Here is a 68,991-nt window from a genome sequence, read left to right as displayed (position 1 = left end):
CGGTTTCTTTCTTGGTATCATCGTCGTTCCCATCTTCTGTGTTCCTATTTATCCAACGTGATTGGCCGCATACATGACAGCACTGTTGGTTTCTCCGATTGCCCCAATACAATATGCAGTCATTCGGGCAACTATGGATTTTGGTGTACCCAAGACCTAAATCTTTTATCATTTTCTTCATATCTTTGTATGATTGAGGGATTTTTGCAAACGGAAACATCTCTCTCAAAAACTCTAACAGCATTGTCAAAGAGTTCTCGGTCCACCCTCCCAAACATTTTAACTAAAAAAGACGAATACAGAAAGACAATTTTGAGAATTTTGATCCCTCATACAGTTCTTCGTTCATGTCAATAAGTAGCGCGTAGAACTTCGCCGCTTCTCCATTCGGCTCTTCATGATGTACACTTCTTTCGGGTTCGATAAAAGCATTTCCACCGAGATTACAATCATCAGATGCCACAAAGTTGGCTGGGAACGACTGTAAACCATGATTGTGAATATTAAATGCATCCCGCAACATCCCTTCCATGTCATCCCCTCTAACAGACTGATGGTAAGCAATACTATCATAAGATACATCCATCCTTGAAGAGGAAGTACTAGGCAGGCATTCTCCATGAAAAAGCCATTGTTTATAACCCTAAACAAACCCATCAACAATTAGATGCTCGTATACAACTTCACGATAATGTCAGTTTATGTTGACACACTTCTTACACGGGCAAAAAATCATGTTCTCTTGGCTAGCATATTGAAATGCAAATTTTAGAAAAGTCTGTACTCCATTTCGATAACCGTCGCTTGCCCTTGACAATTTCATCCAAGACCGGTCCATTTCTTATTTCTTGAAGTCTGATTTTCACCATAAATTACAAGGGTAAGTTGTTCAGTGGTAAGTATAAATGAGTTATGTAAGTATATCATATGATATATATTTATGTATTAAGTAAATTATGTAAGTTATGTACGTGTATAAGTTATGTAAGTTATGTATTAAGTAAGCTATGTAAGTTATGTATTATGTAAGTTATGTAAGTTATCAAAGTAATGTATGTCATGTAAGTTGTAAGTTATTATGTATTATGTAAGTTATGTATTATGTAGGTTATGTAAGTTGTGTAAGATATTTAAGTTATGTAAGTTTTGTATTATGTAAGTTATGTAAGTTATGTATGCTATGTATTATGTAAGTTGTTATGTTATTATGTAAGTTATACAAGTTTATTTATAAGCTTGTAGATAACTTATGTAAGTTAATATGTAAGTAATGTATTATGTAAGTTTATATAAAATTTTTATATAAGTTATGTATTATGTAAGTTAACATGTAAGTTATGTATTATGTAAGTTTACATATAAGTTTATGTGATAGTTATGTAAGTTTATATAAATATTAATAAGTTATGTAAGTTCTTGTACATACAAATTTTGGTTATGTAAGATATGTATGATGTAAGTATATCACTTTTATGTATCTTAGTATATAATTATTTTTAAAATTATAATATATTTTAACAAGTTATGTAAGTAATGCAATAAATACTTAAATTTTAGTAAGTAATGTATTTAAGTAACATATTTAAGTAATAAATTTAAACAAATTTTAGTAAGTAATGTATTTAAGTAACATATTTAAGTACTAAAATTTAACCAAATTTTAGTAAGTAATGTATTTAACTAATTTATTTAAGTAATATATTCAAGTAATATATTAAAGTAAATTTTAGCAAAAAATATGTTTTAGTAAGTAATGTAAGTCATGAAAAATTTACTTAAAAATATATTTTTAAGTAATGTAAGATATAAATTTTAAAAAATTATATATTAACAATATATATTAGTAATAAGTTAAATTAAATTGTAAAAATATATTAAAAATATAATAAATATCGAAAATATATATTAACTTTAAAATATATATATATTAGTATGTTATTTATATTAAACATGCAATCAAGTAATAATTCATTGACAATTCATTATATAATCAATTTATTAAACATTCAATCAATTAACTTACAAAAATTGATAATTCATTGACATTCAATCAATTAATCGATCAATTTATTGAATACTCATATATTATTAAACATTAACATTCAATCGCATAAATGAAAACTAACGTCGATAATTTATTAATTGACATAAAATTAAAAATCGATAATTTGTTCACTTTAGACCGAATCCACTATTCGCCCATAATTTATGAAATTACTCAAATATATAAAGTGATTTAAGAATTTTAATCATTTGTGTAATTGTTTTTGCTTGGGTAAAAAATACTTACAAGAATTACAATCATAATTTATACCTTGCAGTTATGGAAGAATTTTGCAAAGTAACATGAAAATTGAGCTAGCAACATATAAATCAAAAATGATAATTAAAGCCTATACCCACAGCTTTTAAAAAAATCTTAATTAAAACTCCCTTTTAAAACTCAAAAATAATAATTAAAGTATAAAGCTAAAATATAACAAAATCCAAAATTTAAACATTTGGAGGTGTTTTTTTTAAGAAAACTAAGGTGGGAAACATAGAAATAAATACTTCAATTTCCTCAACTTCGAAGCAAACTATTGCAAAAAAATAAAAATAAAAAGGAAAACATAAGTAAATTGCTTCTCCATTACTGCTAGTCTTTCTTTTATTTTTCCTATGGATATCAAAATCTAACCCTTATTTTTAAATGCAAAATAACAGTAAAACCAAATCAGAAATGATAAAAGGCTTATCCATTTAATTTGCCTATATATATTCATTATGATCCATTTAATAATATTATTGTTTGTTTAGAAGTAAGAACCTTATCCAGTTCAAAGAAACAAGAATCAATAAAAAGCAAATGTTGAGAGAGAGATTTCAGGAACCTCTGGTCGCGGAAATTATTAAGGATGTGCGAAGATAGCCTATATCAGTACATTATAGAAATTCTGGTTGCTCAGAATGTTTTTACCATTGCATGGATGTGAGTCTCACAGACCGAGACTAGCACATGGGGGCATACACTGGCTTTCTGTGTGCACATCCAGGAATCAAATACTACCATGTATATAAACACAGACATGCTCACAACAATCATGTTAGGGTGTCTTGATAAATTAAATGGATAAGGCAAAGTAAATTAATTTGATAAATTAAAATCAAATCAAACCAAACCAGAAATGATAAAAGGAAGCTTATATATATTCATTATAATCATACACAAGAATGGCTTTTCTTTAACAAAAAAGTTTCCCAATGAAAAGTTTTTAAAACAAATAAATTAGATATAACAAATGCAAAGGCAAACAACAGTCTACTAAAAGGCAAAACTAAAGGCAAACAACAGTCTACCAGTTCCAAATCCAAAGAAGCAAAGCAATGTTTCACATAAAAGAAACAGAAGGTATGGTACCGACTATCAAACTAATCAAAAGCATCGACTAATTTACTCAAAAAAGACCAAATTTTGAGCATGAACGAGTCGAATAAAAGTAACCCATATCAGAACTAAGGACACAAGGCTTGAAATAAAATGATGAAATTAATACCGAGAGCTTTATACCTTGGAAAGGGTATTGGCCAAAACTGAAGATGGAATCCCAAATTAGTAATTGTAGCGTCTTCTCCTCGTTTTCAACCTTGGAGCTTCTGGGAAAGTTGGAACCTTGAAAGCGTGGGTAGCTGAAAGAAAGAAAGGAGACGAGAGGAAAGGGAAAAATAAAACAAAACAATTAGTTGCGAGACCAGAAAACAGTAACGTATGAAGAAAAAGAATGAAGTACTCGAACTTACCGATGGTTGCGGCACCGGAGACGGACGGAGAATGTGATGCAGCACAGGAGACGGCAGAGTAGCAGGTGGTCGGGTTTGGGGAGCTATTAGGGATTAGGGGAAATTTTAGGGATTTGGGGGAGAATGAGTCTTTGGGGGATATTAGAATCGGGTGTAAAATTTGGTGAGAAGGATGGAAAACGACGCCGTTTACATCTAAAAATTTAACCATTTGCGGCATTTGAATATAAGCGCCACTAACTATAAGTCAAAACGCAGTCGTTTCATCAAGAAATAGCTCAAACCTGTGGCGTTTTTGAATAAACGCCACTAAAAATACAACCAAACGGCATCGCATCAATCAATGTTAAAACATTTTTGCGGCGTTTTAAGCAAAGCGCCACTAACTATAAGTCAAAACGCAGTCGCTTCATCAACACTTACCTCAAACCCGCGGCGTTTTCGAAAAAACGCCACTAATAACATTTACAAAATGGCAGCGTTTCTGTAAATGTTAGAACAATTTTGCGGCGTTTTAAGTAAAGTGCCACTAACTATAAGTTCAAACAAAGTCGTTTCCCCAACAGCTAACTCAAGCTTGTGGCGTTTCCAGAAAAACGCCACTAATACCATAGACAAAACGACAACATTTCAATAAATATAATTACATTTTTGCGGCGATTCATGGAAAGCGCCACTAATAGCAATGTAAAACAGCGCAGTTTCATTAACTCCTAATACAACTTTGCGGCGTTTTTATAAAGCGCCACTAATAGAGAAGAACAAAACGGCGCCGTTCCACTTCCTAGTTACAGGACTTTGCGGCGTTTCTGTATAAGCGCCACTAATGCTGCTGCAAGTCCCACAGGAAACAACGTCGTTTTCTAACGTGAAAATACTTTTTTCCGGCGTTTTTAAATAAACGCCGCTAAAGCCTTTCATAGCAAAAAATATTTAAAATTTCAACAAAATTTAAAAATATTTATAATTTATTTTAAATTATATCTACGCTAACAATAGAATACAAATATACTAGCACGCGAGTTGTCAAATTAGTGTCATCCAAGATTGAAGTTAAATTGATTCAAAATTAAAACCAAAGTTATAAAATGGAAAAATTAATAATAAAAAAAGGAAAGAATAATACATTTTTAAAAAAATAAATTGGCATTTTAAAAAATAAATCCATCAATCTATTTGTATGTTGAATAAATATAAATATTTATGTATGCAATATATAAATAAAAAATGATGTTAATTATATCAATAATTGTCTTATTATTTTACAAGATTTCGATCAAATTAAAGTTCATGTACGTATACAATTTAACAATATTAAATCATTCTTAATGTACCATTTTGGGATTTAACCCATTTTCATATATATTTATATATATTAAAATGATAATTTATATTTATCTTATTTAGATTTATATTCTAAAAAATCCAAAATTAAACCCTAAACCCGTGACCCGTAACCCAGAAGCTACAAACAACAACAACCAAACCCCAAAATCTAACCCCCACTATACCATAAACATGCTTAAATCATAAATTCTAAACCTTAAACCCCAAACCATCAAACCCTAAACCCTAAAAGTCAAAACCAAAAATCCCAAACTGTAATATTCCTAAACCATATTTTTGGGAATTTGTGTGGCCAATGTTATTGTAGTACAAAACATATATTTTATATCCATATATTGAATTGCATGAATCTTTAGTAAAATCTAAATGTTCTTCAATTTTTAAACGTACAGTATCCTTAAACCCTAAACCCTAAACCCAAACTCTAACACATAAACTATTAACCCAAAATAATAAACATTAAACTGTAATCCCTAAAACTCTAAACCATAGACATTAAATTATATGTTCTATAATGTAAACCCTAAAATTTTGCAGCGCCACTAAAGTTCCCAATAGGCCTAACCCTAACTTAACTTCTAACCCTTAACCCCAAACCACTAACCCCTAACTACTAATTTCTAAACCTTATTTAATATATAAATTAAAAAATATTAATTAATCAAAACTCTAAACCCAAATCCCTAACCCCTAACCCTTAAACCTTATTTCATAAAAATTAAAACACACTAATTAATCTAAACCCTAAAGCCTAACCTGACACCGAATCCATAAACCTTAAATCCCCAACTCTTAATCTCTAACCCTAAATCACAACCCTTAAACCAGAATCCCTGATCCATAATCCCTAATTCCATAATCTATAAACGTTAAAATTGTAACTCTTAAACCGGCCTTAAATCCTAAATTGACCATATGCCATAAACCATATATATTAAACCCTAAACTATAATGATAATTAATTAAATATTTTAAAATTAATACTATCGTATCTTTTACAATTATGTATGAAATTATTTAATGTATAAATTAAAAATCAATCAGTCATGTACCTAAAAATTTTTAAAATTATTTTAAATAATACTATTTTAATTTTTTCATTTTTAACAAATATTCAATTAAAAATAAATTGAATTTTAATTAATATAAATAAGCAAATTAAATAACATTGATCAATGTTGTCCAAATTTTGGGGATGTTGAAACTATAGACCATGTTATTTTATGGTGCCCGAATGCTGCCATTGTTTGGAGCAACGTAGGAGTTAACATTTTGCATAACTCTTTTGCTTATTTCATTTATTATTCTATGCACCTCCATGATTTTTCCTCTTCGAGATTACATTCTTGCTTTAGTTTGGAGTATTTGTGGAACCTTAGATGTTGGAAGAATGTGATTTCTCAACCTGATCAAATCATTTCTTTTGCACACAGATTCCTACACGATTGGTGGGCTGCTAGAGAGGTTTTCCAATGTGTTTCATCACTGCAGCCAATCTTCCATCCTAACAAAGCACAATACTATTTCTTAGGCCTCTTTGACTGAGTATTCTACTTTAGATAAGTCTGTTAATATTTTGTTATTCATTCAAATAGGTTGTTACTTATTTAAATAGGTTGTTAAGCTTTACTAGATAAGTCAGGATCACATTTGTAATCTGTATATATATTCCATACTCTATCAAACGTAAAGATAAGCTTTTCACTTCATTCAATTACTTATCTCTTTACATCCCTTCCTCGACGTTGGCAGAGACCTTCTGATATTTGGGTTAAATGCAATGTCAATTAGGGGTGTGCATAATTCGAGTAAAACTAAAAAAATTTGGTTAACCGACCGACTAACCGAATTCGGTCGGTTAACCGAATTTTTTCGGTCGGGGGTCGATTATTTTTTTTATAATTTTTCGGTTAACGGTTAATTCAGTTCAAAACCGGTCGATTAACCAAATTTTTCGGTTAACCAAAAAAATTAATAAATAAAATTATCCAACCCAACCCAATTACAAACCCAATAAAACTAAAACTAAAGTCTACCCAATTACCAACCCAATAAAAATAAAACTAAAGTCTAACTCTAAGTATCTACCCAATTATACATGTTTTTTTTTAGGTTTAATGCAAATGGAGATTTTTTGGAGAGAAGAAATGGATATAAATGGAGAATATTAAAGACTTACATTTCAATTATGTGTTAATTTCAAGAATTATGTAATGTTTTTAATTATGTAGTGATTCAAAGACTTATGTAATGTTTTTAATTATGTAGTGATTTAATTCGGTTAATTCAGTTAATTTGGTTAGTTTTTAACTAAAAATAAAAACCATACAATTTTCGGTTAATTCGGTTAACCGACCTAATTAATCGAAAAAATTTCAGTTTGGTTAATGTTTTTTTATAAAAAATTTGGTTCGGTTAACGGTTAAAAATTTTGGAAGGTCAATTAATTCGGTTATAGCTATTTCGGGTCGGTTAACCGAATGCACACCCTAATGTCGATCCTGTTGTGTCACAGGACCATGGATATACTGGACTTGCTGCTATTATTCGTAACAAACATGGTGAGTATGTCACTAAGTGTTCTGACAACTCCATCAAACATCTTATCTTTAATTGTTCCAACACCTACAATTCTACATGAAGCATTATTTCCCATCAAAACAACACCTTCAGACACTGTTTCGTAAGTGTAAATCAATCCCGATTGGGACTCATGTGAAATGTGCAACCCGAATTAATGATCCACTCCTCGCTCACTTTAGAATTATTGACAAAAGCGACTAGAAGTTCACCATCGCTATAGTCTTCTACAACATCAGCTTTACCGGAATTTTTTGGTTGTTTTCCATTTTGATTCGTAGCCTCCCTTTTGATCTTGTTCTGTAGCTTATGACACTCAAATTTAATGTGTCATTTCTTCTTGTAGAAGTTACAAGTTTTACCTCTGTTTGAATACTTCGATCTACCCTTAGATTTACCACGAGGATTCTGTTCTTGTGTCCTTCCACAATCATCATCAGCATTCCGATCTTGTCTTCCATGAACAATGAGACCCTCTCTCTGAGAGTAGGTTTTAACCACAAGATACTTCATCTTGTCATACGAGGTTAAAGAATCATAAACCTTATCAATTGTGAGAGACTCGCGGCTATATAAAATTGTATCTCTAAAGGTTGAATAAGACGGGGGAAATAGAATCAACCCTAGATCTTCCTTACCATACTGAACCTCCATGGCCTCCAAGTTTGAGAGAATTTCTTTAAACACTGTTAAGTGTTCGTGCACAGATACACCTTCCTCCAAACGACGAGCATAAAGACGTTGCTTCATATGTAGCTTGCTAGTTAGAGTTTTTGACATACATATTTATTCCAACCTCTTGCATAATCTAGTAGCGGTCTTCTCCTTCATCACATCCTGTAAAATTTCGTTAGACAAATGCAGATGTAACTGTGTTAACGTCTTTCTATCCTTGCGCTTCTTTTCTTCCTCCGTCAATGTTAAAGGCATGTTATCTACCCCTAGCAGGGCTTCTTGTAAGTCCATCTGTGCAAGAACTGCCTGCATCTTTATCTGCCATAACGCGAATCTGGTGTTGCGATCCAACAACGGAATTTCATACTTCAAAGACACCATTACTGTGATTGAGATGAACAACTCGGAAGCTTAGATACCAATTTGTAAAAAATAGAACTTCGGTAATGACAATCTATCGCAACGAAAAAGAGAGAAAAATAAAGAACACAAATTTTACATGGAAACCCTTTCGAGAAAAAAACTACGGGCAGAGGAGAAGATAATTCACTATGTCGAATTCGAATTAATAACAAGAGAGTAGACTATATCTATTTATAGGCTTGTAAAACCATATTCTAATAGAAGTGTAGTAAGATTGAAACACCTTATTCTAATCAATATCAAATAGATGGAGTTTAATAAGGTTTAAAAAATCTTATTCTAGAATAAAATAAAATAAGTATAGTTCTATAGGGATTTTACTTTTATTTTATTTTACCACTATATTTTATTTAAATAAGGATTCGGGTCACTCAATTCTAACAGGACTTGCTAAAAAATAAACAAATAAATTAAGGGAGTTTTGAAATGTTTAGAAACTAAATAATTGAAACAACATAAATAATTAATTAAATAAATTAGAAATTAAATTTGCATTTTGTAATCAAAGATAATAAGTCTTAGCCCTAGACTCGGTGGATTTTGGATTTTTGAATCGATCCTTGATAATTAATTTTCTCCTCCAAACAATAAGTTGGTTATAGCAGATAAGAACGTCCTAACCACCAATTCTTCCTCTCGTAGTTGGTCCCGATACGACTGTCAAACCAACCCTTACCGATTATCTAACCGAGATACACGTGTTTCTGATTCAAGATTCCGGCAACCTTGCACTCTGAAGAACCCAACTTGAATTAACGGCCTCAACCGCGTGGGTCGTTTAAACTCGATCACTTCTTCCTTGATTTGTTCTCGAAGATCCGAATACAGCACAGTCGACTCGTTTCTCTAACTGTCAGTAAACACGGCTCCAATCCAATGTGCGCTTTTTAGCTTGAAATTGAGTTAACTTTAAGGGATGAGTTGTCAATCCTGATACTTAGGAAAAATGTGAATACCAATTGGAATGATTTTTTGTATGGATACATATATCACGATTCTCGACTAGAAAGAACATTAGCCTAAAACTAAGATGGAATTTAGTAAAACATGAATTTAATCATGCTTCATAGGTTTTGAAAGGTGATTTGATGATAATGGAGGAAATTGGGAAGGGAAAGAGTTTGAAAGGCAATTGGACAAATTTTGGTAAAGGACAAAGATTAAAACATAAAAGCACTAATTCAGCAGGGATCAATTCAAAAATTTACCGAATTAAGCACAAAAAGTCAAGCAAATTAACATGTTATCACTATGCGTTAATGAATTGCTTAAATAGCATTTTCTAGCTCACTTCTTTCAATAGATTTACCGAGATACTAATAAAGTGACTTAGGCTTAGTTTGGATGGGCGGTGTGTTTAGCTCCGGTGAGGTAAAAAACAGCGGTGGCGGTGAGATTAGTTATTGTAGTAGTGAGATTGGATACTGTAGCGGTGAGATTAGAAACAAATGTGGAGTATGTGTTTGGATTCAAATGCAGTTGTGGCGGTGAAGTATGAATAGAAAATAACTTTTAAGGACATCAAATTAGAATTGATATATATCAAAAGTTTTTTAAATTATTTTACTTTTATAAAATTATTAAAGTATGTGAATTTATAAATTCATTTAATAAAATATTAAAATGTATCTTTTGATATTTTATTTATTATCCTATAAATTATTCTTATTTGTATTTATTTAAATGATAGTTATAACCTTAAAACACTTTAATTGTTATTTACTTATTATCCTATAAATTATAATATTTATTAATTTATTATATAATATAAGTATTTATCCAACCTAATATAGAGATAAATTGCTTGGGCTTTTCAAATATTAAAAGGGAAAGAAAAGGTTAAAAAAAATAGAAAGGGCCATGGGTAAAATTAGAAAAAAGGCCTGCGTTAAGTGCACTGAAGCAAAAAGCATCAGTAAGCAACTGGAGGTGCAGCACAGTGAGAAATAGTTCAGTGGGTGCAGGTAGTATCCAAACACCTCATCAGTGCGATTGAACTAAAAAAGTAGTTCAAACACAATGGAGCTAACTGGTCATCCAAAGGAAGCCTTAGTTAAAACAATTTTATTATAATGCTGTTTGAGATTTTTCACCTTATTTCATTTATGATTATTTACGCTTATGATAAATTATTTTTTGTTATTTCTAAAATAAAGAGAACTAGGTCCGAGTGTATTGGGGAGGCTTGATGATTGGGGTTTTAATTTTGCCTTTGCTTTTATTTGTTTTTTTTTTCTTATTTTGTCTTTATATTATCTACTGAATCCCTTAAAAAAAAGTAGTAAGTTATTTACTTTTTAAAAGATTAAAATGTGTTGTCAGTACCTATATTTTTATAGAATTTGAGATTTAATTGGTTCTTTTATTTTAGAAGTTTAAAATTTAATATTTTTACTTTTTCGGTTTAAAAATTTTAATCTAATCATTACTTTCATTAGTAGTTTCTATTAGATTTGTTCATTAACATTTTTATTTTTTATTTATCATATGCCACGTTATATAATGACACCCTAATCAAAATATTAAGTTGACAAATTTTAATGAAAAATACTTACAATTTTAATAATTAGACTGAGATTAAAAAAAAGGACTTAATTTTTAAAATTTAAAGTACATGAATTAAATTTTAATTTTTGTCAAAGTACAGGGACTAACATCTGATTTTAACCCTTTTAAAAAAAAAACAAAACATCTGTCAAAACACTAAGGTTACGTTTGGTTCGCTGTATTGGATTAGCGGTGTATTGGGTTGGATTAGAGGTGTAATGGAATAGAGGTGTAATAGCAAATCAACTGTTTGGTTGAATGTAATGGAATAGAGGCGTAATAGTAAAACTGTGTTTGGTTGAATGTAATAGAGGTGTAATAGCATAATGGAGAAAAGTAAAATGACCAGAATACCCTTAGCATAAATTTGTTTTGGTAAATGATTATTGTTATTGTTATTTAAATTTTAATAAGATTATTTATTATCAAAAATAAATAATTTAATCATATTTAAACATAATTATTATTTAATATATTTTAATTAAAATATATAATTTAATAAAATTCTTAATAATTAGCAGAAATTTGTTTTGGTAAATTATTTTATTTAAATTTTAATAAGATTAATATCAATAATAAATAATTTAATCATATTTAAACATAATTATTATAAATATATTTTAATTAAAATATATAATTTAATAAAATTCTTAATAATTAATATTCTTATATGAATTTACTCAAACCATATTATTAAATATGATACTGTAAAATATAAAATAACATAATTATTATTAAATATAATATAATTAAAATATATTATTTAATAAAATTCTTAATAATTAATATTCTTATATGAATTTACTCAAATCATAATATATGATTATAACTAATATGATTTAATTAAATATATGATTTAATAAAATTTAAAATTATTATAACTAATATGATTATAGTTTATGAATTTGTATAATTTAAAATAATAATTATTACATATAATTTAATAATAATATATAATTTCATAAAATTCTTGATAATAAAAATTTTCTTATATGAATTTATACAATTTAAAATAATTAATATTAATATAATTATATAGTGATATATAATTTCATAAAATTCTTAATAATAAAATGTTCTTATATGAATTTACTAAAATCAATATATAACTTGAGAATTATATTATGCATAAACATAATTAACTTATATTAAGAAAAGGTTAGATGAAAATGAAATTGTACATTAAAATCCATATGTTATATAGTTTTACAACATCAAAAAGTTTGAACATTGATATTTAATGGTAAGAAAGAAATCTCCTAACCCATTCCAATCGGGCAACTGAAGGTAAACTAAAGAAAACGATCATTTGAGTTGGATGGTCGGGAATTTTACTCAATGCATCATATCGTTGATCGTCGGTTAAACCTTCAATTGACCATAAGGCTGAATATAAATTTGAAGCTCTCTCTTCCATATGTTGTTCTGACTTCTGCTGAACTACCACCTCGGAGGCAAAACTCCTACTGATTTGATCGCCAACGGCCTGGATTTTCTCCCCGAACAAAGTGGCAGCCTCATTAAATGAAGAAAACATATTATCACGAGCATCAGATTTCTTCTTTCTCTTGTTTGAAGATGAGGAACCCCCTTGGTCTCGATCTCCTCGTGGATCCGTACCAGAAACATCCATGTCATCTAAAGAGACGTCAGCTTCGCAGTCATAGAATGTGTTTCTCTCTTCATTCAGATTTGTAGTACGTTCATCATCAGCGTGTATTTCTTCAAGAACATCAGCAGCTGTTTGAGCATCTCTCCCAGTTGCTCGATCTCTTGCGTATATGGTAGTAAGCTGGTCATAGTAAGGGAAAGTACGAAATCTGAATTGGGCGGCTTCTTTGTGACTCTAAAAAATGAGGAAATCATATTAGTCGTAAGTTTGGTAAAAATAATATAATAAAGACTTGAAATAATCTTACCTTTAAATAGGACTCCCAAACCGCATCTTCAGCAACAACGAGCTGCCTATGCTCGTCCCAACCAAAACCGCTATTGTTTTGGCCATTAAGCATGTCGTAGACGATTGACCACTCCCTTTTAAGTAACCTAATCCTTGATTCAATATTAGGTTTCGCCTTCAACATTGCATTTGGTAAAACCGTTTGTAGCTTTCTTTCCAACTCGTTCAAATAACCGGCTTTGAACCCGGTATCAGCATTAAATGTTCCAACATTGTGCAGGTCCACCATGCTGGAAACTAATGCTGCATCTTCCTCGGGAACCCATTTTCTTTTGCTTCCTCGAGAAGCTTGAGCATTTGATTCTGGAACACCTGACATAATGATCTTAAGAACAAAAAAAAATAAATTATATTAATTACTATTTTAATATCATGATTCAAAAGGTCAACACTTTATAAAATCTAGTAATTAAGTTGAATATTTGCAAGTATCAAAAGTTCCATAGCACAAAAAATTTAAAATTATAACACAAGCTGAATTAGAAGAAATTATATTATAATTTCTGTATTTTAGTACAATACAAAAATAAATACAAAAGTTTCACAAAAGTTTCACAAACTAATTTCTAGATGCTTGCCATTCATCGAACATTTGGTTGGCTAGTTCCATCCTCCAAGTAGCCCAAGCATCCGATGGATGAATATTTGTGATATTCGGTTCATCGTCATCCACCACATTAATTGTAGGTAATCCTTCTCCCACCTCCGCTTCAATGGGATCACTACTCATATGGGTTCGAATAAAATTATGGAGCAAACAACATGCAATAATAATTCTATTGTGCACCCTTACAGGATAGAACGATGGACTCCTAAGTATTCCCCATCTAAGTTTTAATAAGCCAAAGCATCTTTCAATGACATTACGTGCTGAGGCATGTTTCATATTAAAAAACTCTTGCGGAGAACTTGGCTGATAACCCTGACGCCACTCGTTCAAATGATATCGTTGTCCTCTAAATGGTGCAAGAAATCCCTCACAATTTGTGTATCCAGCATCAACTAGATAATAACAACCTATAGGATAAGTTTCATATTAAAAAATGATTAATTCAGCACACAAAGTGTGATCTTAATGAATAAATCAAAGTCCTATAACTATACACTTTACCATGAGGAACTTTTAATCCATGTCTTCTACTAATGGCATCTCGAAGAACTCGTCCATCAGCAACTGAACCTTCCCAACCAGGAAGAACATAAACAAATTGCATCTCAGGTGTACAAACACCTAGCATATTTGTTGCTATGTCACCTTTTCGCGTCCGATATCTAGGTTTATCAACTGTTGGAACCCTAATCTTGATGTGGGTTCCATCAAGAGCACCTAAGCAATTCTATATCACATGATATAAAACCTTGAGTTAGAATACTAATTTAAATCTAAATCAAGTAAATGTTGTTGAAGCTATATATAAAACTTAGTCCTATACCTTAAACCATTTCCACCTTGTGTCAGAAGAATCGGCTGTAATTGGCTCCGGGTTTTTAAATAACACATCTTGCAAGCGTATGACAGCATTTAAAACACTATGAAATGCTCTGCTAACAGTTTCCCCGGACCTTCTAAAGTGATGCTTGATAACTCGATTTTTCAGGTGATGGGAGATGATATGTAAAAACATTGCTACTTGCTCGTCAACAAGCATGAACCTTGTCGACTTCAATCCCCCTATCGATTCTAACATCTCACATAATTTAAAAAAGGCAGCTCTATTCATCCTAACTTGTTCAATACAGGTCTCGTCACTAGCATATACAAGCCTATTCACATAATCCCGTTTTGCATAAAAATCTACGGTATAGGACCTAATCCTTGGTCTATGTAGGCTAAGGCTGGCACCCATTCTAAATAAGAACCAAACCGCGATTCTACAGATTTCCAACCATATTGTCACAGCAATACTAATTCTTTTACGCCTCACACTTTGTGCAATTAAAGGCAGACGAGCCATTACTGCAACATTTTAAAATTAGAACACACTATCAAAGAATTGAAGTTGCAATTACACATTATCGAATAAAAATAAACAGCACAAATTTAGAACACACGAAGCAAAAATTAGACGACTAAATGATATCGTTGCAACTTTAATTTCATTTCTTTATCAATCACCCAAATAATAATGAAAGAGTATATTTAATTACTGATGATTAGTTTAATTAAGGTTTTATAACTTTTATAACATTTTAAATGGTAATTTCATTTTGTAAAAATATAATTAACTTTGAAGAGGACTTATTTTTTACAAGAATTGTTACTTAGCTGTCTAGTATCAAGTTTAAAATACATGTTTAGCATTTTTTCATCAAAAATTATTATTATTAAAATTTCAGAATTCTATAGAATTTATTAATTTAACAGCCAAATTTGACTTTTTAAGTAAAATTTGTATAATTTTATTTATCATAATATATATACGTTAATTTTAAAAACTTCCTTACACTTTCACAATTATAATTTATGTATTATAGGGAAATCATATTATGAATGAGGAATATTTTATGTATAATGTAATTGACTTAAAATCTAAGATAGAATTAGACAATATATTATGTGCATAAAAGGTTAATTATAATCCATGAGCATTTAATTTCTTCAAAAACTTATATTAAATTTTAATATATTATGTATAATTGAGGTAAAATTAATTTTGTTTAATAATGAAATTGAAGTTTTAAAACTAGATAATAACATTTTAAATGGTAATATAATTTCATAAAAAATATATAACTTTTATCTCATTTACATGTACAAATTTATCTCAGAAACAAGTAATGAGCAATACAAAGGCTGTAATGAGCAATACAAACATACAAACAAAACCATAAATACCAATGGAAAACTAACCTGTAATGAGCAAATCGGGGACGACTGCGATGAAGAAGTGTTGGAAGAAAGAACCTGTAATGATAAAAGGGAAATCGATTAAGTGTTGAGAGACAGCAAAAATCAATAAAGAGGATACTTGTTTGTTGAATTTAATCATTTAATAATTCCAACATTAAATCTGTTTTTTGAAGTTAAAATATTCAACTGAAACCAAGATTGACTATCTATGCTACCCTAAAACAAATAAAAATGCATAAACATAGGGTGAGGTCGACATGTAAATGAAATGCCTGATGAACCAGATGCTGGAATCTGGAGTTCATTACTCAGTTCCTGTAAAACTTTTAATGCACTGGATATTGGAGCTAAAGTTGCTGAAAAGTTGTTCGAATTGGAGCAAGGAATGAAAAATTGATTTTTATTACCATAAACAAAACAATATATAATTTTTATAGACAATTCTTTCTACCATAATGACATGATATCTCCAAAGTAGATCAACCAATTCCAACACATAAAAGAAAAGGGATATTTCGACCAAATCAAAGCAATAAGGAACAAGAAAGAGGTGGAGCTAAATGGTGGCAGGGGGCCTTGGCCCCCCAAAATTTTGGAAAAATATTTTTTCTATTGAAATTTTTAAAAAAATTTAATTAAACTCTTTTAGATTAATGAGAGTTTTTAAAATTTTCTCATTAAACTCCTAAGCCCCAAAATTTAATCCCAAGATCTGCCATGGTTAGTATCTATAATTTAGGCCCTTTCATCAGTCGAACCATTAGCGTGAATGTTAAATATCAGCTCAACTCAAATCTAACATGAAGCATATTGGCATATTTAAAACACGTGAATCAAATTGAAAAAATTTGTGTAACTACTACATAATCAACTAATAAATAAACCTCTTGGCACTATCTTCTTTATTAACACATAAAATCCATTCATGTAATAAGTACATGAACTTATAATTTAATCCACATATTCTAAATATGCTCCATATTAGATCCAAATTGGCCTTTAATGCCTAAATTGACTGCTAGATTGATAGAAAGATATGATTGATACAATATTGATAGTTTAAAAACTCAATTAGAACATTTTCAACAATAAGAACCAACTTATAATATAAGCAATCATTTAAGAACGTTTGGTGCAATTAACCCACATTAAGCCGGCCAACATGACTGCCATATGTTTAGCAACTTATGTCTGATCAAAGTGTTTCATTCTTCAACACCAGGTGACAGATAAGACTTTCGAAACAAAACTTCGATGGGGAGTCCCTTTAACAGCTGAACATCTAAGGTACATATAATCTGGCTACTAACAAAGAACTATCACATGCAAATATCCTAAAACAATACGAGACTTTTCCTACAAAATGTTCTTATTATTTTCCATTTACTCAATGGCAGCTACTTGGCTGATGATCACTATAAGAGACCTGTGATTATTTATGATTATCCAAAAGCAGTTAAGCCATTTTATGTACGCTTGAATGATGATGGAAAAACAGTGGCCGCTTTTGATATGGTTGTACCCAAGGTAAAGCCTAAAACTTGAAACAAATATATTGAAACAGTGGGTGGTTTTGAGTTGGTTATGAAAGATGGATAAATGGTAATGCAGATGGGAACAGTGATTACGGGTAGCCAAAGTGAAGAGCGGCTTGACATGCTAAGTGCAAGGTAATGTCAAAACAACTCGAACTCAAAATGACTTGTACCAGAAATGGTCTGAAATGATTCAAACCCATAACGATCCGATCTGAAAAATCCAAATCTCAAATGTGAATGAACCGACCTAAAACTACTTGAACCCAAAACAACCTGATCTAAACTCTAGGTTTATCTCAATTCTTCTAATGATCACTTTAAAGCCATCTTAATTTGGGTCTATTCTTGAGGACTGAACTATTCTCAATACTATCCTTATTGATACCAAAGCCTATTTTCCTTGTTTGCTATGGTTTTCTGATTTCAGAATGAAGGAATTTGACTTGTCAAGAGATCAGTACGAATGGTACCAAGATCTTCGCAAGCATGGAACAGTCAAGCACTCTGGGTTTAGACTAGGGTTCGATCTTATGGTTCTTCTTATGACTGGCCTCACTGATGTCAGAGATGTAGTTCCTTTTCCCCGAACTCATGGCAAAGCCAACAACTAAGAAACTGTCTATAAAGTTCATAAAAATAGAGAGATCATAGTTTCAACTTGGTTGTGTTTCAGATACAGAGAAACTCGTGTAAAAAGATATTCTAAATGCAATACATCTTAATCTTATAGCTAAAGATGCTTTAAACAAACTGGCTATGGATGAACTATCACCAATTCACCATTGTTGTGCAAAATGAAGTGCCATTAAATCAAATGGAAAGATAAATGGAGTTCAAAAAATCATTTTCACCTGCTCAATATCACAAATGCCTTCTCTATTGTGGACTACCAGCTGAACCCGAAAAACAAGCAAGAAGTTCAGATAAATACACATAGATAAAAATAAAAATAAAACCCAGTAACATCAAAGCTATCCCAACACTAAATTCACTGTGTTCATAATCACATAAGCAAAATTAACAAAAAAACAATGAAACAGAGAAGAAAGAAAAAAACGGAGGAAAAAAAAAGCCAAAGGACTGAATGAAACGGGAGAATACCTTGATTGAGAGGATCAAAGAAGGGAAATTAGTGGTAGATCCTTCGATGTAATTCAATCCAGATGAAGAGAAAGGACGGCGAAAATGATTAGGGAGAGGGTCGGGTAGGGAGGGAGGGTAAAACAGGGAGATGGGGAGGGAGGCCGGAAGTAATAGCTAATACACCGAAAAGGGAAGGGATTGGAAAACACGGGAATTTGGGGATTAGGGGCGTAACCGATTACGCGCGTAATACCTATTACAGCGAACCAAACGCCGGAATAGGGGCGTAATGTAATACGCACGTAATCGGGGCGTAATGGATTGGGTATTACGGCGAACCAAACAAGGTGTAAGGGTGAGTTTGGATGAGCGGTGCGTTTACCTGCGGTTAGTGTAAAAATAACGGTGGCGATAAGATTAAATACTGTAACGATACTGTAACGTGAGACAAAAAATAAGTAAAACGTACCGCACCGCACCTAATCGTCCATCCAAAGTCACCCTAAAACGAGGAGATGGTTTTCCTTTTTTTGCAGCGTGCCTTAGATTTCATTGCGGCAAAAATGGGGAAAGAATAGGGAGGAATTTTTTGGCTTACGTGTCGAGTAATGGTTTGAAAAGCGATTTAGTAAAATAAATGGACAAATTTCATTGGATATCCCTTTTGACGTCTTCCAAACCTGAAACGGTACTATATTATTATTAACTCTGTACTTTACCTTTTTATTTATTGTTGGGTAAAATAAGAAGTGCAATGAAAGGCAAAAGTGAGTGGCATTGCCAGTTACATGAGCTGTTGTAGCTATAGCTGGGACTGGATAAATCTCAAGATAAAAAAAGAAAAAGGTTGTGGGTTTGATTTTGTATGCATTAATATGATGCAATTAAAGCTTTTTCCTTTTATAGGAGGGTCTCCGGGGGGCGGGGGGAGGAGAGTGATCCATTGGTTAAACAGGAAACCCTAACTCTGCCTTATCTTAAAATGGTTTCCCAGATCTGTATTTGAAGGAGCAAGATATAATGAGGGTTGGTTGGTTTCTACGGTCTCAATGGTAATTTAGCAAATGATGGTAAGGAATGGATGATGTCTTGTGTTGAAGAAGAAGAAGAAGAAGAAGAAGAAGAAGAAGAGGGCCAATGAGAAAAAAGAGAGATTGACAGAAGAGAGTGAGCACTCACAGGCAATTGTACGCAAAAGGCATACCTTTATCCGTGGTTGCTTACTTCTCTTCTGTCGGCTATTTTCTTCTTCTTCATCATTATCTTCTTCTTCTTCTTCTTCTTCTTCTTCTTCTTCTTCTTCTTTTTCCTGCATGTCAATTATCAAAGACCCTTTCGTTTGTTTTTGATATGTGTCGGGTTATAATAATATCGATAAACTGTACTATTATTTTCCTCTGCCTTTTAGTATTCCAATTTCGAGTGTGTGTTTTTTTCTTGGGAATATTTAAAATAACGAGAAGAAGTCCTTCAATGGAAGCTTTGAAGTAAAGCGTGACTTTTTATGGTCCTTTCTGTTTGAAGAGAGGACGAAAAATGCTACTTAGAACATATAGTACGCCTACGTACTGTTCTTATTTTTAACGAAAAACCAGGGATGTAAATAGCGGTCGATCGGGTAGCGGAATAGCGGCCGCAATATAGCCGTACTGGCGCCGTCCAAAACCGCTACTGCTGAAAATAGCGGTGTGAAGCGGAGTCACACCAGTAGCGGTGGACAGCGGCCGCAATTTTAACGGTTAACGGCCAATTGCGGCAATAACGGGCCGCTATTCCCGTTGATATCTATTTTTTTACTTTGTTATTAGTTATTAGTTGTGTGAATTTAAAAAAAATTCACGAACGCAATTTAAATCCCTGCGAAAAACATAACCGGTATCTTCGTATTTTTATTCATTTTCCCTTTATTTAAAACTCCTCTTCCTATATATTCATGCTTTCTTGGAGGCGGCCATGCAAGGTAAATCTGGCTCTGATTTTTTGGGTTTTTTTTTTTTTTGCTTGTTTTCTTTCTGCTTGTGTTGTTTGCTTAGAGTAAAATATGATAGTTTCTCAGCTGAATCTTTCTAACTATATTTGGGATTGTCAAGGGTTTGGATCTGCTGATGTTTTAGCTAAAGGAATGTCATCGTTTTTCTTATTTTTCTGTATAAATCTGCACATTTTTCTTTTCCATCATTGACTATATGTATGGCAGCAGGAAATTTCCAAATGCAGGTTAGTATATAGATTCACTCAGCGGATTATGTTCGATTTTTATACATTGTTTGCTTTTTTTCCTGGAAGATCTTCTTTATAGTATCTGGTATAATATTAGTCTCTTAAATTTGTGGTAAGTGCAATTTTTTGCATACTGCACCTTGTTTGCCATTAAACTGGTTATTTGTGGTAAGTGCAATTTTTTGCATACTGCACCTTGTTTGCCATTAAACTGGTTATGTCATCTAGGTAACCATTTTCAATTTCCTTGAAGCTTGTTTCTTCTTTCAAATTTTATGTGATATTAGTTAGAGATTAGTCTTAAATGTAGGGAAAGAAGTAATTTCCCTATGCTCGTTTCAACTTTTTTCAGTCACTAAGATCCACAGCAATTAGTGCGTAAATGGTTAGCAACCCATAACGGTTAAGGTCACATCCCTGAATTACGTATAGTATATGATATCCTTGAGTTTGAATGACGGCATATACTTTGTTTGCAACATTTTATATAGCATATAATATCATGATTTTGAAACAAGCGAACACGAACACATTGATATTGATGACCATGCTATGTGACTTTGTCTTGAACTTGACCTATTTGTATAGATATATGGTTATACGCATATATACTAATGAGTATATGCCCCTTTATATTGGGGCAGATCTTGAAGTTTTCATTTAAATATTCATGAATATCTTAATGATTCAACTTTTAAATTTAGGGAGAGTAGGTTATGTATTCAAGAAATTGAAAATTTGTCTTGTAAAAGGGTGAGATATTATATATTTTATAATCAAATATGATTGAAATTTGCTAGTGTATCTTAGTTTCAATATGTGAGAAGGCTAGAATGAGATGAAATACATCTTATTTTAATTTTATACATTTCCTGTCTCCTACCTCGGACTTGGAAAATTTTAAGTTGTGAAAGCTAGAGAGGGATTCGGAAAAGTTCCCTTAAGAGTAAAACTACCAATGATAGAATCCCTCACTATAGTTGGTAACTTTTGCTCTTAGTTGATGGCGAAATGATATTTCTTGTGGCTGCATTTATGTTTCTGTCTAAGCTTTTGAAAACCATATTTTAGTGCATGGAGTGAATCCTTTGCATTTTAGTCAATAATTCCTACATTTGATTAGTGATTATTGTTTTTCAGTCTCTTGCACACTAGATTTAAAATCATAAAAGAATGGGTAATACGGATTGTGATTAAGACAATCTCGTAGTCAGTTGATTATATTCTAATCTTGAATAGCTTGAGTTGATTTAAGACTAAAAGTAAAAAGTGGGATTTGAGGTCTTTTATGTTTGAAGAAGGGTTAAGAATAGGGATATACAGTAGAAATTGATAGTCTATTAACTTGAGAAATTCTAGGTGAATCCCAATTCTTCTACGAAAACTTTATCGTCATTTTAGGTCTTTCTATGCATAAATGTGGTAGGTGTTCATTACTTTCATCTTCCCCTTCTGGCCAATCATACTTATTTGTATTCTGACACATTCAAAGGGGTAAAGCTGAAAATGAATATTCCATGTTATGATTCGGAGGCTACTATGTTTGCGTAAGACCTTGGAGAAATAGTGGAAACTACATGATGGTGTAAGTTTGTAAACTTACATTTGCTTCTGTTCTTGTTTAGTTTTTTATATTCGTATTCGCCGCCTCCTCTCATTTTTTATGCTCTGAGTAACAGGCATTCCTCAGGTAAATTACTCACCTCGAGAATTTGATCTTCTTTAATGTTTCCACGTTGTGGACATGCTTTTGATCGACATGGTTAATATTCAATGAAATTTTCTTAATTAATTGAAGTTACAGTATAGCTAGATACGGTATTCAGTCAGTTTTATTTCTCAAAGTTACCAAAATTCGGGTTATATAAGTTTGCTTTTGTTTTGATTTTGGTATTAGTACTTTTCCTTTTTGCATTGCAGTTTTAAAACTTGTAATCATAATGTTGTGTTCCTTAGAATCATGGAAGGAGAAGGAAATCTCCGATATGAATTTGGGTAACTCGAAACTCTCATGGAAGCATCTCAGTTGTCCATCCTCAACTTGAAGGAACGCGAAGTTAATGCCGGAATTTGCATGCTGCAACATCACTACTGAAAAACAGGCAAGATAAAAATAAACCCGACATGGGTAAGGCATTTGATCATGTCTCGTTTGTTCTGGGGATGGAAACGAGAATGAACATGTCGACCCTTGGAGTAAGTTTACAAAGGCTGTTGGAATAGCAACCTGAATTATTAGGAGAAGAAGATGAAGGTAGTATAAGATTGTAGATTGGAGTAAATTACAGAGAGTAATTGTAATTAAATAATGTCCTTGCTTCAATTCACATGAATAAATGTGTCTCAAGCCACTATATATTGGTTTTTTAAAATAAAATTAGGAAGAATTTCTCGGCTTTGAACCCCATGTAATGCCTGGTTAGGGTGTTTATCGTCCTAACTGTGGTCTGGGTTTGAGTCACACTAGTTATATTTATTACTCGGGTTTTGTCCTGTTATTGTATTTCACCAAAAAAAAATTTTCTTGGCTTTATTTATATTTTAATTTAGCATTATTTTGGGGGAATAATTTAGTATTTTTAGAATCTTTATATTTTCATATATATATATATGAATTACATTATTAAATTGATTATAAGTCTGATAATTGTTTCATAAAATATGGCGAACTGGTGTTGTAATTCGAATTTAAAGTTAAATTTTTTATTGAAATAATATTTTAATTAAATTTTATTATTTTTATTTCAATTAGGAATAAAATTAATTTTATTAAAATTCAATATAAGAAGCTCTTATAAAAAAGTGTATTCATAATATGAAGATGCTTCAATTACAAATGAAAAGTTGTTATAGAGGATAAAAATAAAACATAAAAAATCGGTTCTATAACAAACTTAATTGCTATAATGAAATATTACTAAAAAATGCGACTATTGTAAAAAAGGCTGACTGTATGAAGCTATACCAAGTCACCAACTCAATTTAGAGAAGTTTAAAATTCAATTTTTTTAACTAACAATAAATATTATTATGTAAAAAATTATAATACTAAGACTAAACACTTGTCTTGATTTGAACGGAGCGGCTAAAACTTTTATCTGAAACCCATTTGACATGGTTTTCGAACTGTTACCTCCGTTCCCTATCCATAATATTGTACATAAAAAAAAGGAGTAAACCCTTAACCCTTAAAAGCTATAAAAGCCTCAACCACTACTCTAAGTTGATATAACTCATTTAATATTAATGATAAAATTATAAATATATTTGTTTTTTTTTTAAATTTCTTTCTACCACATAATAACTATAATATAATCTAGTATATATAATAACTTTAAATGAATTGACTCCAGTTCAAATCCATATAAACATAAAAATATTTCTTTTTCAACATTTTCCCGACTATTAAATTTTCTACCCTGATTTAAATCTACATAGATGTAGAATTTAATTTAATTTAATTTAATTTTCAAGTTTCTAATAGTGAAAAGATAGATACCAAACATGTTTTCATTATTCAAAACAAGTTTTTATTTCTATTTACCAAAAATGAATTGTTTTGAAAATATAAAAAATAAAATCATTTTTTAAATATGAACATATAAAATATTTTTAGGAATAAAATGTCTTTTAATTTTAATACAAACAACAGTAAATTATATTTAATTCACATTTTGATCCCTCAATTTTAAAAAATTATAAAATAGTTATTGAATTATTCGAAATTTACACTTTAGTAGTTCAACTTCAAAAAGTTACAAAAATATCATTTAACTATTAAAAAAATTTCATTTTAAATCACTAAGCTATTAAATCTTTAACAGATGATTGATGTAGTCGTTATTAAATCATTGTTTATCATATATAATATGTATTAGCCATGTAATTTCAACATGACTTCAAAAAACATATTGGTTGCAGTTTCTTATCCTTTAATGAATTAAACCTAACCTATTTTCTCCGATAATACTAAACTGAACTTAAGATGTTCCTAGAAAAACCTAAAACACGATAATTTAAGTTAGGTTAATTCATTAAAGGATAAAAGAGGACGACCAAAATGTTTTTTTCAAAAGTCACATTGAAGCCGTATCAACTATTCGTTAAAGATTTAACAATCTAATGGCTTAAATTAAAATTGTTGAATAGTTCAATGATTATTTTATTACCTTTTTTAATTGAATAACCAATAACTTACTACTAATTCAACGATCTTGAGTATAATTTACCCTTAAAAATGTTTGTTGATTTTTTTTATGCCTTAGAAATTGTAAATCTGTTTAGATAAGAGTGGAACAAAAGATTATAGATAGCCGATTAAAACTAAAAAATAGTTTGGCAATTAACCCTTATCAATTAAACAACCCTTAAGAGGCGCCACTGAGATCTAGTTTTGCCAACAGTCTTATAAATTAAAAAGACCCAACTCTAATTAGTAAATCCGACTGCATGATTCATTTAAATTAGACCACTCATTCCCATAACATAATTTGGTTGCTCTCTCAATCAAACTATGCTAATTTATTTTAATTATTAGTGTACTCTAATTAATTATATAGTATTTTAAATACCGAATTAGTGGTCTTTCTTAAAACGAAATTAAGAATAATATCAATAATTAACCTATTTTGACTTGTATAGAGTGATAGTTAAAACTTTTATCTGATACCCGATTGACATAGATTCAAACACTGTTATCTCACTTTCACCCTATTATTGTATAAAAAATTTAGACCCTAAATTAATTATATCTCCTAATAACCTAATAAAATATCTTTAAAAGAGAAATGGCAATATAAAATAATTCAAGTAAAATTGGTCTAAAATCAAAACTCCTCTCAAAGTTGGGCACCTTTTTGTAGGCCTAATTAATTTTTCTCCTACAAAATTCACCCATATGATTTGCATTTTACACAAATTATTTGCTAAAAGTGAAAGAGAAAAGAAGAAGCATCAAGATTATTAAGAATTATATCCAGAAGAGTATTAGAATACACACAATTTACAAACCTCGTAATTTATTTATTTTGAATTATATATTTATAAAAAATTATGTAAAAGTTTTAGAAAAATTTTATTTCCTTCTTCTCAAATAAATGCAATGTATGTTAGATTAATAAGTAAATTGATTTTTTATTTATATTGATAAAAATTTAGATAGATGATGAAATAATCAAACAGTAATACACAATATGTTTGATTAATTTTTATTCGTACAAATAAATAATTCTTTTAATAAAAAATAAATTTATTTTTTAATCTAATATAGATTAATTTATTCATGAATGGTTTAAATAAATTGCTCCACGTTCATAAAACAGTGGATGGAAATTGACCGATCGAATGAATCAGTCCTGGTGGTAAAAATTTACAGAAAAAGTGACACGATAATAGACAAATGAAAGAGACACGAGCTTAACTGACTCAAACAGCTAGAGTGCTGCTGGACCCTTCTATAAACTAACCACTAGACCATTTCCCTTTAGGATCCGAGGCCACCTAAACCCTATAACTGTTAAGAACCACATACACAGTTGTCTGACTCACACAGTCTTTTTTTAGCCAGTCGTCGGAATCAAAACCCTAAACGTGAAAGCTTGCTACCCCAAAATATCACTGTTGGCTTTTAAGATGACGAGGAGAGGGGACCCATAATTATCAGATTTGTATAGATCATTAGCTAAATGGATAGTGAAATAAATGATGGAGACTTTTAAAGACGGCAGAAAAGACTTGTCTTTGGTGGAATAATTGTAGCCTTTAGGACAATAATTGAGACCAAAAATGGACTAACCTTAGCCATAAAATAATAAATGAAACGATATTTTACGTAAAAGCTTTTTCTTTTTCTACTAAGTTTCTACTTTATGGGCGGAAGTCGGCTGTGTATGAAGATATTAGTCATGAGGAGTGTTTTTCGGGTTTTTTAATAATCATATTATACCTTATAATTATATCTATTTTTTTATAATATAATATCTAAAATTATTTATAATCTTTTTTTAATTCATAAATAAAATATATTTTAATATCCTTAAACTCCTCGCAACTAAAAAATCACATCCACAATTTTCAAGTTTTATTAGCTTTAGAAGTTGTAAATTTTGATACGGCAGTGTTATACGGATGGTGATGGGTGGAAGGTCCACTTGCACATACTAAAACAACATGAAAAGATTAGCATAATTTTGGATAACAATAAAAATTTTAGTCAAATGATTCGTACACAAATCCTACAGCTCATAACACAAATCTATTAAGAGTGAGTTTGAATAGGCAATCAGGTACGATGCGGAGCGTTTAACTTACTTTTTATCTTATATTATAATATCTAATCTCACCGCCCTATTTTTACACTACCTGTAGATAAACACACCGTCTATCCAAACTTATCCAAACTCACCTTAACACAGGATGAAAATTGATAAAATAAGAGTGATAACAACATAGCATCCTCTCTTTCTCATTTTTTTTTCTTTTTCAATTTTCATGTAGATAATTAATAATCTTGAAACTTCCCGTCAAGCAACCGTCGGCTTCTCGGCTGGTGAAGTCCAGACGATGTCCTGAAGCGCCGGCCAGAGCTGTTTACTGCAAAACTGGTTGTATTCGAAGGTATCGCCGTTGTCTTTTTTAACTTCCACGACCAAAAACAATGGCGTCACTGCAAATATGTCAGCAGCAATAGCTAATTTTCCTTTCCTTCCACATTCTTGACCCTGTAACCTCACCTTTGACTCACTTTTCTTCACGTTGAACTTCACCGACTTGGCTACCTCTTCCAGCCTCGATATCACGCTGCTCGCCGGCCGAGTCGTGGCGAACCTAAGCTCCTCTTCTTCTCTCTTCTTCTCTTCGAACAAAGGTGACAAATCGAATCCCTGTGACAAAGAAATGATGTGGAAAGCGTTGAGAGTCTCGGGTTTTGATGATTTGTTGTCGCCATTGAAGGCTTCGAATTCTAGATCTTCTTTTGTTCTAACAGTTTTGGGTATGGATTTTTTGAACCAAGATGAATCCCTGATCTTTGATATGGTGATTCGAGAACTGGGGTTGGGATCTAATAGCTTAGTGATTAACCTACGAGCTTCAGAGGAAAACCATGGCGGACACTTGTAATCTCCTCTGTAAATCTTTCTGTACATTGCCACCAAATTATCATCTTGAAATGGTAAAAACCCAGCAAGAAGAACATATAGAATCACCCCACAAGACCAAATATCAGCTTTAGATCCATCGTATCCTTTTTTAGCAATAACTTCCGGCGCCACATACGCCGGCGTTCCACACGTTGTGTACAACAACCCATCTTGTTTCAAATGTTCCGAGAAAGCACTGAGTCCGAAATCAGTGACTTTCAAGTTCCCATCTTCGTCTAATAACAAATTCTCCGGCTTCAAATCACGGTGGTAAACACCACGGCTATGGCAGAAATCGACGGCGGAAACCAGTTGTTGGAAATAAACCCTGGCCAAATCTTCCTTGAGTCGACCTTGGACGATCTTAGAGAAGAGTTCACCGCCTCGGACGAGTTCCATGGCGAAGTAAATCTTGGATTTGCTCGCCATTACTTCGTGCAACTCGACTATGTTGGGATGCTTCACCATATTCATGACGGAAATCTCTCGCTGGATCTGTTCCATCATCCCGACTCTGATCACTTTTTCTTTGCCCACAACTTTCATGGCAACGCTCTTCCCCGTCGTAACATGCCGTGCATGGTAAACTTTGGCAAAAGTCCCGTGACCCAACATTCGACCAAGCTCGTATTTTCCATGAAGCAAAGCCGGATGATCGGTTTTACCTTTTTCCGCCATTTTTTTCATAAGCTCGAGCTATAAATAACTTTAAAAAGAAACAGAAGATTAAAACTAGCAAAAGATTGAGATAGCAAAGTTCCTTCCCCCTTTTTTTGTTACACTGTACGTGAACCGATCACCCGTCTTCGACGTGTTTCCGGTGACAATTCCGGCCGCCGATTGACCGCTTACCGTGGCCACAAAGCTCAGGCGTCGTCAACCATGCCCCTCTCATCTCTCTGCATTCCCTACTGGCCACTGGGATTTTCCTCCCTTTTTTTCACTTTTTCTTTTTAATGAAAGAGCTTTGCTCTGTTTCTAATATCGGGAGATACAAGTTGCTCTTTCTCTTTCTTGTACCAATACATACACGTTCTAATTTATAGAGACTTGAATAACTCATTTTATCTCTCGATTTGATCCAACGGTTATGATTGCAACCCACATGGCATTATATCTTGATCAAGTTATCGGTGGTTGAAGAATAGGATTGTGTCACGTGGAAGATTTTACAATTTCACGGTGTTGATTGACTCTTGCCACTGAAGGAAAGTGATTATAGGGATGAGAACGAAAAATCTCTCCCCTTATTTATCCACTTCTTTGCCCCCCACCAATATAAAATTGACACGTGGATAAAATAATTAATAATTGTTTTATTGACTTTTTTCTTGACCTCTCATTAACATTTTAATTATATACATTTTTATAATATAATATTTAAAATTATTTGTAGGATAATTCGTTATTTCTATATTGATAATGATATTCATATGAATCGAGTTAATATTCAATCGCCATAATGTTAACATATTTACACTACTGGATTAATTATAAGAAGGGCGACCCTAGAAAAGTCTTACTTTTATAGTTTTTCTTTTCATCTTTATAAATATTAATTAACTAATAATAAAGTCAATGAAATCATTAAAAGCCTCTTTTTTTTAAAGATAAGCATTTAGTGAATTAATTGAAAATAATAATCAATATTTTAATCATTCATCCCATTACTTCCACATGCAAGATTGGCGTTTATAAATCATAAAGAAGACGACTTGATAACTGCAGCTAGCAAGTCTACGGTTGTATGTAGATTCAACTAATTAAATTCTGAATTATTAATCAATTCTTTTTACTAAAACGCACACTTGTCCTCAAGTTCATCGAAAATCTCATGAAAATAAATAAATTTTAAATAAAAATAATATTTGTATATTTGTTATTATTTATCAATGTATTTATTTATGTTAACAATTTAGTCGTTGTTAAGGACAAAAACAATACAATTAAATTGGTGCTTGAGATGATGGATACTCTTCTCGGCTTTAAATAAAAAACAATAAAAATAAACACATAAGATATAAGAAGGTGTTTACACAGTTCGATTTATCTATATTTGCAGAGTCTAGCTCAGTCAAAAATATGCACTCTCTTCAACAATTACGAAGTGAATTTACTCAATCCCACACACTGTGATTGTTTCCTTCACCCTTACACTTTGAAGGCACAATACTTTCACCATTGTATTCATCTCTTGTGATGCCAGCAACTAAAACCATTACACAAGGTTTTACTAGCAAAATAGCACTCTTACAAAATCCTTTTCACAAGAACATATTAAGTGCTTAACTCTTTGTACATTTTTTTAGGCAAGTCTCTCAAATATATATAAACTTTACTTTTGGCACTTGCTTACAATTGAAAATCTAATACAATCCCATTAATACGATAATACCATAAGAGCAATATTTCTAAAGTCTTCTAGGGCATTCTATGAACCTCTTGTCTCAGTTGTCTTGTGTTTGCTCGGTTTCACCTTGCTCACTCGCGGGGTGTAACATTCTCCTGCACTTGATCTAGCAACGATGTAACACCCCTAACCCGTATCCGTCGCCGGATTAGGGTTATGGGGGCATTACCAGACATATCACAATTCAGAATAGACTTTTGCTACATTTATTACCTCACAATTTAAACTCATCAGAACACTTATTTCATTTGATTTTAAACTTAAAATTTCTATCCTAATATCATAGGTATACTTAAGATTATTCAAATATATATATATAAATATACATGTGCCATTACACAACATATACCAAACATACATGATAACAATTTTTTCATAAGCTAATCTTCAAACATAACCTTTTATTAGCCTAAGCATAGTCACATATTAAATTCAATTATCATCCATACAAAAATACAACTTTGGTTATTAACCATTATGGTCGAATATACTAATGAATTGTAGCAACCATGATACGCATTTAAATTCAATAAATATGTACCATATCACATACTTAAGTATCACTTATTTAAGCGGCATTGCATACATTTAAAATAACATATTTTAAAAACCGAACATGTTTCTTTACCAGTCATAAAACCATGCACATATAACCTTATTATCTTAAGCAAATTTGAGCACAAATAATAACTAAGATTACACATCATTCGCATGCCAATTTATAGGCATTAGATCGTGCCAAAAATTTCATTCATACCACAAGCTAAGTTAATCCACAATCAGATAATCAGTATAACATATATTACATAATATATTTATTTAAGTTTTATAAATCAAATATCATGCTTATCATTTTAGTACCATATCTTTAGCCTTATAAGTATATTCACTTTAAGTATCAACTAAAACGATCATATGACATTTTCATTATTTATCTTTTGCCAACCATACCTAATTAGCCAATCATTCAAATATAGTATACGTGCATACATTGCCATTACAAACTGAATCAAAATAACCTATACACATTCAAACATATAATAATCTTTTTACCCCCATTACTAAGCCGAATCATGAATATACCTCAAACATCACAAACATATTTATATCCGGTATTAAGCTTGCTAATTTAAATTATAAGCATATATTAAGCACACACATATATAACATGCATAATACTTAACTCATATATTAAAATTTTATACATAACATTTCTCATTTTCCAAACTCAAATTATTACACTCAATTATAGCATAAAATACACTTCCAAAACAAAACTAAATCATGACCGAAAATACACATATTCTTCCATATCTTATGATTGGAATTACCTATCATTTCCTTTATAACATATTTAGCATATTACCCATTTATTCAATCTACATATCAAACCTTATCACAAAACAACAACTGAATATATATAACACATACGAATAACACACATATAACTTTCGATACAAGCTTAATCCATGACTTAGTTCAATCAAAAAACATATTAAACAAGTCACACATAATCATACCATGACCAAATCTAATTAACTCAAGCATCAAATAAATCTATTATAATCAAAGGCATAGAAATCAAGCTTAATCAAAAGATATAAGCCATTTTCGCATGGCTCAATATTACATAACCCAAAATCAAGCATTTCAGCTATGCTATACATGCCATATGATTTAGTTCAATTTAACAAAATACCGAAAGGAGTCGATAGTATGATAGACTTTGCTGACGATCTCCGAGCTCGTAACGACTTCAAAATCTATAAAACAGAGGTAAATAATGTTGGAACGCCGGCACCCCTACGGCACAGCAGAAAAATAAAACACCCGGCGATCCTAACCATGAATCCATGTGTGAGGAACGAATCAGGGTGAAAAAGGGTTTCAAAATTACCGAATGGTGATTCTGAGTAGACAGCGGCGCCTCGGCAATGAGTAATATGATCTACTATCAAACCAAGTCGCAATCTTTGATGACTCCGACCTCTACGTAATCTACCCAGTTGACTATGAACGGAAGGAATCCCCAAACAGTTTTGGAGAAGACTTTGCTTTGACGGCTGCTAGACTCACCAAGCAAAGAAAAACGGGATTTTATATCTTATTATTTTTTAAGGGTTTCTCAAAATTAAATAAATATAATAATATTTAAAAAAATCAAAAATTATAATTACATTAATTATAATAAAGATTTTGGTAAACTATATTTATTTATATACGAACCAAAATCATATTCTCATTATGTGTACAACAACCTTGTACATATAATGTGTTCGATATTTGATTACCCAATTATGTTTTATTCCGTTCATTTCAATTATAGGGTGTGACCCTGTAGGTTCTTGTAACATTAGCAGTAATGTTAGAACGATTCTAATGTTACAAACAATGAGTGGCACCTAGCAATGCATCATTGCTACCTAAGTCACAAGAAATCATGATTCGACATAACCTTTTTATAATTAATCTTTTCATGCACTAATCCTTAAGCCATTTATCTTTGGATTGAACACAAGTCATGGAATAGTCTCACTTGTATAGTCCATTCCATGTTCCTTGATATCTTAAGTAAACTATGATATACAAATAAGTATGACATCTCATATCAGCTTATTTGAGCATGGTCATGCATTTCTAGTCTCACTCAATCAAGTGGCCTAAGATATTACTCCCATTATGTAGGAGGGACTTATCTTATATCGATCAACCATATCCCTCTACATAGATTGTGATATATCCAACATCAGCCTTTATAGAACAACCATATACAGTGTATGTTTGACTGTATCAAAATATACAACTCACGATGTTGGAATTATGATGATCTCAAGTCTGAGGATCATATACATATTAATGGGTCAGTCCAAACATACTCTATATCAAGAAACATACTCATAACGGGTCAGTCCAAAATGTTGTTCTCTAACACACATATTTATGCATCGATTCTGACACTCAATATCAATGACAACTCTTTATTATCAATCAACTACATGTTAGTTTTAATGCATTATCGTTGTCCTATCCAACAATAATACTTGACTAGGGACCTTTTAAGAATAATCATATTATTCTTAGGACATTATTATAAAATAATTTATTTATACACACAGAAAAGAAACTGAAATAATAATGGTAACGTCTTATATTAATAAACATGATAAATTAAGTATGTTATTACAACCATCTCATGAACACAGAAAAGAAACTGAAATAATAATGGTAACACCTTATATTAATAAACATGATAAATCAAGTATGTTATTACAACCATTTCATGATTGATCTTTGGGCATACACTAACAAATAAGAACACACACAATAAGCTATTTAAGCTTAGTAAGTCATAAACAAAAAAATATATATTAACACTGATTTGACAAAGCTGAATATACATGTTCTTTAAGTACAATGTTATCATTTAAATCTCTCATACACATACCATATAGCTAATTGTACAAATACACATGAATTTATTCAAATCTCACTATTAAAAATCACATATACCATACCACATTTGGCCGAATATACACATATCACATATGCATACACATAGTTCACATTTATAACTTTAGCATTTATACAATCAATTCAACAATTGACTTACCTTATTTTCACAACTTGGTATAAGTGTCACGGGCCGTAGTTCAAAGCCCGTGACCATCGCACCAAATGCATCTAGTGGGGGTCTATTGCTTAGATGGGGATTATTTGGCCCACGAGAACTGGCCCGATTTAAAGAGATATTGGAGAAGCCTATCAGATTGAAGCCTGGTTGGCCCAATGATGAAGACATGGCAACTTAGGCTAATTTTAGTAACTAATCTTAGAAGATAGAGAGAATCATATCTTGTAAAGATTAGATTAGATTTGATATGGCAAATCTTGTAAATCCCTAAAATCAAGGGATATAGTGAATCTCATCCGTCGATGTAAATGTATCTTGACCGTCGGTTTTGGGGGAGCTCAACTATAAATAGAGAGCCTCCCCCTCATTTGTACTCATCCATTGTAAGGTGAATTCTTAAGAGTAATAGAATTCCTTAAGCATTTACTCAAACACTTTGTGTACATTCTTTCTTTGGTTTCCTGTTGTTCTCTTGTAGCTTCTTTGGGCACAATCGCTTCCGCTATACAAATTGGTGCCTTGGAGGAGTTCTAAGGAATCCTCACTTTTGGGCGTAAAGGCTGACTTAGGCGAGTTTGGAGCAAACGGATCTCCTAAGGCCGCACGGTTTGCGAGACGAAAGGTCTAGCCCCGTGACATAAGTACATACTTGAGCCTTTTAATTCAATTTCACATTTGGTCTTCACTTAACATTACCCGTTGAATCGTTCGTAATTAAAAAGGATATGTGGATAGTCAAAAGCTCGTACAATGCCAACGTCCCTGGCGTGGTCTTACATGTAATCACATATCGATGCCACTGTCCCAGACAGGGTCTTACACGTAACACAAGTCGATGCCAATGTCCCAGATGTGGTCTTACACGATAACATATATCGAAAATCCTATATCATGACATATGTATCAAATCTATTCCTAAGGTTCACACGGGACTTTCGAAAATTGAATCTCGATCGGATCAAACTCGAAATATAGCTCATTTGCTCAATTCACATTCGGCCATACACAAATATATTCACAAAAATTCCATTCATCATGTAACATTTATATATTATCAAATTTAGCGACATTTATATTCTTATAGACTTACCTCGGATATCGACGGGTTATATATTCGACTATTCGATTATTTTTGTTTTTCCCCGATCGAAATCTGTTTTATTTGGTTCTTGATCTAAACATATTCAAATTAAACTTATTTAAGTATAATTTTACTCAATTTAGTCTAAAAATACATAAATGGGAAAATTACCATTTTGCCCCTAACATTTTACACTTTTTACAATTTAGTCCCTGTTGCATAAAACACAAAATACACAAAATTTGCACATACCATAGCTAGGCCGAATCTTTCTATAGTCCATCTAAGTCCACACATTTTATTTAATTCACATTTTAGTCCCTAAAAATATTATTTTTGCAATTTAGCCCTAAATACTCAATTTCATCAAAAATTCTAATACAAAATATATTAATCTAAAACATATATTTCATTATTCATCATCAAATATCACAAAACACAATTATTCATCAATTGCATAACTCAAAATATTCATCAAAATAAAAAATTCAAGCATGGGTCGGATAGTATTGGAAGCAACGATATCAAAAACATAAAAATCATCAAAAACTGAACAAAATCTATACCTTAATCAAGACTTGTAAGTGCCGAATGTTCAAAGCTTTTTCTTTTTTTTATTTCTTTTGTAGTTTCGGTGAAAAAAGATGAACAATTGCATGGTTCTCTTATTTTATTTTTTTATCTTATTAACATATATTAACATTATTATTATTTTACTAAATTAACCATTACTAAATAATATAAAAAGCATTTAATATAAGGTCATTCTTGACCATTGCCATCCATTAACTTATATAGTGGGCTAATTGCATCATAAAACCTCCAAATTAAAAAGACAACAATAATTAGGTACTTTCATATTTAACCATTAAATTTTCATTTTACGCGATTAAGTCATTTTTATCAAATTAAACACTCACACAATAAAATTAATTCATGAAACTTTCACACATGTAAATTCTCACATAATAAACACAGAAATAAAATTTTAAAATATTTTTCAGACTCGGATTTGTGGTCCCAAAACTACTGTTCCGATTAGGATCAAAATCGGGATGTTACAAACGGCCTTGTTGTTAAATGAGCATTGCTATTGTTTCTTCTATTGACGCATTCTTTATGAGTGACTCATTCGGGGTCTCCGTGCCAAGTTTTCTACCCTTAGTTTTGTTTGTCCATCGCTACTCTCAGAATTATCGGTCTTGTTTCCTTTACTACTATGTTGTCGGTGCTCTCACCAATCATTGCGTTGATCCTTTGCATGAGTGGGGTTAACTTCTTCTCAACCTTCATTGGATGCACATTATCCATTTGTGCCTTGTAGGGCTCTAACTTAAGACACATTTGGATGGCACCTAACCTTAATACATTCAGCTCCATGTCGCACACATCTTTTATCACTCGAAAGTTGCCAAGCCTCCTTACTTGAGGCTCTCAGTCGCTTCCACTACCTACGATTTCAGACTTCTCTAAGGTTTTCATGATCGCCGACAGTTTGGCCTTGGTGAGGGTAATCTCTCACCCTATGGGGACTCTCGCATAAGAAGCAACTGAATGGCTTTCTCTTGCCTACCTCATTCATAGTTTCCTCGAGTCTTACTTTGTCTCATCGGGGCTTCGCAAGCCTAGAATCCTCATCCAAAAATTGGCCACTATTGTCCCTCCATTCTTTCCCTTGCTACGATTCTTGGGAGACTCAAATCTGTCCTTAGTGTACTAGACTAGGGACTTCGCTACCACCATGGCTCATGTAAGGTTTTGAACACTCGTATGTTGCAACTCTATTTTGCCAACGACTTAAGTCTATCGAGGAAACTAAATAGGGTCTCCTTCTCGCCTATATTTGATATATGAATTATCAACTTAAAAAACTCATGTATGTAGTTATGCATTGTTCGTATAAGGTAAGTCGCCTAAGCTTCGATTGGGCCTTCTTATTTGCATACTCGTGGTAGAATAGCAGCCTAAACTCCCTTTAGAAGGCCTCCCAAGTATCAACAATTTCACCTCCATGCCTTGAAACATCACTTCTACAACTCCACCAAACTGGGATTTAAAAATTATTTTATAAATTCGTTGTTTCATGCGCACATGTACGATGTCGGTCAGTTATACATGTATCTGATCCCTTCTTTGAACTTTTAGAGTCTTCTAGGACACTCTGTGAACCTCGTGGCTCAGTTGTCTTGTGTTTTCTTGATTCCGAGCTTGGTGAGGCCTTGCTCACTTGCAAGGTGTGACACAAGGCCTACCTTATCAAGCAACCGAAAACATGCTCCACTTTGTGAACTTTTTTATCTATCGTAAATTGATACGTCAAATTAGACTCTCTATTACACTTAAAGAGCTTATTCCCAAGTAAATTAGGTGTTTTTTCTTTACTTTTGTTTACTTTTAGTTTTGTTGTTAATAAATTATTTTTGTTAGTTTTATGTCATTTTTGAGACCTAAATTGGCCAATCGTGCCATGGGGAACCTAACAATGAGATTGAGTGGTGTAAGGATTTGACGGTGGATCGAGCTTAAAGAAATATCACCTAGAAACGGGGTATCGCGGTATTGAAGCATGAAAGTTGTGGTACCCTTGACGGTGTTGAAGTGAAGAGAATCAAGGTCAATTACAGTGATATCGTGATATCGAGTAATGGGTATCATGATACCGAGACATCTTAGAACTACCCATTTCAAGACTGTTGTGGGTATAGTGATACCGTTGCCTAATGGGTGAAAAAACTGCAGGGACAATTTTATGTCCAAAAAGCTTAAGTTTATTTTCACTTAAGGGCAAAATGGTCATTGTTGGGTTAAATGTTAGTAGGTTATAAATACAACTTTATGAGCATTTCATTTTAGGTTTTAGTGGTTGAACACTTATTTTTAGTTTCATAGTTTTATGTTAGGGCTTTCTTTTCCTTTTCTTTTCTTTTTTAGATTAGATTATGTTTTTTTTTTCTTTTTCAATTAGATTTTATTTTTGTTGTTTCATTTCTTCTTCCTTGTTGAAGACTATGTAAAAGGGAGATGATCAAACTCTTGGGCTTTATCAGATTCTAAAAAATTAAACGAGCATTTTCTTAAACTCTTTACTTTTATTTCATGCTTACTATGTGTTTGATATAATGCTTGTTTGGAAGTTAAGTTTGGTTATATGCTAAATTGTTTGATGGTTGGTTGATTGATTATTTATTAGTTTAAGTTAATATTTATGCTTGATTAATTGAAAGTTCGATTATATCAAAATGCTTAATAAGTTAGAATTGACGTCTCTAGTGGAAAATATAGATAAACGAGACCATCATGAGAGTTTATCCTTAGATAGTTAGATATAATTGTGCTGAATAGTGAGACTGAGGAATCAACCAACCATTGTTTTATCATCTACATTGTCTAAAGCAATAAGGAAGAAATTTGGATTAGTTAGTTTAGTTGATAATTTAAATTCAGTTTATAAATAATTTCTTTTGGAATTTGCACTAATAATTTTTGACCTGATTAGATTAGTAATTGTTTAACTTGTAATCAACTTGACAAAAACATTTATCGACAATCCCTTGGGTTCGATCCTTAGAATACTCTAGTGTTCCATTGACACTATAAATATTACAATTGACATTGTCCGCTTACAGTTAACACCGCTCTTTTAAAATTTTTTTTTATAAAACTGTTTATTTTTTGCGCACACGCGCATGCAACCACTTTTGTCTCTTTAGGCGCTCGAGCTCTTATTAGAGTTGGGAGACAAAAGCCCCTCGCCGTGAACAATATTGACCTATTGCAAGTTTGCCAACTCCCTCTCTAATTTTTGGGTTATTCATAAATACATATAAAACAATTATTAATTCTATTTTTTAAAATTATTTTTAAAAAATACCTCAATTCTTTTACATACATTCCACTAGGGGTGTTCATAGTTTGGTTAAAATTAAATTAATCGACTGAACCAATCTAATTCAGTTAATCGGTTGGTAACCGAATTTAGTTTGGTCGGAGGTCAGTAAATAAGTTTTTGAAATTTTGGTTATCGGTTAATTTGGTTCAAAATCGAATAATTAACTAATTTAATCGAAATAAATAATGTATATTATATAATAATATATTTTTATATTAGCAATGTATTTTTTGAACTATTATTTTTATATTAATCAAAATAAATAATAAATATTATATATAATATATTTTTTGAACTATTAAAAAAATGAACATGAGCAATTTTTTATACATTTTATACTTATTTTAACCAAAAGGTAAATATATATAAATTTCATTTAATTCAGTTAATCAATTGAAATATTTTGATTTAATTAATGTATTTGAAAAAAAATTTGGTTTGATTAATCTTTATTTTTTTTAAAAAATTTGAGGTACTTCAATTAATAATAATTTAATTTGATTAATAACCGAATTAACTGTTCGAACACCCCTACATTTCACATTAGATGGCAAGCTCACTAGAGTTGGACACCTCGTGAATTTTATATTTAAAATTATATTTTAAAGAATAAATTTCATCATAATAACACGTGGCACTATTTATTATTTTAAAAATATTATTTAAAAATTTTAAACCTATCATGTGAAATGCCCATAATGATACTTTTAAATTTTTTAAAAAAAACCCATTAATATAAACTCCTCATTTTGAAACTTTAAAAAAAATTTAAATAATAAAATAATATTATTTAAATAAAAATATCATCAGGTATTACATTTTCAATAACCCATCATATGTCATGGGGATTTACTTTTAAACATATTTATCTACTTTTTGATAAATTTCTAAATAATTTCTTTTTGAGTGGAAATTACTAAAGGACCCAATTATTTTACAACATTTAAAAAAAAGTGATAAAAACCATTTTTAAAGGAAATTTATAAAAAATATAATAAAAATATTTTTAAGAAAAAACGAAACAACCAACCTAGTGCTAATGGCTAATGCCAAAGACTTTTGAGAATCGTTCTTTGAAACTCCCAACATCTAAGCTCAGGTGTTCTTTTTCTTCATTTACTTTATGTTATGGTTGATAGTGTCAGTGTGTGGTGGGCGTGGCCGCCAAACACGAGTTTAGCTGTTGTCTTCAACTCATGTCATTCATTGCACCTCATTTTCCACCCTCACTCTTCCCTACGCCTGCTCCATCTGCACTTTTCTTCATGCTTTTACATTAATCACATCTCACCTCTTTTCAATAAAATATTGTCAATTTGTATTTTTTATCTAATTTGTATCTAAATTAATTTGATACGTGTATTAAAAAATAATTTAATTTAAATTCTTTTCTAATTTCATTAGCTATACAAATATTTTCCTTTCTTAGTACACGTGGCATATTAATAACGTGTCATAATATGATTGGAGAGCTGTCAGCTGAGGCATAAATGTCAAATTCAAAGGTTAAAGTGTAGATTAACTCTAAGAAAAACTATATTGTATAAATCCTATAAATGAGAGGTTTAAATATACTAATTTCTTTTCTTTTTTCTCCCCTTGTCTCTTTATAAATTAATTTCTATTTTTGGATACTAGGGTAATTTATGAGTATCGGAAAATAAAGGGACTTTTATTAAAGTAAGGTAACTTTGTCGAACCCTAACTTAATGGTAGTGCATAAAATTAACGGTAAAAGTATGAAAGATTTTTTTAAGATGCGATATAAAGAATTTTGGTATGTGAACACTAATTTTGTATAAAACAATTGTGAGAAGTGCATAAAAATCTTGGATTAAATATTATCATTTTGAAAATATTTTTTTTCATAACAAAATTACTGAAGAGATAAGGTGTCGGAGGAAAGCTTAGAAATCTGAAAATTTTGGTGTGATGGTCATAACATATCCACAACTTTTCTGAACCCTACCTTGTTGTTTTCTTCATTTCTCATTCTCATTCCCATCAAAATTTCTAGAGTTAGATTCAGTCTAATTTACATTATTATTTTTGTTCATCTAAACTTGAATCTCCATCAAGTAAGGGTTTTTCTAAATTAAAATTTAATCACACCAATAAATTTAATAAAAAATTATAATGGTATTAATAACTGAAACGAAAATTTTTAAATTCAAAATAAAAAAAAATTTAAGACGTTTTTTAATTAACTACTCCAATTTTTGGACATATGCATACAATATTTTGACGGATAAAAAAAACATATATTAGCTTATATTGTGCATTAAAAGAAAGTAAAACAAATAAATACATCGGATAAAAGAATATTAAATACATTTCAATTAATTTTAACTTGTATTGTCGTTTATATATGTAGAACACGATGTGAGTGAAAAACGAATCTTATGTGAAAATTATATAAAAATAATAACGAGTCATTGGTTGGAATTGTAAAGTTAAGAATTTATTAATTGTTTAAATTTTGAATTTTTTCCTAAGTAGATATTGAGTGAACTCATAAAACTAACTCAATCACATGCTTAAATAATAAGTGCAGACGTAGAACATGATGTGGGTGAAAAATAAATTTTATGAAAAACCATATAAAATAATAATAATGAGACTTTGGTTGCAATGGTGAAACTAAGAATTTGAGATGTATTACGTTTTTAGTTAAAATCCCATTGTTTTGTTTGTATATTTTTCCTAAATTTAAATTACAATATCTAGAATTACTCAAAGCACCTCCTCAACTTATAAATAGAAGGACAATGTATTTCAACGCACTCGAATCAGTGTCTTCCTACATTGGCAACAATACCCATACCAATCGAACTAAAACTCGATTGGTATTGTAAGGGGATGTTGTTAGCTAATAAAGTCACATAAACCAAACATGCAGATTTACAGCCAAAAAAACAAATAAAATATATTACCATAGAAAAAATATATATGTTTTTCTACAAATATTACAGAGCACCAACACATGTGATGCATGGAAGAAGCTTATAAGGTTTATGGGGCAAGGCAGGCAGGGTGAGTCAGAATCCGCTCTTAACTTTAAGTGGTTCTACTTTAGATGTGTTAAGCCGATGATGTCTTTGTCTTAAATTTCCAATGGATGATCCATTTCCACATAGACCTTCTTCCCTCTCCATCCATTCATCCGTCATTTTTTGCTGATAGTATCGAAGTGCCACAAATAGCATGAATGCTACACAGTTTCACACCAAGAACAAATAACTTGTTAAAAAACAAAAAAAAACCGAGCCCATCGATTTATAACAAATAGCAATGACAAGTAGAGCTACTTTTTGTTCTTACCGGCCCAAATGCGAGCAAGAGTAGAACATAGGTTCCAAACCAGGGTGAAGAGGACCATTGCCACGGCCTTTTTATGTGTGCATGATTCCCATGCATCTCGAAACCGTCCAATCCAAAACTTTCCTTAATGTTCCACGTAGATTTTTAAAAATTAGACAATGTTGTAATAATTAAAAAAATACATAAATATAAATAATTCATAATAGAAATATAAACATTAATTTGCCGAGATTGAATCTTAATTCAATTGGCATCAATATTAGTGCCAGTGTAAGAAGGTGTGGGTTCGAATACGTTGAAGCGCATTATCCTCCTATTTAAGAGTTAGGGAAGGACATATATGAGATTAATGTTATAAGTTTTAATAACATAATGAATTCAATCCCTTTTTTTACAACCTTGGTTTTAGAGTTTTTTCTATTGAGATAATTACAAATTTAACCCTCCAAATTCATATATGATCTATTATATATGTATTTTAAATTTTATACTTTTATCGGATAGTCTTAAAAAAAAAATCAAAATTAGATTGATAGAATACTTGAGCATAGAGGGTTAGATTGATAGAATATCAAAATTGAGAGGGACTTTTAATTGTAAAATTGATTGTGACTAAGGGAATCTCCAAATTTAATTCTACAAGCATGATATGATAGTTTTACCTAAAGCTTTCATGGTGAACCGAAAAAGTTGAGGGTTATAAATGATTTTTTCAAATTTTAATGAAAAAGGTGCATAAAAAAGGTAAGAATCCCATAATAATGATGGCCACTAACTTCAAACCAGTGATAAAGCTATATAGCACAATAAATTATGAATTTTATTTCAATTTCAACAAATAGTTTTAGCAATTTGATGAGAAAATTTAATAAGGTTACCCACTTCAACTTCTCAAGGAATTTTTTTAAATATAATTTTTCTCAAGGAATTTTTTTAAATATAATTTTTACGCTCGAACCAAGTCATTTTAGTTGATGCAACAACAAGATTACTAACTGAACTAAAATTTATTTTTGTAAATAATGTTGTTTGAATCAGATTGAACCGATCAATTAGATTAGTTGAATCGAGAATCGACTAAGATATCGGTTAGAAAAAAAACTTTGAACTAATTGACTCTGGAACCGATATGGATCGATTTTAAATTCTTATAAAATTATTCACCCAGTAAAAGAAACTTCCTACTCTTTTGAAAACTACCACCCTTAAAATGTTTCTATTCTTTTATCTTAAAAGATATCAATAGAGATGAACTCCAATGGTCAGAATGTTCATCGCCTAAGGTATAGTCTGAGTTCGAGTCGCGTTGTTAGGATTCTGCCCTCTTTTGTAATTAATATATATATATATCAATAGAGATAAGAGGGATTTACCGTATGCAGTTAATTGGTGAGAATAAGAAGTGCAGAGTTTTAGAACAATGAAAACGCCAAAGAAACCTGAGTTTTAAGCACACAACCAAGACTCACAGTTAGTATTGTAAAATGACAGCAAGATTTTCACCCTCAGTAAAAAAAAAAATTATTAGAGTTTGAGGGTGTTTAAAAAAAAAACTTACCGAGTTTAGCCATTTTCCAGATGGTTATAGAGCTGCCACACCTGGCCAAAACAAACAGCAGCACTGCCATCTGCAAATTGTTTCAATTGATGCTCAACTTCTGTTATTTTCCATCTTGTTCCTCAATATAAAAAATGGTAGCAAAAAAAGAAGGAAAATTTACCTTCATTGTTGTTGAAGGATCACCAGAAAAAAGTGCCCTCAGCTTTAATAAGAACTCATTCAAGTAAGGAAGAACCAATTTAAGTAACCAAATTGCTTCTTCTTCTCCAACCACACAGTTTGATTCATCTATTTCCACAACTCCCCTGTCATTGTTGTATAAAATGAATTCAGGGATCAAAAAATTGGTTCAAAACTGAGTGTTTTTGATGATTGCAGAGGCTTTTTTTTTACCTGCAGAGGATTGATCTGTAAAGGAAAATGGCTGCAAGGTAAACAAGTCCCATATAGGAAATTACAGAAATAAAGCTGCAAAACAGCATTGATCAAACAAGGTTTTTAGTAACGAACAGATTGAAACATGTGTTTTCATTGACAATTACCTGATGTTGAGATCTTGTGTGTAAGAGGATGAGATTATGATGAATGCTCCTATTCCGAACATCAGTGCCGATTTCGGTATGTCTCTCCACATTACTAAATCAACTGAAAGATTTTAACAAAAGTAAAAACAAGAATTCAACAAGTTGATATTATGAAAAATTCTTTGATTTTCTTGACTTACCTATATTCTGCAATTTGTTCTGTGTTTGTGGGAATTTGTGGTAATGGTAATCATCATTTGAGGCTGAAACTGAAACAAAACCAGAACACAACAATCTTTAATCTCAAGTTGTCATGTAAGAGCATTAACTAGAAACATGTTACTTACAAGGTTTAGATTTTGTGGGAATTGAAGTAGCAAGCTTTACAACTGGTGGAGGCTGTTTGTTCATAGTTGAAGAAAAAGTTGCAATTTTGTTATGGAATTGACTAAATTTCTTCACTTGATTAACAACATTACTACCTTTATCTTCATGTACCTTCTTCATTTCATTGATAGCTTTGTTAGGCTTTTCTTCTGGTGATTTCTTCACTTGAATATCAATTTTGGGAAGCTTCTTGTCCTCTTGTACATTCATTTCCTTAATATCAAAGCTCTTCTTTTCATTTTCAACTTCAATTCCATTCTCTTCCTCTATCTGTTCTTCATCATCTTCAACACCATCACCATCACCATCACCATGAGCATCATCATCAAGTAATGGTTCAGGTGATGATTTGACTGTATCTCCATTATCAGCACAGCTTGAAATGGTTTTGTCTTGGCAAACACCATGCTCGTCATTGCTCTCTTCAGTCTCAGATTCAACCTTGTCTGTTTCAACTGGATTCTTCTCATTTTCTTCAATGGAATCTAAACCCAAATCCTCATTTCCATTTGAATCTGTTTTTGCAGTCCTTTTATGAACTTGAGATCTTTGCTTCCTCATAAGAATTGGGTTTCTCTCATTTCCATCAGATCTTCCTTTCTTGACCTGAACTGGACTCTTCTTCTTAATCCCATTATCAACAACAGCCAAGCTCAAATCTTTACAATGTTCCATGGATCTTCCTTTAGCTACTACCTTAATTGGGTTCTTCTTGAACCCATCAAAGCTTTCATTTTTCCAAGTCTTTCTCTTGCTACCACCGACACTTTGTCCTTTCTTCAATCTTTTATCACCATCAACATTGATGCTTTCTTCTTCTTCATCTTCATCTTCTCCATTGAAAACCTTGATTCCACCTCTGAATTCATCGCTCTTCATCCTAGTTTCCCACACCGACCCAGCTGCAACAACATTGCTTTTAACACCTAGTCTTCTGTAACTCAAATCCATCCTTTTTCTTTCCAATTTATTACCTTTTCGGCTTTATGGGATAATTGAGTACTACTGGGACATTGATGTTAACTGTTGATAAGGCTCGAATTTGAAGGATTGGAGGATGGTGGGATGGACCATTTTCTTCACCATTACAAAGCTATTGAGAAACACAAACAGGATGACATGGTGGGGTTACTGGGGTTATATGATTTGGGGCTACTTTAAAGGATTTTTTTCGATATTAAAAAGGGGGTTATTTTTACATGCAAATTGAGAGATTGTCCTTGCTGAATTGTTCTGGAAATGAATGATGGTTTCTTCTGCGAATTTGCTTTGGATCTGAACCAAGTAAAAACCAAATCATAAAATTTATACTCTTTATTCCTTTTTATCTTTGTACCCTCAACTTTCAAAACTTTTTCAATTTGCTCCTTTTTGGAGAAATTCGCGTTTAATCCTTATATTATGTGTAAATTCTAAATTTAGTTAATATATTTTAATTTTATTAATTTTTTATAAAATACCTACTTCTACCTGTATCACCTCCCCAGTTTGAGGAATAACGTATTTAAATGCACTCGAACTCATTTTTTTAGTTGTTGCGATAGTAACTGTACCACTCAATTGACTTAATTTGATCATTTTTATTCTCTACGCTATTCAAAATTTTAAATTTCAATTCTAATTTAAGTGATAACAGTTAAATTCATTAATTAAAATAATATTACTATCTTTTGTTAATATTAAGTAAATATAGCAAATTAGCATTATACAGTACACATGATGATATATTCACTGCTAGGGGCAAAGGCAAAATTTTTTTTATTGGGGTCGAAATTAAATTTTACTTTTTATGATTATAAAAATATAATTTTACCATTTGAATAGCCTATATTTTAAATAATTAAATTAAATTATTATTATTTTTAAGAAGACAAAATATAATTTTATTTTTATTAATTTAAAATTTAAAAAAATTAAATAAAATTTTTTCTATTTTAGGGAGACCCTATAACAAAATTTAATCACATAAAAATTGAAATTTTAAAATTTAAAATTATAAAAATATAAAATTACCCTAGTAAATTACAAATACTAAATCGTACATAATTTCTCAAAAATTCAGGTAATAAAAAAAAATGGCATACACATGAGAAAAGTCTGGCGTAAGGGGCGAATGCCTGAATCCAGTAGGTACATGAAAAAAGCTGATAAATTGAAAGGTGTCTTTCTATTTTAAAAAGCACGTCACGACAGACATTTCATGCAAACAGCTGCCTACTGCCTTCATATATATGTACAAATTTAAAGGTTTTTTTTTTTACTCTTATTTTGCCACCGACACCAGTTTCATCCAATCTAAATTTGTAACGTGTTTGGGTGTACTAATTCTTTTTTTGCAACGCGTTTCATGCAAATCCCAAAGTCTAACACCATCGGTATTAGCTGAAATTTTCCGAGAAAGTTATACGTTATGCTGAATATATGTTAACGCACAAGTTTCAACCCACTTGGCCATACAGCTATTTGTAAGAGCCCCATCAATAAATATGGCAGATAATAATCATATAGAGTTTCTACAATTATTTGTTAAGTTCATAAGAAATAAAATTAAAAAGAATAGAATAATAAACAAAATTTTTTGATCAGGGAAACGAAAAATGAGATTCACAATCCCCAGAATCTTTCTTGAAAAACTACTTACTAGTTCTTTGAGTGGATTAGTTTACAAGTTGATCTATAGTAACTGAGTAGTTTAACTTTAACTCCCCATCTCTGCTTCAACAACAAAAAGAAAATGATAAAAAGACCTAAGTCAGTGATTAGTATTAAGGTAATCAAAACTCGGGAAATGGCGGAAAAATGGATCGGTATGTGTTAGTATAAGGCTTGCCTTAGAGAAGCATCGAGTTCGTGGTGAAATGCAGCACTTTTGATATTTACATTTCACTTTTGTTTGATGATGTATCGGTTCTCGACAAGAATTCCTACACCGTCATTGTTCGGTTGCCCCTACCGGCTCTCGGGAAGAGAAGGCAGTTTGCTGATGTTTGAATCATTTGACATTGTTGCTTTTGATAGAAGTTTGTAATATGTTTTTCGATTCATCCTGCATCTTCGACTTGTCATTTTCCGCCGATTTTTTCATTTCTTGTTCAAGCTGCTTGCAGTTCTCGTCGTGAGCTTTGTTAAACATCCTCACAAAATTTAGTAGAGTTGAAGTAACTACAATATCACAAAGAAAGCACATTCCAAGCCTCATAAGCTAGTGAACAAAGAGAGATAATAAAGTTGAAGGTTTTTACTTTTTCGATCAAATACCTTGTTCGAAGGAACATCGAGCTGGATCTTCTCCGAAATAAAGAATCAATGCATCCACGTTTCTACCCTGTCGATACAGAACCCAGGTAAGGACGGTTTGATATGGTGAATGGTTGTAACTTGTAAGAATGCCATTGTTTGCAACAAAGCAAGAGACATACCACCCCGGAATATAATGAAGCCAGGGATCTCACTTCGGCTTCGGCAAAACAAAGGAACTCTTTTAATTTCTGAAAAACAAAAGGACAATCAAAAAGAAATATGTATATGTGTATGTACATGTACATGTAGGTGTTTTATATTCTTAAAATACCTCACGAAAGCTATCTGACACAGGTCCATCATTTTCGGAACTCGACAGTTCCTGAACAACTTTCTCCAATCCTTTGCTTATGGCTTGCATTTCCTCTGCCAAAAATTTCAGTTGTATCTAAAGGAAATCCGCATGTTAGCGACAAGATGCTAGCTATAACTTGAATCTTTTAAAACTATTTGCATTAAGAACGAGTAACATACCTTTGCTGCTGGTTCTAAACTCGAAACATCTTTCGAAAAATCAAGTACAACTGGAAGCTTATCAGCAAGCACCTATGATTTATTATTCAGATTATTATGACCAACTCAATATGTTAAGACTTTTTACATCTAGTTACCAGATTAAAATCAAATACGTACTTTAAAATCACTGCAAATTTCATATAGGCTTTAAAGTCGAGAAAGAACAGGTTTTGTTATGGTCACAAGAAATCCTACCTTACAAAGGTAATGCATTAGAGTCATCCTGTTGTTCCGTGCACGTGTATCTGTTAGTTTAAGAAGGCTGTCCAACTTAAATCCGATGGCAGAACCTAAAGCAATCGCACGGACATTGGATAATATTTGATGATATGAATGTATGATAGTGCATTAGCATTGTTCCATTACCAGCCAAATCATAGTTAACTCACCTCTTGCGGTTCCTTGATTCAAAGCATTTCCTAACGAAAGAATTGTCTGCATTATTCTCTTCAATTTGACAGAATTTCTGATCTGATAAAAGAAGTTCCGACATTAATGCAATATCAATTGTCGGATAGCGAAAGGTGTTCCGTAAAAAATGAATGCAGGCAAAAATAATGTATAACTTGCCTCCTCTGCTGTAGAGTTTACAATGTTGAGGCTGTGCCTAAGGTCAGAAACCTAAAGGATAGTTTCAAGTCCCGATAAATAACAATGATAAGCAAATAACATTTAGCAACTCTTCAATTTGGATACTGATTCAGGATCAAACCTGGGAGCGAAACTGAATCTTAAAAGAGAATACCCTGAGCTTGGATTCCACTCTCGGGACTTTCATTAGCTCCAAGAAGAACTGTTTCAGAGGTCCATGAAACATATTGATACGAGAGTGTAGCTAATTAGCGAAAAGAAGATATTAAGTAAAACTTCCATTCTCAGCAATGAGCTGCTATGGAAGCTGAACCATAGTGGTTATGTAGTTTGCCATTAAATATCATAGCTCGATTGAATAATTCATTACGGAGGTCATCAAATCCTACATACCTGTTCACATTTTCCCAACTTATCTTTGTCTCCAGTGTAGCCCTGAACAAGGAGTTATGAATGCAGTTAAACTTATGGAAAAGATAATACTAGTATAAGATGTTTTGACTGCACCGTAGGCATATGATTAGAGAGCATCAAGTCTAATGTTAATATGATGAAGAATTTTAAAAATTTATTATTTGAATAATAATTCATTTCACCTTCAGTAGTTCCATCTCCTCTTTGGTAGGACAAAATTTTATGAGGTTGTCAACCTGGTCAACATCTAATGCTGATTCCTCCAAGGCGAGAACCGAACTCTGCAACAGTGTCACTAAATAGCATAAGCTAACATATACGAGATACTGTTAACTGTAGAGAATCTTTGACTATTTTATATTGAGAATCTTTAATTCTTTGATATTATTAAATAGTATTCTTAGAGATTACAGCTGATATTAAATAGTATCTTTAGTTGTTAAATCCTACATGTATATATAATTGTACATATTTCTAAGAAATATATACTTTGAGAGAGTGTTTTTCCTCAATATTAGAGTATTCATCTCTAATTTTATCATGGTATTAGATTTTTTATCCGATTTTTGAGATTTTTTTATTTAATTTTTTTTTCCCACAAACACTAGAAACACAAATTTGGTACTTTTCACCCTATCCTTATTTTTTCTTCTCAGCGCCCCTACCATTGGAGTTGGAATCCATTTGCCGGCGAAACCCCAAACTCCAGTGACCAAAAGATCCGTGCGTGGGCCCTACTCGCCTTTGCAAGCTACTGATGCTCTGTTTCACGCACCGCGCGTGGACTCCACCTGCTGCCGCCGTGTGTTTTCCGATGCCGTTGCTGTGCTCTCTGCTCTCTTTTGATCATTCCCTTTAAGTGGAGGTGTGTTTTTGGCTAAGTTTTTTGTGTGGGACATATTTGGTGTTTTTTTTTTGTATTTTTGTTCTAATTGTGCAAGCAGATTTTTTTTTGGGGTTTAGTTGTTTTTTTCCCAACATTATGTCTATAGACGAGAAGCTCGTGATTTCAACTGATAATCCCTCATTGCAAATTAGCCTTGTGAAGCTTGATGAATATAATTACTTTGCTTGGTCAAGGTCCTACTTGTTATTTATCAAGTCTCGTGGTTTGCAGGGGTACCTCACCGGTAAATCATCGAAACTTGAACTCATTGATTCAACCTTTAGTCAGTGGGATCCAACTTATTATGGCATGGCTTATCAACTCTATACAACCCCATATTTCCAAAACCTATTTGTTGCTTGATATTGCGGAAAAGATTTGGAATGCTGCTGCTCTCACCTACTCTCTTATTGGGAATGTGTAGAAATCAGAGTATTTTATACTAAATAGAACATAAATCAGAGTTTTTATATACAACCTATGACACTACTTTAGGAAACTCTAAGTTAGGAAAGATACTAAATAGGAGATATGATCCCTTAAAATAAGGGATTTTAATAAAGAAAATATCTACAAAATATTCCTAAAATATTTACAGAATATTCCTACACTCCCCCTCAAGCTGGAGAATATACATTGTATAATCCCAGCTTGAATAGGAATTTATTGAACACAGGTTTTGGCAAAGCCTTGGTAAGAATGTCTGCAATCTGTCCTTCTGAAGGAATGTAAGAAAGAGTGGCTGTCTTTTTGTTGACTTGATCAGCAATAAAATGCCTATCAATTTCAACATGCTTTGTTCGGTCATGTTGAACTGGGTTCTTGGCAATCTGAATGACAGATTGATTATCACACAAAACTTCAAAGTGATCCTCCTGATTTGTGCCAAGTTCTTTTAGTAATTTAAGTAGCCAAATTCCTTCGCATATCCCCAAAGCTAGTGCTCTAAATTCAGCTTCAGCACTACTTCTTGAAACAACAGATTATTTCTTACTTCTCCAAGTTGTAAGGTTACCCCAAACAAAAGTGCAGTACCCACTAGTGGATCTTCTTTCAGTGAGATCTCCAGCCCAACTAGAGTCTGTAAAAATCTTAACAGTTCTGTCTTGTGTCTTCTTAAACATTAAGCCGTGTCCTGGAGTTTTCTTCAAGTACTTGAGAATTCTATTTGCTACTGCCATATGCTCTTCAGTAGGATTAGTCATGTGTTGACTTATCACATTTACGGGAAAAGCTATATCTGGCCTTGTCAAGGATAAGTAGATTAGTTTCTCAACTAACCTTTGAAATTTCTCTCTGTCTACTAAGGACTCATCTTCTTTATTGAATCTCAAGTTTGCCTCCATTGGTGTATCAGCCAGCTTACAGCCAAGAAAACCAGTTTCTTTGAGTAAATCAAGTACATACTTTCTCTGGTTGATCACAAGTCCTTCTTTTGATCTTGCCACCTCCATTCCTAGAAAATACCTTAGCTTTCCCAAGTCCTTGGTTTCGAATTCCCTGTTTAACAACTTCTTCAAATTGCTAATCTCTTCCTCATCATCTCCAGTAAGAATGATGTCATCCACATACACAATTAGGATAGCTTTCTTATTTGTAGAAGTTACCTTGATGAAAAGCGTATGATCGGCAAGGGACTGCTTGTAGCCATTTTGAAGAATGACTTTAGTGAACCTCTCGAACCAAGCTCTGGGTGATTGTTTTAACCCGTATAGAGACTTGTTGAGCTTGCAAACCTTGTTGCTACCTTCAATAGACTTTGAGCCAGGTGGCAATTGCATATAGACTTCTTCTTCAAGCTTGCCATTAAGAAATGCGTTTTTTACATCAAGTTGGTGTAATTTCCAATCGCAATTTACAGCCAAACTTAGGAGTACTCGAATAGTGTTAAGCTTTGCCACAGGTGCAAAAGTTTCTGTGAAGTCTATCCCATATGTTTGCGTGAAACCTCTGGCCACTAGTCTAGCTTTGTATCATTGGATACTGCCATTGGAGTTATACTTTACAGCAAAGATCCATTTACAGCCGACAGCCTTTTTTCCTTGAGGAAGGTCTGTAATGGTCCAAGTAGCATTTTTCTCTAGTGCACAAATTTCCTCTTCAACAGCCCTTCTCCATTTTGGATCCTTTAGAGCTTCAGCTATGCTTGTGGGAACCTGTTCTTTATCCAAAGTTGCTGTAAATGCTTGAAAAGACGGCATCAATGAATTATAACCAGTAAATTTTTCAATAGGATGCTTGGTGCACTGTCTAACCCCTTTTCTAATAGCAATAGGAAAGTTATCTAGAGTAGTGGACTTACTGATTTCTTCTTCCATTTCGGTAGCTGGACCCAAATCCAATTCTCGGCAAGAATCAGATTGCAAAACAGTCTCAGGGATATGTCTTCTTTTTCTTGTGTAGACACGAAGCTGTTTGGGTGATGGTGTTTTTTGAAGACTGTCAATTGGAGTAGGTGTATTTTCAGGAAGAGTGTTTAAAGTGGGTGTAGGTGAATTAGTCATAGGTACTACAGGAGAATCAATGGGAGCATTCACAGGTGACAGATCTGCACGTAATGGCGAACAAGATGGCAATTCTGAAGGTTGAGAATGAAGATTAGAAGGAGATACCTGTTGTGGCTGAAAATCACTCCATGTTTCCCCCTGAATTTCAGCCTGAGTGAAATAGGAATCCTGCTCATAAAATGTTATATCCATAGTGGTGAAAAATCGTTTAGAAGGAGGATGATAGCATTTATAACCCTTCTTAAGTGAAGAATACCCAACCAATACACATTTTAAAGACTTAGGATCTAACTTGGACTTATTAGGAGCAATATTTTGGATAAAAACAGTGCAGCCAAAAATTTTAAGTGGCAAAATGGAGGAGATAGGCTTAAAATGAGGAAAGTGCTGCAAAAATATAGATTGAGGCGTTTGAAATTTTAAAACCTTACTAGGCATCCGGTTGATTAAATATGTGGCAGTTAATAAGGCTTCCCCCCACAAATATTTAGGAACATTAGTGGTAAATAGAAGAGAACGAGTAACTTCAAGAAGGTGCCTATTTTTTCTTTTGGCAACGCCGTTTTGCTGTGGGGTTCCAACACAAGAACTAATCTGAACTATGCCCTTTTCCTTAAAAAAATCACCTAAAGACCTAGCAAAAAATTCACTGCCATTATCAGATTTAAAGAGCTGGATTTTAGACCCAAATTGAGTGAGAACCATGTTATAAAATTGCACAAAAACACTAGCAGTTTCAGATTTATCTTTCAGCAAATAAGTCCAAGTTATCCTACTGTGATCATCAATAAAAGTGATAAACCACTTACAATTATCAGCATTCTTCACCCGAGAAGGGCCCCAAATATCACTATGGATCAAAGCAAAAGGGTAAGAAGGCTTGTATGTAGAAGGAAAATAAGATGATTTAGTATGTTTGGCAAGAGAGCAAACTTTGCAAGAAAAAGAATTAGGCCTTTTATTAATGAATAGAGCAGGAAACAATTTTGCAAGGTATTGGAAACTAGGATGGCCTAAACGAAAGTGCCATAACATAACAGTATCAACTTTTCCTAAAGCGGTAAATGACTTGGAGATCTCGATTTTAGGAGAGGTAGGGAGGATGTAGAGACCATTATGCAAGCTGGCCTTACCAATCATCTTCTTCGAGTTCAGTGCCTGCAAAGTACAATCACGATCATTAAAAATTATAGAGCAGTGCAAGTCTGTGGACAATTTACTAACAGAGATGAGATTGCACGCCAGATTTGGTACAAAGAGAACATTTTTAAGTGCAATCTGTTCATTGAGAATAACAGTGCCATGTCCCTCTATTTTGCACAAGGTACCATCAGCCGTTTTGACAGCTTTACCAAAGGTATGGAAAAAATTGTGAAACAATGCCTTGTTACCAGTCATATGATCCGTAGCACCAGAATCGAGGATCCAATTAGGAGTCAACTGGGAGGAGAAAAATGCAGTAGAAGAAAGGTTACCTTCTGGATCTTTTATGACCAGATTACCTTCACAAGACCCTTCAAGAAAATTGTTGCCATTCAATCGATGGCAGGTGATAGTCAGACCAGAAGAATCTGATGGAGCATCGGAACCAGAAAAATTTTCTGGATTTGAAGTAATCTCCGAAGTAGGAGAAGGAGTTTCGGACATGGTCTAGGTTGAAAAAGAAATCGTAACCTAAGCTGATACCATGTAGAAATCAGAGTATTTTATACTAAATAGAACATAAATCAGAGTTTTTATATACAACCTATGACACTACTTTAGGAAACTCTAAGTTAGGAAAGATATTAAATAGGAGATATGATCCCTTAAAATAATGGATTTTAATAAAGAAAATATCTACAAAATATTCTTAAAATATTTACAGAATATTCCTACAGAATGATGCACAAATTTTTGAGATCCATAATAAGGTCCATGGTACAAAACAATGGGAGCTAATAATTTCTCAATATTTTGCTGAATTAAGTGAGTTGTGGCAGGAACCTCATTATTATCACCGATTTTCAAGCGAATTGTGCCAAGGATGCTGAAAATTTTCAAAAGATGGTGGAAAATGAGCGTGTTTTTAATTTCTTGGCTAAGTTGAATACTGAGTATGATCAGATTCAGTTCAAGTTCTTGGTAAGACTCCGTTCCCTTCTCTTCATATGTCATACTCCTATGTATAGTAGGAGGATAGTCGTCGTGGTGTTATGCTCTATAATCCACATTTAAAGAATGTTGGCCTTATTGCTAACCAGTATAGTCCATCGGGTGGTAAGTCTACCAAGGATCACTTGACGTGTGACTACTGTGGTAAGCCTCGACACACTAAAGATTCGTGCTAGAAGTTGCATGATCGTCCCACTCGTGGTCGTGGTGGAAAATGAGGGGTAATTCTCGATCTTAAGCAAATTTGTTAGACTCTGTGACAATAGAGAATAAGTCCACTTATGCTGAAAGTTTTATCTCGGACGAGATTCAACATCTTCGACGCTTTTTGTCTCAATTGGACTCTACCTCGATTGCCAAGTCTAATCATGCGAACTTAGGTATTGTTTTAACCGCTCTATCTACTTTTGACTCTTGGATTATTGATTCCAGTGTGAGGATCAAACAAAAGCTTATTTAACTATACGACTTGTGCATCTAAAGATAGTGTGCGACTAGCTGATGGCTCCCTTACCTTCATTTCTAGAAAATGTTCTATTGTTTGTACTTCCAATATTACTTTATACTCTGCCCTCTATGTCCCTAAATTTTTTATTAACCTTTTATCTGTTAGTACTATCATTAAAGCCTTAAATTGTTAACTTGAATTCTTTTTTGATCATTGTGTCTTTCAGGACCTCTAGACAGGAAAATCGATTGGCCATAGATTGTGTGATGGCTTATATCTTCTGGATCGATCGGACAGTATATCTCAAGCATTATTTGGAGACAATAAAGATATCAACCCGAAGATAATTCAGTGGCATAGACAGTTAGGACATCCATCATTTACTATTCTTGCCAAGATGTTTCCTAATTTGTTTTCAAGAATTCAGTTAGACTCTTTAGTTTTTTATGCCCTTGAGTTTGTTAAGCATATAAGAAACAATTATCATTTGCATAATAATAGAAGTACTGTTCCTTTGAGATTATTTATTCGAATGTTTGGGGCCCTACTCGCATTACTTCTTTATCTGATAATTGTTGGTTTGTTACTTTTATTGACTGTTACACTCAGATGACATAGATATTTTATTAAAATCCAAAAGTGATGTTTTTTCATGTTTTCGTTATTTTCACAAATTGATTACTACTCAGTTGGATGCTAAGGTTAAAATTTTGTGAACTGATAATGGAACCAAGTATAACTTTAATGATTATTTGGAATCATATAGGATTTTGCATTAGACCAATTGTCCAGGTACAAGTGCTCAAAATGGTGTTGCTGAAAGAATAAATCGGCATCTTTTGGAGGTTGCTAGATCACTTATGTTCACTATGAATCCCCCAAAGCCTTATTGGGAGGATGCGATTTTGGTTGCGGCTTATCTCATTAATCGGATGCCTCTTCAGGTCTTTGATTTTAAAAGCCCCATAGAAACTTAACAGGGCAAAACGGATTACCCAATTTCACCAAAGGTCTTTGGTTGTGTATGCTTCGTTCATATTCAACATGGGAGCAAAATGGATCCTCGCGTAGTCAAATGTGTTTTCATTGGATACTCTTCCACACAACAAGAGTTACAAATGTTATCATCCCCCACCTAGAAAGTATTATGTAAGTATGGATGTAACATTTCGTGAGGATGAATCCTACTTTTCTTCATCACAACCATCTCTTCAGGGGGAGGTTATTGAAAATGAAGAGATGAGACCTTATTTTGTTACTCTTTCGAGGGAGAATTTAGTTCTAGCAGAGACTTTGGTTCAAGAGAAGCCTAGTGGACGGTTGTTAGATAGGCCTGATCTACGGACATACACTAGAAAAGGCAAGAAAGAAGATACCATCATACAATCTACTTTATGCCTTGACTGTTCACTGTCAAGTGAGTCTTCTTTACCTCAAGCTGCTACTGATTTAGAATTACCAATAGCCCAACGAAAAGGTGTTAGAACTTGCACTTTATATCCTATCTCTGACTTTATCTCTTATGATTCCTTATGCCCATCCTATAGAGCTTTTGCTTTGTCTTTGTTCTCTATATCTGTTCCACAGGATTAGAGAGAGGCCATCACTAATCCAAGATGAAAGAAGGCTATGATTGAAGAAGGCTATGATTGAAGAAATGAGGGCTTTAGCAAAAAATAAGGCGTGAGAACTAGTTAATCCTCCTAATGGGCAGAAATTAGTTGGTTGTAAATGGGTGTTCACTATCAAGTATAAGGCTAATGGTTCAACTGAAAGACTTAAAGCTAGATTAGTAGCGCAAGGATTCACTTAGACATATAGAGTGGATTATCAAGAAACATTTGCTCCAATTGCTAAATTGAACACATTAGGGTCCTTTTATCATGTGCAACAAATCTCAATTGAGACTTACAGTAGTTTGATGTAAGAGTGCCTTCTTACATGAAGACCTAGAAGAAAAAGTGTATATGAAAGTTCCTCTAGGATTCAAGGATAAAGATACTTAAGGGAAAGTATGTAAACTGAAAAAGGCCTTATATGGACTAAAGCAATCTCCCAGAGTCTGGTTTGATAGATTTAGTACGGTCATGATGTCCTTTGGCCATCTACAAAGTAATATTGGTCATACCCTTTTTATAAAACATCACAAGGGTAAGATTACTCTCCTTATAGTTTATGTTGATGACATAATTATGACAGGAGATGACAAGGAAGAAATGGCCCGACTTAAAAACAATTGGCCTAGGAATTCGAAATCAAAGACTTGGGAAAGTTACAATATTTCCTCGAAATAGAAGTGACCAGATTGAAAGATAGAATTTTTATTTCCCAAAGAAAGTATGTCTTAGATCTTCTGACAGAGATTTGCATGTTATGTTGCAAATCAGCAGAATCACCTATTGAGAGTAATCACAAGTTACAAGCAGAGATCGGTGAAATGATGAATAAAGGGAGATATCAAAAACTCGTCGGACGTTTAATTTATCTCGCTCATACTCGACCTGATATAGCCTATGCTGTTAGTTTGGTAAGCCAATTTATGCATGATCCTCTCAAAGCTCATATGCAGGCAGTATTCTGAATTTTGTGCTATATGAAGTCTATACCGACTAAAGGTATTCTCTTATAAAAAAAATAATCATCTCAAGATAGAAGTATTTACAGATGCAGATTGGGCTGGCTCTCTTGATGACAGAATGTCTATAATGGGTTAGTGTACTATTGTGAGAGGAAACTTAGTCACTTGGAGGAGCAAGAAACAAAGTGTTCTGGCTCGATCAAGTGCAGAGGCTGAGTATTGGAAGAGTTGAAGTTTTTGAATGAAAATGGATCAACCATGTACTATGACAACAAGGTGGCCATGAGCATAGCTCAAAATCCAGTACAACATGATAGAACCAAACACATCGAAATAGATCGTCATTTTATCAAGGAAAAAGTAGCTAATGGTTTCTTTAAGTCTATCTTACCTAGCATCCGAAAAACAGTTGGCTGATGTTTTTACTAAAGGGCTCAACTATAAGACTTATCATAATCTTCTTTGCAAGTTAGGCATATGAGACATCTATGCACCAACTTGAGGGGGAGTGTTGAGAATCTTTGATTATTTGATATTATTAAATAGTATCTTTAGAGATTACAATTGATATTTTTAGAGATTCTAATTAAGAGATATTATTTTCTTAGTTGTTAAATCCTACATGTATATATAGTTGTACATATTTATAAGAAATATATACTTTGAGAGAGTTTTTTCCTCAATACAGAGTATTCATCTCTAATTGCATCATTAACCATATCCACACAGCACAACCGTTTCCTTTTTGGAAAGATGCATTTGTGCGTGCAATTTGATATTTAAGCTTATTGAGTGGACATCCATATTATTAAAGACTAATATGAATATCCATATTGTTTGAGTACATCCTATACTAATATAACAGCAGTTCCCTTGGTATCCTGAAATTACAGCACGCTTTTCTCCTTAAGGATCATATGAGCTAAGCTTTTCACTGTCCATCAGAACTTAGTGACATTTGAAACAATCTAAAACATTGGATAGTATGAAGGCCAGAGTTCTTACATGTACATTTGTTAAAAATAAAGAGAAAGAGGTGTTAAGATGAATAAGCAACAAATCGGTAATATGGAAAAATCACTCTACTGCTAGGATGTGAGTTTGCAGTTGATTTTAGGATTAAAACTATCCAAACATAAGGTTTTAGAGCAACAATTTTAGGTAAGTAAATAATTGCATGCTGTAAATAATACCATTCAACCTACCATTAACTCAGGCAAGGGCACTTTCACTTTTGAAAGCATGATTTCACAATTATATGCACGTCTGTGGTCAATCTGCAAGAAGGAACAAGTACTAATAAAAAGCATACTCTATATATAACGACTAGGTTCATGAAATGACAATCATCATCAAACAGCTGATGGTATAAACTATAAATTCTTCGTTCATGTGTGAGCATGAATCAGACTGAAAGCATTTCTTATCTGCACCATACCAAGTTTCCAATTCATGTATGAGTATCTATCATTGCTTATCTGCACCAAGTTTCCAATTTGGAGCAGTATTAAAATGCTTTGTATTTTCTATGGCAATGAAGCAGATAAGCAATGACAAACAGGTGGATAAAAACTGCACTTAGTATTTAATAAAGGATGAATTTATATAACAGTTAAACTGCTTAGTATGTAAGGTTATAACTACAGATGGATGGTAACATCTATGAAACAAGAAAATGAACCTTAATTCTTAAAAAATGCATTACCAGTTGCACTATTTCAGTTTTTGGTCCTTTTGCTGTACGTGAACCTTGTTTATTACCACGATCCGTATTAGGAGCAGCTGCTGAGAATAGATTCTCTAGCTCTGATATGTCAATCTCAGGAGTCCTACAAAGAGTGTTAACTGCTCCATAAGACTTAAAAGGACACCACAAATTTCAAAAGAAAAATCCAAACTTAGCAGAGCGGCACATACTTGGAAGCTTCACCCGTTTTTTGTGCTTCAGCCCATAGGCTTCCCTGCACAGCTCTGGATAACTTCAACCAATGCAATGGTTTTAGTTTCTTGTCATTCTTTGAATTACTAGAACGTGAAAGAAGTCTGTTCTTTGAATTTGCAGAAGAAAGCAAAGGTGGTGGTGCAGGAGCTGAAGGTCCACCACCCGTCTTCTTACCAAAAGGAGCAGGGGGTGGCGGGGGTGCTGATGATGAACCAGTTGTGAGTGGGGGTGGTGGGGGTGGGGGTGCTGATGATGAACCAGTAGTGGGTGGCGGTGGTGGGGGTGGGGGTGCTGATGATGAACCAGTTGAGGGTGAGGGTGAGGGTGAGAGTGGGGGTGCTGCTTGGTTTGCTGATGATACATCAGTTGGGGTTGGTGGTGGCGGCGGCGGGGTTGGGGGTACTAATGATGAAGCAGCTGGACTTGCTTCTTGCTTGGAATGAGGAGGAGGTGATGGATGAGAAGGAGGAGCAGCCGTAGAAGCTACATCTTCCTTAAAAGCTGAAACTTGAGGAGGTGAAGGGGCAGCAACAGGAGACTCAGCTATAACCGGTGATGGAGGAGGAACTGCAGGAGGTCCATCTTTACCAACTTCAGTTTTACTCAAGGGAGATGCAGGAGAAGGTGTTCGTGCTGCTGGAGTTGTTGCTCTCTGAGCTAAACTTTCCTCCAAAGATGCCGATGCTTCTGTAGTTATGTCGTTGATAGTTTGATTCTCTTTAACAGGTAGGGTTGGAGGTGGAGATGTAGCGGGAGAGATCACTCTAACCTCAGGGTCCTCCTTGGCAGGTGATGTTTTAGAAAGTGGAGATTTAGTAGGGATCACTTGGTCCTCCTTGCCAGCCAGTGCTAAAGGAGCTGTCACGGTTGAAGCTGCTGCCGAAGCTGGAGAGGACATAGAAGTGGAAACCTCTGAAGGCTGATCTTTGGCTATCTCAGCAGACTGTGGGGCATCAGGCTGACTGGATGATGCAATTTGAGAGTCCTGGGGCTTAGCCTCCTTATGTGCTTCAGAATCAAGAGATGACTTTTCTGAGGGTGCTGAAACCAGAGTCTTCAGACCCATAGTTGTCGGACTCCTCGGGCTACCTGGTAATGATGACAGTTTTTTTTCATCCGAAAGCTTTCTAGGACTTAATCTCCCAAACCGAGGGCTGTCAACACTGCTATTCCGCTCACTGTCGGACTTTTCTTGGGATGATGCACCCATTTGTTGAAGCATATTATATGCAGCATCTGACCTGGGATCCAACCAGTCAACATTACTAAACATTTCTTGAACTTTGGCAAATGCTTCTATAGGAAGTCCTTCTTTCTCTTCAAAGCAAAAATTATCCATGGAAGTAATGGAAGCAGCAGCATCCATTTCCGAGAAAAGAATCTTCACCAACAAGGTAACCTTTTATTAGGGCAAAAAAAAAAGGAGGGAAAAAATTGCAAGCAAATGATATATATACCTCAGCTCTAAATTCTTTTGGAAACTGATCCTTAGCATCCCACAATACATCAATTTCATCACGATTGAGCATCAAAATGTTTGATCTAATAAAAGCTGAGTTAAACACAACCCTGAATATCATCTTCTCTCTTTCCTTCTCACTCAAGTTGACACACTCAACCACAATATCACCTTGAACATGGCAATTTATGTCAATTTTAACAAGCGCACACTCTTTCTGCAATAAAAATAGTAAGATGTTAAGCAATCACTTGCTCTGGAGTAGAATCCAACAGCAGGCACATACGAAAGAAGATGTGACAATATGAGCAAGCATATAAAACAACACGTTGACACGAGTCCATACATAGTAAGTAGATTTATTTTAAAAGAATAATGACTTTTCATGATATTAGAGCAGAACTCCCCAAGTTGAATTTCAAGAGAAAGGCCATGATATTACCTGCTTATAATACCGGACATATTTGCTTCTTTTGGGGGTTGAGTACAAAAGTTTTGGAACTTTATCAGCAACAAGAAAAGGATCCTGTCCATATATTCTAAATACAGGACGGCAACCTCCCTCTCCATCAACGTTTGGAATTTGTCTAAGAATTACACAATCCAAGGTTAGAGCTCGGTCCAAAGGAGGCCACGCAGCAGCCACATTCCTCCTTGAGACATACTGCAGATACCTCAATTGTGAAGGCACTGGATTCAGGGATGACAGCAACTGCAAACGCTCACTCGGAGCTTGCTTGTATATCATGTCCAATGTCTTCTGCTCGCCGCTATACTGCTTCCTATATATAAGCAATGCAGCCAACATGAAAGCCAAAACTGGCCAACCACCCCGCTCGCAATGCATTAGTAACAAATTGTTCTGATCAAGCGAAAGCCAACTTTCGCATGATCTCAAGAAATGGTGGAGCACCTCCATTGCGATTAATGGACACCCTTCATACTGACAAGGGTAATCCATTATTGTCATATCGTACTCGGATAGTAATTCGGCCATATAGCTTTTGCTTTCTCCTTCGCGGAAATTAAAGACCAAGAATGAAGCGTCCGGGAAGTGACCGTGAAGATTATTAACTATTCCATTTACATGGACTTTGTAGTTTTCTTCTTCCCAAGCATCAATAGTGAAGCAGCAATCAAAAACTATTTGCCACCATAGCACATATTTTGTCAGCTACTATTTCAAGTCATAAAATTACCCTATATGCTCTTACACTTTAAACAGAGAATTCAAAATGCAAACTTCGAATTTTGTTCCCAAATTTTCTAACCAACCAAACAGAACCCAGAATCTAAAAAGCAGCAATCTTTTCAAAATTCATATCTAAATCACCTAAATACTAATCATTTCCTGAGTGACCAATTTTTCCAGAATCAAATATATACATTGAATTTCTATTTTTCGCAATCCATAATCCCAATTATATATATAAAGAGGAAAGAACATGAAATGAAACAAAGGGAAGAGGAGAAAACACACCATGAACACGTTCACAGATCTCCAGAAGGCCATCAGGTGGCTTCTTGTAAAAGAGTTTACGAAACAAACCCATGCCTTTGCCCCAGAATTCTTTGAAAGTTGAAACACAAGAACAAAAATCAGACTCGAAAAACAGCTAAAAAAAAAACAATACAAAACAAAGACAAAAGAAGAAAGCAAAACCAAAAAAAAAAAAAAACCAGACCTTGTCCTTGAAATAAGGAGTTCGTTGAAAGGGCATTGTAAATTCAATCAAGGCTTCAACTTTGCAGCTGACAAGTAAGAGAGAAGCTATTATGTCACCCTTTAATGACGTGGGCACCATCTCTCCCCGACATCTACTACTACACATTTTATCCTGTTTTTACGATGTATTTTTAAGTTTTTTATTTAGTTATATGAACCGATTATTATGTAAACAACATTATTGGATTTGGGAATTTTGGGAAAAAACCCGAAAAGGCAAGTTTCTCCCTTTATAAATTCTTCACTTTCCCTTTTCACTTCCATCAATGTAAGCTTACAGAATGTAGGTGGAAGAACAAATGACCTTCATTCATATAGCCATCAATGCTTTGAATTGAAGGAGCTCTGCTGTTGGAAATACTGTAATGGGCTAATGGCTTATGCTATTGAGGATCATGTATTAGTTCATGAACCTCTAAAAGCTTTAAACTTCATAAACACCATTGCCGGAATCCATCTTTGTTTAGAATACTTAATGGTGGAGAGAAGACCAATCTTTTAGTCCATCAACGTACCAGAAATATTGATAGGAGGATTTTATTTTATTTATCAATTATTCTAATCGTTCTCTCTTCCATGATTAGGTTGCACAGGGATTCAAGTGTTGGCATGCTGTCGATGGTTTGATATCTGTGAAACCGCTTAGCCTCATCATCACGATTTATCTTTCCATTATCATGTGGGAGACAAAAATGCTTACACTCTGCCTTCGGAAATTCAGTGCTGAGAACAAGTTTTGCTGGAAATATATGTCTATTCATTTTAGGCTTTAGGATATAAATGTGAATTTGGAAAGAATTTTTTTTTCTTTTTTAGATAAAAAAATATTTCGAAAAAAATCAATTAATCTCTCGTTTTTCATTCAATTTAGTTTGATTAATAATTTTAACTATGTTGACAGTTAAAAACTAACACTGATATAATTATAACGACTGATATAATTATTGGTGGATGTTGTGTTAGCTAAAGTTCATTTTAAATTAGTTTTAAAATATATTTTTTATTTTTATTAATGTGGATCGTCAGATTAGCATTTATTGACTGACATGGTGCTGTCACGTTAGTATTGTCGTTAGTTTTTAATGGTCAACTTCGATCAAAGTGTTACTCTAGTCAAAATTATCAAAGTCAATATTGTTTGAACTAGACTGCACCGGTTGGATCAAGATGTTGCGGAAGCGACGATAATATTAATAACAATATTATCAGAAATATTTAGATAATTATTATGCCAACAATTATACTAAGAAAATTCCCAGTTAAATTGGAGGGGTCACAATGGTCCCGCTTAAAACCCAACAACTAGACAGAACTCACTTAGATATTTATAGCAATAATAACTAAATAAATATAACCAACATAAAGCTATTAAATAAAAGCAAACAAATAAGAAATAAAATACCAGAGTTTTAACGAGGTTCGGCCAATTTAGCTTACGTCCTCGGACACTACCAAATTAATATTTCCTCTAGAAATATTACAAAGGAGAAGATTTTGGGATGATAAAACCAAAGGGGGAGGGGTTCTATATATAACAAACCAAACCCCCTCCATTTCTATCTTTTCCTAATGTGGGATATTGCCAATATTCAACAAATCTCCACCTTGGCGATATTCCACATCTTCGAACATCTTCTCATAACACAAACTTCAATAGTGTCTTCAATTTTGCAACCAATCGCCTTCTTCCCTTTTGGTAGTTGTGCCAGCTTCCACATCTTGTTTTTCTCTAGAGATTGCATTTCCTCTTCCATTGCACCTAACCATCTATAATTCTCTAAACTCTGAATGGCTTCGGTGTAAGTGGATGGAATATTATCAACAACTGGAAGTGCATAAGCTACCATGTCAGTGAAACGAGCAGGTTTCTGAATTTCTCGTCTCTGCCTTCTGACTGCAATTGGCTCTGATTGCTGTTGAGGTTCTTGGGTAGAAACCTCTTCCTCATCTGACTCTGCATCTGCCAATGAAGAATCACTAGTGGTACCTTTTGCTGGAATTACCACACTCTGCTCAAACTCCACCTGCTGCGGAGTACACTCCACCTGCTGCGAAGTACTACTCACTCCTTCTGGATTTACCTTATTCAACATGGCAGATTCATGAAAGGTAACATCCCTACTGATTATCGTCTTCTTTGCCTCTAGACACCACAAACGATATCCCTTAACACCAGCATTGAAGCCCATGAATAGAGCCTTCTTTGCTCTTGGATCTAACTTTGATTCTTTGACATGATAATATGCAATAGAACCAAAAATGCGCAAGGTGTCATAATCAGTAGCAGGTTTTCCATACCATTTCTCCAAAGGAGTCTTGCCATTTATAGCAGATGATGGCAAATGATTGATGAGATGTTGAGCGTACGTCACAGCCTCAGTCCAAAACTTTCTATCTAATCCAGCATTAGATAACATACATCGAACTTTCTCCACAAGCGTTCGATTCATACGCTCTGCCACCCCATTCTGTTGCGGTGTTCCACCTACGGTGAAGTGCCTTACTATGCCACAATCTTGGCATATCTTCAGGAAAGGATCGCTTTTATATTCTCCACCGTTGTCTGATCGGAGAACCTTAATCTTCCTTCCTGTCTGATTTTCAACTTTAGTTTTCCACTTAAGGAAAACTTCAAGCACCTCATCTTTGTTCTTCATAGGGAACACCCAAACTCGTCTGGAAAAATCATCAATAAAGGTGACAAAATAACGTCTTCCTCCAAGTGATGGAGTCTTGGACGGTCCCCATACATCAGAATGCACATAATCCAGAATACCTTTAGTATTGTGAATCCCAGTGCCAAATTTCACCCTTCGTTGTTTTCCCAGAACACAATGCTCGCAAAATTCAAGTTTGCAAGTCTTTGTACCTTTCAATAATCCTTGCTTGGCTAGAGTTTGCAAGGATTTTTCACCAGCATGGCCCAAACGCATATGCCACAGCTGTGTTGCCTCAGCGTCCTTCTTGGTACTCGTAATTGCTGCTGCTGTTGTCCCGACCACTGTACTACCTTGGTAGTAATACAGATTGTTCTTTCTTATGCCTTTCAACATCACCAATGCTCCTGAAGTTGCTTTAAGAACTCCATCTCGTATTGTCACAACTAGGCCTTTAGATTCTAACGACCCCAAAGAGATGAGATTCTTCTTCAACTTTGGGACATATCGTACATCCCGCAAAATTCTAGTAGATCCATCATGACTCCTCAGTTTAATTGAACCTATCCCGGCTATTTTACACGTGTTATCATTACCCATGTAAACAACCCCTTCATCTAGTTTTTGAAATTCAAAGAACCATTCCCGAATGGGACACATATGATAGGAACAACCAGAATCCATGATCCACTCATCTGCATATAATGTTGAAGATGTCATACTAAGAGAAAAGTCTGACTCTGCTTCACTATTGCATTCTGCAACATTTGCATCTTGCGGAGTCTTCCCTTTTTTCTTCAATTTTGGACAATCTTTCTTCCAATGTCCTTTTTCTTTGCAAAAAGAACATTCATCTTTGGCAACAGCTCGACCTTTGGACTTTCTTCTCTTCCCCTTAGACTGACTTTGCTGACGACCTCTTGTTACCAATGCTTCCACTGCTGCTTCACCTGAACCTTTCAACTTATCCTTTCGGCGTAGTTCATAGCTATACAATGCAGCAGTTACTTCATTGAAAGTTACTTCCGATTTTCCATGAAGTAGGGTAGTTTCAAGGTACTCAAACTCCTCAGGAAGCGATCCCAACAACATTAACGCCAAGTCTTCGTCTTCAAAAGTCACATCCAAATTCAACAAATCAGCCACCAGCTGATTAAAATTGGTAATGTGCTCGTTCATCGTGGTACCAGGAACATAATTGAAACGAAACAGTCTTTTCTTCATATGCAACTTATTTTGACTGTTCTTCTTCAAGAATTTCTCCTCCAATGCTTTCCACAATTTACTTGCAGAAGTCTCTTTACTGAATGTATACTTTTGCTCTCTGGAAAGACATGATCGAATTGTACCACATGCCAATCGGTTGATGGTCTTCCATTCTTTATCATCAACCCCTTCTGGTTTTTCTTCCTCAATGGCAATATCTAGACCCTGTTGAAAGAGGGCATCTAGAAGCTCACTTTGCCACATGCCGAAATGACCTGTTCCATCAAAAATTTCCACTACAAATCTCGTATTTGCAGTTCCAATCCTCGGCAAAATGTACGAAGTGGAAGTTGTTGATATGGATGGTTTTTCTTCTGTCATTTTTGCCATAGCTTCTATTTAATAGCCACCAAATGCGGAATACCCACAAGCTTTCGGAAATGTTTCTGATGTGTAAGATCAGACTAAGCTGCAAACACAGAGCATACTACAAAACTTTGGCTCTGATACCAATTGTTGCGGAAGCGACGATAATATTAATAACAATATTATCAGAAATATTTAGATAATTATTATGCCAACAATTATACTAAGAAAATTCCCAGTTAAATTGGAGGGGTCACAATGGTCCCGCTTAAAACCCAACAACTAGACAGAACTCACTTAGATATTTATAGCAATAATAACTAAATAAATATAACCAACATAAAGCTATTAAATAAAAGCAAACAAATAAGAAATAAAATACCAGAGTTTTAACGAGGTTCGGCCAATTTAGCTTACGTCCTCGGACACTACCAAATTAATATTTCCTCTAGAAATATTACAAAGGAGAAGATTTTGGGATAATACAACCAAAGGGGGAGGGGTTCTATATATAACAAACCAAACCCCCTCCATTTCTATCTTTTCCTAATGTGGGATATTGCCAATATTCAACAAATCTCCACCTTTGTAATATTTCTAGAGGAAATATTAATTTGGTAGTGTCCGAGGACGTAAGCTAAATTGGCCGAACCTCGTTAAAACTCTGGTATTTTATTTCTTATTTGTTTGCTTTTATTTAATAGCTTTATGTTGGTTATATTTATTTAGTTATTATTGCTATAAATATCTAAGTGAGTTCTGTCTAGTTGTTGGGTTTTAAGCGGGACCATTGTGACCCCTCCAATTTAACTGGGAATTTTCTTAGTATAATTGTTGGCATAATAATTATCTAAATATTTCTGATAATATTGTTATTAATATTATCGTCGCTTCCGCAACAATTGGTATCAGAGCCAAAGTTTTGTAGTATGCTCTGTGTTTGCAGCTTAGTCTGATCTTACACATCAGAAACATTTCCGAAAGCTTGTGGGTATTCCGCATTTGGTGGCTATTAAATAGAAGCTATGAAATAAGAAATAAAATACCAGAGTTTTAACGAGGTTCGGCCAATTTAGCTTACGTCCTCGGACACTACCAAATTAATATTTCCTCTAGAAATATTACAAAGGAGAAGATTTTGGGATGATAAAACCAAAGGGGGAGGGGTTCTATATATAACAAACCAAACCCCCTCCATTTCTATCTTTTCCTAATGTGGGATATTGCCAATATTCAACACAAGAATGGTTGGATATTGGTGTGAAGGGTGGCTTTGAACCAATTGGATCAAGAA

General features: G+C 33.2%; 4 protein-coding genes and 2 long non-coding RNA genes across 13 annotated transcripts; 2 read left to right on the top strand and 4 right to left on the bottom strand.

The window, feature by feature from the left end:
• The first annotated feature begins 16,431 nt into the window (after positions 1-16,431).
• Positions 16,432-18,436, top strand: LOC121225000 (asparagine--tRNA ligase, cytoplasmic 2). Its single transcript, XM_041108661.1, has 5 exons — positions 16,432-16,515; positions 17,386-17,450; positions 17,561-17,690; positions 17,775-17,833; positions 18,129-18,436. The coding sequence occupies exons 1-5, from the start codon at positions 16,432-16,434 to the stop codon at positions 18,310-18,312; spliced, it is 522 nt and encodes a 173-aa protein (XP_040964595.1). The 3' UTR covers positions 18,313-18,436.
• Positions 18,437-19,530: 1,094 nt separating this feature from the next.
• On the top strand, positions 19,531-23,570 carry LOC121225172 (uncharacterized). The gene is made up of 2 exons (XR_005923104.1): positions 19,531-20,744; positions 22,961-23,570. It is a non-coding gene; the product is annotated as an uncharacterized lncRNA (long non-coding RNA).
• A 3,603-nt stretch (positions 23,571-27,173) lies between these two features.
• On the bottom strand, positions 27,174-29,167 carry LOC107888430 (CBL-interacting serine/threonine-protein kinase 6). The gene has a single exon (XM_016812537.2). It carries the CDS (start codon positions 28,828-28,830, stop codon positions 27,526-27,528), a length of 1,305 nt encoding a protein of 434 aa, XP_016668026.2. The 5' UTR covers positions 28,831-29,167; the 3' UTR covers positions 27,174-27,525.
• Positions 29,168-41,905: 12,738 nt separating this feature from the next.
• LOC107888429 (reticulon-like protein B21) lies at positions 41,906-46,242 on the bottom strand. 7 transcript variants are annotated; one of them, XM_016812536.1, is made up of 10 exons: positions 45,059-46,233; positions 44,908-44,959; positions 44,761-44,829; positions 44,579-44,681; positions 44,430-44,504; positions 44,197-44,341; positions 44,034-44,103; positions 43,849-43,914; positions 42,476-42,598; positions 41,906-42,365 (listed from the first exon to the last, which is right to left on the bottom strand). In XM_016812536.1, the coding sequence occupies exons 1-10, from the start codon at positions 45,896-45,898 to the stop codon at positions 42,193-42,195; spliced, it is 1,716 nt and encodes a 571-aa protein (XP_016668025.1). In that variant the 5' UTR covers positions 45,899-46,233; the 3' UTR covers positions 41,906-42,192. The 7 variants fall into 7 exon arrangements, with proteins under 7 accessions (XP_016668025.1, XP_040965275.1, XP_016668022.1 ...); XM_041109341.1 differs by having other exon boundaries at positions 44,579-44,672; XM_016812533.2 differs by having other exon boundaries at positions 44,908-46,242.
• Positions 46,243-47,506: 1,264 nt separating this feature from the next.
• Positions 47,507-64,108, bottom strand: LOC107888428 (formin-like protein 13). Of its 2 annotated transcripts, XR_005923102.1 has the most exons (19): positions 63,428-64,107; positions 63,223-63,312; positions 62,185-62,885; positions 61,741-61,959; positions 60,259-61,664; positions 60,047-60,170; positions 59,547-59,618; positions 49,951-50,049; positions 49,748-49,789; positions 49,476-49,556; positions 49,334-49,384; positions 49,153-49,234; positions 48,959-49,053; positions 48,722-48,793; positions 48,519-48,635; positions 48,367-48,435; positions 48,206-48,272; positions 47,778-48,109; positions 47,507-47,659 (listed from the first exon to the last, which is right to left on the bottom strand). XR_005923102.1 is itself a non-coding variant. In XM_041109339.1 (18 exons), the coding sequence occupies exons 2-18, from the start codon at positions 63,293-63,295 to the stop codon at positions 47,940-47,942; spliced, it is 3,540 nt and encodes a 1,179-aa protein (XP_040965273.1). In that variant the 5' UTR covers positions 63,296-63,312; positions 63,428-64,108; the 3' UTR covers positions 47,507-47,939. The 2 variants fall into 2 exon arrangements, 1 of the variants encoding a protein (XP_040965273.1); XM_041109339.1 differs by having other exon boundaries at positions 47,507-48,109; positions 63,428-64,108.
• Positions 54,095-55,052, bottom strand: LOC121225171 (uncharacterized). Its single transcript, XR_005923103.1, has 2 exons — positions 54,637-55,052; positions 54,095-54,319 (listed from the first exon to the last, which is right to left on the bottom strand). It is a non-coding gene; the product is annotated as an uncharacterized lncRNA (long non-coding RNA).
• Positions 64,109-68,991: the final 4,883 nt, after the last annotated feature.

The sequence above is a fragment of the Gossypium hirsutum genome, chromosome D13 (genome assembly GCF_007990345.1).
Source record: "Gossypium hirsutum isolate 1008001.06 chromosome D13, Gossypium_hirsutum_v2.1, whole genome shotgun sequence".
Classification (NCBI taxonomy): domain Eukaryota; kingdom Viridiplantae; phylum Streptophyta; class Magnoliopsida; order Malvales; family Malvaceae; genus Gossypium; species Gossypium hirsutum.
This window is presented reverse-complemented; position numbering and strand designations above follow the sequence as displayed.

What these genes read in the sequence shown, in the direction of transcription:
- LOC121225000 (XM_041108661.1), top strand. Translation starts at nt 16,432, where the DNA reads ATGCCTGATGAACCAGATGCTGGAATCTGGAGTTCATTACTCAGTTCC. An exon ending in CACTGGATATTGGAGCTAAA is followed by an intron (nt 16,516 to 17,385) that starts GTTGCTGAAAAG and finishes CTTCAACACCAG; the next exon opens with GTGACAGATAAGACTTTCGA. An exon ending in CTTGACATGCTAAGTGCAAG is followed by an intron (nt 17,834 to 18,128) that starts GTAATGTCAAAA and finishes TTCTGATTTCAG; the next exon opens with AATGAAGGAATTTGACTTGT.
- LOC107888430 (XM_016812537.2), bottom strand. Translation starts at nt 28,830, where the DNA reads ATGAAAAAAATGGCGGAAAAAGGTAAAACCGATCATCCGGCTTTGCTT.
- LOC107888429 (XM_016812533.2), bottom strand. Translation starts at nt 45,898, where the DNA reads ATGGATTTGAGTTACAGAAGACTAGGTGTTAAAAGCAATGTTGTTGCA. An exon ending in TCCCACAAAATCTAAACCTT is followed by an intron (nt 44,830 to 44,907) that starts GTAAGTAACATG and finishes GTTTTGTTTCAG; the next exon opens with TTTCAGCCTCAAATGATGAT. An exon ending in ATCCTTCAACAACAATGAAG is followed by an intron (nt 44,104 to 44,196) that starts GTAAATTTTCCT and finishes AACAATTTGCAG; the next exon opens with ATGGCAGTGCTGCTGTTTGT.
- LOC107888428 (XM_041109339.1), bottom strand. Translation starts at nt 63,295, where the DNA reads ATGGGTTTGTTTCGTAAACTCTTTTACAAGAAGCCACCTGATGGCCTT. An exon ending in AGGAGATGGAACTACTGAAG is followed by an intron (nt 49,790 to 49,950) that starts GTGAAATGAATT and finishes CTCCTTGTTCAG; the next exon opens with GGCTACACTGGAGACAAAGA. An exon ending in GAATCAAGGAACCGCAAGAG is followed by an intron (nt 49,054 to 49,152) that starts GTGAGTTAACTA and finishes CGATTGCTTTAG; the next exon opens with GTTCTGCCATCGGATTTAAG.